The 72089-nt window shown below is 41.2% G+C and overlaps 1 long non-coding RNA gene across 6 annotated transcripts; it reads right to left on the bottom strand.

Annotated features, from left to right (window-relative positions):
- Positions 1-13335: 13335 nt before the first annotated feature.
- Positions 13336-41989, bottom strand: LOC107812572 (uncharacterized). Of its 6 annotated transcripts, none has more exons than XR_012710087.1 (3): positions 41593-41989; positions 41344-41490; positions 13336-13581 (listed from the first exon to the last, which is right to left on the bottom strand). It is a non-coding gene; the product is annotated as an uncharacterized LOC107812572 (long non-coding RNA). The 6 variants fall into 6 exon arrangements; XR_012710089.1 differs by lacking the exon at positions 13336-13581 and adding an exon at positions 21519-21534; XR_012710085.1 differs by lacking the exon at positions 13336-13581 and adding an exon at positions 35347-36734.
- Between the last annotated feature and the right edge of the window lie 30100 nt (positions 41990-72089).

Raw genomic sequence — 72089 nt, 5'->3', positions numbered from 1 at the left:
CTATGATAGGCGCCATCACGACCAGAGTGGTTTGGGGTCATGACAAGTTGGTATCAGAACCTAGGTTACATAGTTTTCACAGGTCGTGAGCCGGTTTAGTAGAGTCTCGCGCATTGGTACGGAGACGTCTATACTGGAGGCTGCAGAACCTTTAGGAAAAGCTTCACATTCTTGAATTCCTGTCATGTGAATCTGTTGATTCTGGTAACTAAACTTTTGTTATTCTATTCTCTCATAGATGGTGATGACATGTGCTACCGGTCAGGATGGACGACCACCAGTACCACCAGTTGGGGCCACTAGAGGCCTAGGTCACGGTCGAGGTTGTGGTAGGGGAAGGGGTGTAGCCCGTACAACAGCTAGGGCAACACCTGCAGATCCACCAACCGCCCCAGTTCACGATCAGGTCCCAGTTGCGGATGCTCCAGCAGGACTAGCTCAGGCACCGGTGGTGCCGATTGTTATTCCAGGCCTTCAGGAGGCCCTAGCCCAAATTCTATCAGCGTGCACTGGCCTGGCTCAAGAGGTGTTAGTTACTACAGCCGCAACTACTTCTCAGGCCAGGGGAGGCACCCAGACTCCCGCCGCTCGCACACCTAAGCAGGTTGTGCAGGGACTTCAGACATCGGGGGCACCTCCAGCCTAGCTAGTTACACTTGCTCAGGATTATGTGGTACCAGTTATGCATTACGACGAGCAGCATCGATTGGAGAGGTTTGGTAGACTTTAGCCTCTGACTTTCAATGGTGTAGAGGGCGAGTATGCCCAGGGTTTCTTGGACAAGTATCAGAGGATGCTATGGACCGTAGGTATTTTAGAGACCAGTGGGGTCTCGTTCACTACTTTCCAATTTTCAGGAGCTGCCTTTACTTGGTGGGAGGCTTATGAGAGGTGTAGGCCTGTTGATGCAGCGCCCCTTACTTGGAAGCAGTTCTCCGCTCTCTTTTTGGAGAAATATGTGTCATAGTCTCGTAGGGAGGAGATGTGCAGGCAGTTCGAGCAGCTGCATCAGGATGATTTGACGGTGATGCAATATGAGATGAGATTTTAGAGCTAGCTCGTCATGCTATTTGGTTGGTTCCAACGGACAGAGAGAGGATCAGGAGGTTCGTGGATGGCCTCACATATCAGCTTCAGATTCTCATGACCAGAGAGAGGGTGTCAAGTGCTACCTTTGAGCAGGTTGTTGATATTGCTCGAGAGATTGAGTTAGTTCGTCGCTAGAAGCGAGATGAGAGGGAGGTCAAGAGGTTTCGAGGATCTGGTAGTTTTGGAGGTGTTCCTTCCAGAGGTCAGTTTCAGCACGACAGAGGTCGTCCTTTCAGACATGCTCATTCAGCTCACCCAGTTCATCGTGCGGCATCATCAGGCCATTGTTCTCACAGATCTTATCAGGGTCATTCATCACTTAGTGTCCTTCCAGCCTAGAGTTCGTCTCGTGCTCCATCGGTTCAAGGCTCTTCCATACCAGGTTCTTCTTTTGGTCATCCCAGTGCTAGGGGTTTGCTTCATTTCCCGTCCCCCGCACTAGAGAGTTGTTATAAGTGTGGAGAGTTTGGGCATATGAGGAGACAATGTCCTCATCTTCTAGGGGTCCATCTCAGTAGAGGAGTCAACCCTTGAATTCAGCTTCAGTTACTCCACCACCCGCCCAGGCAGCTAGGGGTGTGGGTCAATCAGCCAGGGGTCGCCCTAGAGGGGGAGGATGATCAGGTAGTGGTCAGACCCGATTCTATGCACTCCCAGCCAGACCAAATGATATTGCTTCAGATGTTGTGATTACATGTATTGTCTCAATTTGCCGCATAGATGCCTCTATGTTATTTGATCCTGGTTCCATTTTTTCATATGTGTCATCATATTTTGCTTGTTATTTGGATATGCCTCGTGAGTCTCTTGTTTCATTTTTTCGTGTATCTACTTCGTGAGTCTATGTTATATGGTGGGAGATACTATTGTTGTGGACCATATATATCGGTCGTGTGTAGTGACTATTGGGGGTTTGGATACCCGAGTGAACCTTCTGTTGCTTTGTATAGTGGATTTTGATGTGATATTGTGCATGGATTGGATATCTCTATGTCATGCTATTTTGGACTGTCATGCTAAGATAGTGACGTTGGTTATGCTGGGTGTGCCAGGGATTAAGTGGCGAGGTTCGACCGATTTTGTTCCCAATAGGGTGATTTTATTTCTGAAGGCCCAACGGATGGGTGGGAAGGGTTGTCTTTCTTACTTAGCCTTTGTGAGGGATGTCAATGCAGAGATTCCTACCATTGATTCTGTTCTAGTAGTGAGGGACTTTCCAGACGTATTTCCTGCAGACCTGCCAAGCATTCTACCGGACAGGGATATTGACATTGGTATTGATTTGATGCCGGGCACTCAGCCCATTTCTATTCCACCGTATCGTATGACACTGACAAAGTTGAAGGAGCAGCTTCAGGAACTCCTTGATAAGGGGTTTATTCGGCCTAGTGTGTCACCTTGGGGTGTACCTATTCTATTTATGAAGAAGAAGGATGGCACAATGAGGATGTGCATTAATTACAGGTAGTTGAACAAAGTCGCAATCAAGAACAAGTATCATTTGCCTCGTATTGATAATTTATTTGACCAGCTTCAGGGAGCGAGAGTGTTCTCCAATATTGATCTCCGGCCAGGGTATCACCAGTTGAAGATCAGGGACCCGGATATTCTTAAGACATCTTTCAGGACCCGATATGGTCATTATGAGTTCCTTGTGATGTCTTTTGGGCTAACCAATGCTCCAGCATCGTTCATGCATTTGATGAACAACATGTTTTGTCCCTATCTCGATTAGTTCGTTATTGTTTTCATTGATGATATTCTTGTTTACTTGCGTAGTCAGGAGGAGCACGCCGAGCATTTGAGAGTTGTATTGCAGCGGTTGAGGGAGAAGAAGCTTTATGCAAAGTTCTCCAAGTGTGAGTTTTGGCTTAGTTCAGTGGCTTTCTTGGGGCATATGGTGTCTAGTGAGGGTATTTAGGTTGATTCGAAGAAGATAGAGGAGGTTCAGAGTTGGCCCAGACCGTCCTCAGCCACAGTGATTCACACTTTTCTTGGTTTGGGGGGTTATTACCGCCGGTTCGTTTAGGGTTTTTCATCTGTTGCATCACCCTTGACCAAATTTACTCAGAAGGGTGCTCTATTCAGGTGGTCGGATGAGTGTGAGGCAAGTTTTTAGAAGCTCAATATGGCCTTGAACACAACTCCGGTGTTAGTTTTTCCATCAGCTTCAGGTTCATATACAGTATATTGTGATGCTTCTATAGTTGGTATTGGGTGTGTGTTGATGCATGAGGGTAGAGTGATTGTTTATGCTTCCCGTCAATTGAAGCCCCATGAGAAGAACTACCTTGTTCATGATTTGGGGTTGGCTGCCATTGTTCACACGTTGAAGATTTGGAGGCATTATCATTTGGTGTGTCTTGTGAGGTGTTTACTGATCATTGTAGCCTCCAGAACTTGTTCAAGCAGAAGAATCTCAATTTGAGGCAGCGGAGATGGTTGGAGCTGCTAAAAGATTATGATATCACTATCTTGTACCATCTGGGGAAAGCCAATGTAGTGGCCGATGCCTTGAGTAGGAAGGAAGTGAGTATGGGTAGTTTGGCGTATATTCCTGTTGGGGAGAGACCTCTTGCAGTTGATGTTCAGTTCTTGGCCAATCGGTTTGTGAGGTTGGATATTTCGGAGCCCAGTTAGGTCTTAGCTTGTGTGGTTTCTCGGTCTTCCTTGTTTGATCGTATCAGAGAGCGTAAGTATGATGATCCTCATTTGCTTGTCCTCAAAGATAGAGTTCAGCACGACGATGCCAGAGATGTAACTATTGGTGATGACAGAGTATTGAGGATGCAGGGTCGAATATGTGTGCCCAATGTGTATAGGCTTTAGGAGTTGATTCTGGAGGAGGCCCATAGCTCGTGATATTCCATCCATCCGGGTGCCGCGAAGATGTATCAGGATTTGAGACAGCACTATTGGTGGAGGAGAATGAAGAAGGATATTATAGGATTTGTATCTCAGTGTCTCAATTGTCAGCATGTGAAATATGAACATCAAAGACCGGGTGGCTTACTTCAACAGATGGATATTCCAGAGTGGAAGTGGTAGTGGATCACAATGGATTTCGTAGTTGGGCTCCTACGGACTTTGAGGAAGTTCGATGCTATTTGGGTGATTGTGGAATGGCTGACCAAGTCTGTGCACTTCATTCCTATGTGTTCCACCTATTCTTCAGAGCGGTTAGCATTGGTTTATAACTGAGAGATTGTTTGCCTGCACGGTGTCCCAGTTTCCATCATTTCAGATAGAGGTACTTAGTTTACATCGCAGTTTTGGAGGGCCGTGCAACGAGAGTTGGGTACTCAGGTTGAGATGAGCACAACTTTTCACCCTTACACGGACAGGCAGTCTGAGCACACTATTCAGATATTGAAGGACATGTTGAGCGCTTATGTCATTGATTTTGGGGGTTCATGGGACCAGTTCCTACCGCTCGCAGAGTTTGTATATAATAATAGTTATCAGTCGAGTATTCAGATGGCTCCATATGAGGCTTTATATGGGAGATGGTGTAGATCTCCAGTAAGATGGTTTGAGTCGGGCCAGGCCAGGCTTTTGGGTACAGACTTGGTACAGGATGCTTTGGGCAAGGAGAAAGTGATTCAGGAGCGGCTTCATACAGTGCAGTCAAGACAAAAGAGTTATGCAGAGAGGAAGGTTCGTGATGTGTCATACATGGGTGGGGAGAAGGTTCTAATAAAGGTTTCACCCATGAAGGGTGTTATGAGATTTGGGAAGAAGGGTAAATTGAGTCCTCGGTTCATTGGGCCTTTTGAAGTGCTTTGGAGGATTGGGGAGGTGGCTTATGAGCTAGCTTTGCCACCTAGCATGTCGAGTGTACATCTGGTATTTCATGTTTCTATGCTCCGACAGTATATTGGCGATCCGTCTCATGTTTTGGATTTCATCACGGTTCAGTTAGACGGTGATTTAACTTATGATGTGGAGCCAGTGGCAATTTTGGAGCGTCAGGTTCGAAAGTTGACATCAAAGGATATAGCTTCAGTGAAAGTGCAGTGGAGAAGGCCACCTGGGAGACCAAGCGGGAGATGTGGAGCAGATATCCTCACCTATTTGAGGCTTTAGGTATGTTTCTTGACTTGTTCGAGGACGAATGTTTGTTTAAGAGGGGGAGGATGTAATGACCTGGCCGGTTGTTTCATGAGTTACAGTATCGTTCTCCCCATTTCTGCTTCTTTATGTGTTGTTCAGCCGTATTTCATCATATTGTGTTGGTTGTTCTGTGTTCGGAGTGGCCATGGAGTGAAATGAGACACTTAGTCTCTTATTTGGAAGCTTAAGTTGGAAAAGTCAACTGGATGTTGACTTATGAGTAGAAGTCTCGGATGTGAATTTTGATGGTTCAGATAGCTTCTTTAGGTGATTTTGGACTTAGGAGAGTGTTCAGAATGTAATTTGGAGTTCTGTGGTCGAATTAGGCTTGAATTGGCGAAATTAAAAATTTGGAGTTTCCGGTCGGCAGTGGAAATTTTGATATCGGGGTTGGATGGAATTCCGGAAATTGGAATAGGTCCGTAGTGTTATTTGTGACATGTGGAAAAATTTCAGGTCATTCGGAGGTGATTTGGTAGGTTTCGGCATTGTTTGTGAAATTTGAAAGTTTCCAAGTTCTTAGGCTTGAATCCGGGGTTGATTTGGTGTTGTTTTGAATGATTCGAAGGTTCGACTAAGTTTGAATGATGTTATGGGATGTGTTGGCATGTTTGATTGAGGTTCCGAGGGCCTTGGGTGTGTTGTGGATGCTCAACGGGTCATTTTTGGACTTGAAAGGTTGGCAGATTTTGCTGGTATTTTTGCTGCAAAAGATCCTTCTTCACGATTACGTGAGGAGGCTCGCGATCGTGTAGAGCATTTTTGGATACCATTCAAGTTGTTCATCACGTTCGTGGAGTAAGGGATGCAATCGCGTATGTTGATTAGGCAAAGCATCACGAACACGTGGGTTAAGTCGCGTTCGCGTAGGGTTATGTGGACCAAGGCTGGGGCCACGCTTTTGTTCATCACAAACGCGATTAGTGGTCCGCGATTGCGTAAGAGAGAGAGGTAGAGCATTGCATTCGCGTGGTGGTTGACGCGTTTGTGTAGGGTTAAATCAGGAGCCAACGAAATTGTTCTTCGCGATCGCGAGGTTGTTTCCGCGATCGCGATTAAGAGAACACCTGGGCAGAGTGTTTAAGTTCAAAATCGAGGGTTTTGGTCCATAATTTCAAAATTCATTAGAGAGTTCAGGAGAAGGCGATTTTGGAGGGGATATTCAATTGAGTGATTGGGGTAAGTGTTCTTCACTCAAATTTGGTTAAATTTCATGATTATGTCTTGATTTTTATCATTTAATTTGGGAATTTGGGGAGAAAATTGTGGAAAATGGAAAAAAATTTGGAGAGTTGATTTTGGAGATTTCGATGGTCATTTGATGTCGAATTTTGGTGAATTTGATATGGGTAGACACGTGAGCGAATGGGTTTTCCAGTTTTGTGATTTTTATGGGATTTCGAGATGTGGGCCCTGGGGTCGGGTTTGGCCAATTTCTGGATTTTTGAGTTAATTTGATAATTTTCGCATGGGCTTTGTTCCTTTGGCATGTATTGATGATATGATTCTGATTTTGGATAGATTCAAGATGATTTGAGGCTGAGTCAAGAAGCAAGGGCATCGTAGAGTAGATTTTCGCCCGGTTTAAGGTAAGTAACTATTGTAAATCTAAACCTGAGGGTATGAAACCCCAAAAATTCGTACTATTTTGATAAATGAGGTGATGCACATGCTAGGTGACGGGCGTGTGGGCATGCACCAGTAGGGATTGTGACTTGGTCTGTCCCGTAGAAATGGTAGAGTTGCCTATTTTGATAAACTCTATATGATATCTTTGTGTCATAGAAATGATACTAGAAATTATAGCTGAATGCAATATTTTGGGGCCTTATGCCGTACTGTTGGACCCTCAGGGGCATTTTACTGTTATCTTCACATTGTTTTTGATAGAAAGCATTATCCCCAAGAATGGTTTATACCTGTTTATTGTTAAATCTTATGCCTCACTCTATTTTTAATATTTATGAAAGTGTTTTTGGTTGAGTTCCCTGAGTTTGCACTGAGATGCCCGAGTGGCTTGTGAGGCTGATGAGTGAGTGAGGCCGATGGCCGGATTGTGAGGATAGTTATGGATCGGGCTGCACACCGCAACAATATAGCGCATGGGCTGTAGGAGCTCTTCCGGAGTCTGCACACCCCCAGTGAGCGTAGTCGACTTTATGTATATTTACGGATCGGGCTGCACACCGCAACAATTATTATTATGAGATATCTATTGAGCGAGAGTGCTGAGTGTGAGTGCTGATTGATGAGAGTTGAGTCACGAGTGACTGAGAGGCTTGCCCGAGGGGCTATATATATATGAGTGATACTTTGCCCGAGGGGCTTGTTTTATGAAATTATTGTTTTCACTCTTCTCTTAGACTCTATTGAAAAATGTTGAACAAATGTTTTAAATAACGTTCATTGAAACTAGAATTTTTACGAGATGTTCGGAATTTGAATTACTGATTCGACTTTGTTTTTTCTATTGAGATTCTATGTTAGACTATGTATATGATTAAAATGCTCGTCACTACACTCAGCCTTTATTTACTTTGGTTACTTACTGAGTTGGCGTACTCACATTACTCCCTGCACCTTGTGTGCAGATCCAGGTGCTAGAGCATCCGAGTGAGATTATCCAACAGCTTCTGGGTATTTTTTTGGAGATAGCAAGGAAGCTGCACGACGTCCACAAACCTGTCTTTCTCCTTCCTATCCTTAGTATTATATATTTCAGTCTTATTTATATTAAGAAGACAGTATTGGACTGTATTTTTAGTGGCTCATGACTAGTGACACCAGGATCGGGCAGTGTTGATATATTTGCGTATTTGTTTTCCGCGTATTTTGATATACTAAAATGAAATATTTGTGATCATACTTAATTATAAAAATGAATTTACAAAAGGCCCTTTGTGTTATTAGTATTGAATCGGCTTGTCTGGTACTGTGATAGGCGCCATCACAACCGGGATGGTTTGGTGTCGTGACAAGTCCTTCAATAACTTGGTAATTCTCTAACTTTGGAGACATATTAACTCCATAATAAAAGTCACCATAATGTGCATCTTTAAGAGCTTTTAGAATTTAGAAAATCATTCTTCACATAATGTTTTGACAAATACATTGGTTTATGTTAAAAGACTTTACATGTGGCTATAATGTCTATTAACCTATGTAAATGCTAGCAATTAATTGTATCTTGATGGTCTTTCATTTTATTAAGGGAGTACTATGATCATCATATTTATTTGGATATCAGCATTAGATGTATCTTCGTGAAATTCGAAGGCATTGATCTGTGTTACACGTGTTTGTTTCATTAGCAAGTGTTTGTTACATAATTATAATGACAATTAGAGTGATAACTAATATTTTTAAAGATTCATTGTGACTAAGTATTTATGCTTATAGATGCTAAATTAAGTGATACTACGTTCAAGATATTATTAGTTATGATTGGTTATTATGATCATTGTTTACCTCGAAAATACGAGTAACAATTAAATTTGATTTGTGGTTTTAAAGATATGTGATTTAGTTCAATACCAATTAATAATCAAGAAATATGAAGTAGAAATGAAAGAGACAAGTAAATCAAACCAGTGTTACTCAACAGTAGTGATCTCGAGCTTAGTGGCCTCGAGGTGGCTTTGAGCAATAGGAACAATTAAGTAAGAAAAGTAAAGTAAGAACAACAAAGCTAAAGGACAGTTCTGATGAATAGTAGGAAAAAAGTAGAGAGTATATACTTTCCTAAATGATAAGATGTCTTACAAATGATTGGGGTCCCCTTTATATAATTGGGGAACCCTAAATAAGCAATATTTCTATTTACAGTAAGGAATATTCTTGGTACAACTCTCTAACCGCCTAGTACGAGATCGTACAATCATATTCCGGGATTTACGCCATGACTTTGGGGACGTGACAGGAATCTAACTCATTCTGGTACAAATCCATAACGGTACTACTTCGGGGTCGAGCACACTCGACCTCAGTATGAATCGTGCTCCGCCTTTGAACTCGGATCTGGTCCCTCGAGCTTGATCTTGATCTTGCCCGGACTCAAACTTAGGATGGGCCCTTGAGCCTATAAGTCGAAGGCATACGATTTTGACCATATACAGATAATCCCCACGTTTCTTAGAGTAAAATAATAAGAAACGATTTGATCCTCGTTTTCCCGAAGTCTTTAGTGATGACGTCATTTCCATGATGCAGGTATTCGAAGTGACCAAAACGTCCCGTCAGTCCACTTCCCTAAAACATTGAATGGATGCTAGTATTGGTTTGCCACTAGCGCCGCCAAACCGTCGTTGCCCTTCTATAAATATGTGTCGATTCCTTCGAATAAAGAACTTTAATCTTTCTTTACATCTTTCCCTTCTTTATCTCTAATCACCTGTTTCCACCGCCTCTTTAAGCGCCGGAAAATGCCAAGCTCTTGTAAGAAACACCACATTCTTGTACAACTAGTATTCTTTAGCTTAAAATCATGGTTAAAACTTCCAAAACTGTCCCCAAAAAGGATAAAGCATCATCTTCTTCTACCTCCCGGCTGACCAAACTGGTGGTGCCGCCAACTCTTGGGGAAATCACCCCCAACCCTTGTATAATTAAGAAGGACATTAGTATTGAAAATCCCCACAACGTCCCAAGCAGATGCGAGCATGCATATTGATATCTTAGCTTGATATTAAAGAAGCATCTTAAGGACGTGAAGAAGCACTATGGCTGGGGAGATGAGGTTGTGATTCAGATCCCGAGCCCCGAGGATAGCAATACTACCCACGTGGAGGGGTTTTTAAGTGTTTATACTTACCCCTTCACACTGGTTCCCCTTGATCCGGTGGTGATTGACTTCAACAAAACGTACAAAATCACCCTTGGCCAGATTCACCCCTCTTTTTCGCGCATCGTGATCATGCTGTGCTATTTTTCCGAAAAGGCCAAGGGTTTGGAATTACCCTCAACCACCTGATTCGATTGTACTGGCCCCGGCTGTTTCGAGGGCTTGTCAAGCTGCAACGTTGCAAGAAGAAAGCCTTCTTTGCCAGCAGCAATGAAGCCAAGGATCGGGGTTGTATGAGCCGGTTCGTCAGAGTAAGGACTTCGGATGTCATTCCCAGGGATAAAATGTCGTTCCTAGAGAGATGGAATTACAATTGTAAGTGGAGTCCTTCTTCCTAATATCTATATATACTCTATTTCCACATCCCATAATAATACTTTTATCTTTTCTGCAACTGTTGCTTGGACACCCCTCGATGTCCTCGATCTCGAGGACTGGGTCCGAAAGTTGGCTACTTGGACACCCCTCGATGTCCCCTCAACTTCGAGGCATTAAAGTGAAGGGTCTGGCCCAGGCCAAGAAAATTGAGGAGTTAAAGACAGAGCTAGCTAGAGCCCGGGCCGAAGCTATAGAGGCTAAGGCTGAAACTGAGAAGACGAAGGTTGCGACTGATAAATCCATACCGTATACTTAAGGGACGCTGCGGTTGTTCAAGCTGAGTTGAGGGAGGCCTCTGACCGTGAAAAGACGGATCAATGATTTGGCCAAGTGCAACCACAGGGAAACTCTCGAAGAAATCCATGCCTGAGGGTTCGACCTTACCGAGGAGATAGCTGAGGCAAAGGTGCGGGAAACCGATGCCAGGTTTCTTGTCTCTTCCAATGATGACGATGTAGCGAGTGGCTCTGGGGACAGGGAAGGTGAAGAAGATGTTCCCGAGGGAGAGGAGGCTCCAGAAGATAGAGCTGCCGAAGATACAGCTCCTGAGGATGGCGCTCCCGGGGATATGACCCCGAAAATAGATTAGGTTCTCTTTTTCTTTTCTGCGCAAGGTCCCCTTGCGGGCATTGTAAATATGTTTTGTAAAAATTCCCTTATGAAATATTAAATATCTTTTTGTTCTATCCTCGACTTGTGTTAAATTTTATTTTGTTCTCATTTGTGGAAGATTTCGATAATTCAAAGAATTACCTCGAGTACCGGTTCAGACTCAGAACGTAATAAACCCTTAGGTTTTTATTTGATCAATATAATACCCCTTAGGGTTTTATTAATCCTTGGGCTAAATTTAAATCGATATGATGTGAGCTCGGGACGTCGGAGTTCTTGAGTTTGAGTTGAGTGAGAACGGGATATCGACCTCTATATGTTTTGGCCCTTAGGCTCTTATATATCAGCCCTTAGGCTCTTTAAGTTGGTTCTTAGGCTCTTATACATTGGCCCTTAGGCTCTTAGACATTAGCCCTTAGGCTCTTTAAGTTATGTCGTTTCGGCCTTTAAAATGGCTATAATTTTTCCCTCTTTCCGGCTAAAAGACTTAGTAAAAATTTTTGTATGCCTTAGCATGTATTTTTGTACCCGTTTGGGTTTTTTGAAGGTTCGACGTATCGGAACCTTATTAGTAATTTGTTGTTTAAACATCATCGAATACATCTTGATGTTTTTCAGAAGGCTGATGTTATCAAAGCCTTTGGATTATTCGAGCGCCAAATTTATCGAAGCCCGTAGATTTTTTGAAGGCTAAATTTATCGAAGCCCTTTATATTCTGCTTTCACCGAGGGTAGCCTGATTTAACCGGTTTTTCAATGTTCAAAGGCCTTTAATTTATGGCAAAAGTCGGACGTCTCCGAGCCGCATTATTTTGGCCGTAGTCTTTACTATGGCTATAGCCTTCGGGTCTGTCACTTGGACTTGCTTCTCGATAACTTTTCGAACATGTCCAAAAAGTTAGTCCCCTAGTATATTGTCTTTGGCCTTTTTTTCGAGGGTGTGCCTCTTTAAGGACACGAGTTCGAGTTTTCGATGATCCGGATGTACTGACTGTCGATGACTGTCCTCGAGTATTCGGGGGTGCTTTTATGCTTTGGCTCTTGAACCGTTTCCTGTATGATTATAAGTGTAGAGATCGTTAATAGTAGACTTCTTTGAGACACAAAGTGTTTTTGATATTAATATAATGCTTCTTCAAAGAATTGATACATGCGTACATGCTTTGTCGTCGGGGCTCGGCTAGTCTATATGGACACGGTTCATCTGACCGTTTGGCCCATTACAAAGTTTTCCTATTGATGCCCTCTTAGGCGTGAAGTATTTTCCTTGAAAATATAACCTCTGAGGATGATGTCGCCCAGTATTTGAGGTTGATTAAAAAGAAGCCTTGGATACTATTGAGTGCTCCTTAGGTAGCACGTAGTTGTTGCCTCATTAAAAACCTTACCGGTAAAACCCATTTGGGACAAAATCCGATCTAAAGGAAAAAGAGTGCAACACATGCTTTAAAACCTAAGGCCTTCGTGTAAAAAAAGGGTGTCATCGAGATCATGCGCCTTCGATAGCTTCGATCGAAAATCTGTAGTAAGTTAGTTTTAAACCTAAATGGACAAAAAGGATAAAGTCATACCTTAGTAGTAGTATCGTTTGAGTAATGATATGTTCTAATTGTTTGGCAATTGTTCACCTTCCATTGTGCTAAGTTTTAATATCCTTTATTGATAACTCTGAGGACTCGGTATGGTCCTTTCCAATTCGGGCCTAGTTTCCCTTCATTAGGGTCTCGAGTATTGAGGGTGACCTTTCGCAGAACTAAGTCCCCGACTCCAAAGTGTCGAAAGTTGGTCCTTCTATTGTAGTATCTTTCAATCCTTTGTTTCTGTCCGGCAATCCGAACGAGTGTTGCTTCTCGCTTTTCATCTAATAACTCGAGGCTAGCATTCATGGCCTCATGATTTGACTCCTCCGATGCGTGTCGAAACCTAGCGCCGGGTTCTCCAACTTCGGGGGGATGAGGGCCTCGGAGCCGTATACTAGAGAAAACGGGTTGGCCCCCGTGCTAGACTTTGATATCGTCCGATATGCCCAAAGGACCTCGGGTAAAACTTCTCTCCATTTACCTTTCGCATCGTCCAATCTTTTCTTCAATAATAGATTTATTTGTTGACTCGGCATGTCCATTTCCAGTTGGATGGTACGGTGTCGATAAGATCCTCTTTATTTTGTGCATCTCGAGGAACTCTGTTACCTTGCTACCTATGAATTGTTTTCCATTATCATTGTCACGATCCTAAAACTGACCCAGCCGACACAAACCCAAAACCAACCAGAAAATCATAAGAAGTTTTAACTAAAATCCCATAATATAAGTTTAAATAAGCAGTGCAAAAATATAACACAAGCCCGACATCGGGGTGTCACCAGTCATGAGCATTTACAAACTCCTCTAGGAACAAGAAAGGATGACATAGTCCGAAAATAAACTACTAAGACAATCTAAATAAGATAGAAAGGAGAAGCACTGGCTGCGAAGGCCAAGCAGCTACCTAGTCAACTTCAGAGACCTGATGGAAGACTGATCAGCACTCACTATCGCGTCCCGAGACCCCTGGATATGCTCACAAAGTGTAGGGAATAATGTGAGTACACCAACTTAGTAAGTAATAAAAGTAAATGAAAGCTGAGTAGTAAGAAAACACGTAATTTCACGTCATAGCACTACAACAAAATAGTATATTCCCAGAACAATACAATAAAGCAATAAAACTCGTAAAAACAACTCAGTTCAGTAAAACCTTTTTAAAACATCTTCAAATAGTTTCAAATGAGTGATGAAAATAGTGAGTAGAAGTGATGAAAGCATAAACAACCCCTCGGGCAAAACATGTACCACAACCGCCCCTCGAGCAAAGTATCAACATATCCAGCCCCTCGAGCTACCTCACAATCACTCGTAATCAGCCCCTTGGGCAACAACATGAAACAACAACAGCCCCTCGGGCATTATCACATATCTCACACTGTGTACCCGTGCTCACTATGAGTGGTCAAACTCCGAAGGGGCTCCTACAGCCCAAGCGCTATCACAAGCCATCTCGTGGCATAACAAATCAGGCCCTCGGCCTCTCATATATCACAAATAAGTACAAGATGTTGTGGCGTGTAGCCCGATCCCATAATATCCTCACAACACAGGCCCTCGACCTCACTCAGTCAGAAACCTCTCAAGCCACTCGGGCAACAGTAAATCATGATGCTCAGCCCAAAATATCATTTAAAAATATCAAAACGGAGTAGATACGCCTGAGTTATGAAAACAGTAGAATAAAGCATGACTGAGTACAGATAATAAGTCAAAATAGTGAGGACTAGCAGTAAAACGCTCCTAAGGGTCCAAAACAAGTGGCACGAGGCCTAAATATGGCATTCAGCCCAAAACATGGTAATACTTTCCAAAACACAATGATATCAAACAGTTTTCAATCAAATATGCGACTTAACAGTTGTACGGGACAGACCAAGTCACAATCCCCAATCGTGCACGACCCCACACTCGTCATCTAGCGTGTACGCCATCTCAAGGTAGCACAACAATGTGAATCCAGGGTTTCATACCCTCAGGACAACATTTACAATCATTACTTAAATCAAACCGATCCAAACTCTAACCCACGATACCTTCACCTCTCGAATCGGCCTTCAAATGCTCCGAATCTAACAAGAATCAATTTCACATAATTAATACATGCTAAAGGAACAAAGCCCACTCGAAAATAACCAATCTACATCAAAAACCCCGAAATTGGCCAAACCCGACCCTCGGGCCCACGTCTCAGATTCTAATAAAAATCACAAAACTAGAATCCTTACAAAACTACCGAATACATCAAAATCCGACCACAGATGACCCCTCAAATCCCTAAATCAAAGTCTCCAATTTCAAACCCTAAACCCCCAATTTAACCACTAATTTCCATAAACTCTATGTCTAATCAGTAAAATATCACCATAGAAACGAGTTTTAGTTCCAAGAATCTTACCTCCACGAAATTCCCTTGAATTCCCTCTTCAAATTGCTCCCACAAGCTCCAACCCGAATGAGAAATTGATGAAATAAGCCAAAAATTTGCGAAGGTATCTATTTTTATGTTCTGCGCAGCGATACCACACCTGCAGCCTTTTTACTCGCATCTGCGGACCGCTTATGCGGTTAAAGTAACCGCACCTGCGGTTTTCACTTAAGGTCCTAACTCTGCATCTACGGCTAAAACTCGCACCTACGGCCCCGCAGGAGCGATAGAATTTGTGCACCTGTGGTCAAGCTCCAGCTGACCCTGGACCGCTTCTGTGACCTTCTCTGCGCATCCGCGACATCGCACCTGTAGTCCCCAATCCGCAGGTATGGAAATGAGAGAAGCAGAAAATCTGCAGCACAACTCCAAAAACCCAACCTCTCTATCAACCATCCAAATCCATCATGAGGCCCTCGGGACCTCAACTAAACATGCCAACAAGTCACATACCACTATTCAAACTTGTTCCAACCTTCGGAACACCCAAAACAACATCAAAATATCAAAACACCATCAGATTCAAGCCTAAGAATTCCAAAACTTCCAAATTCTTCTTTCGATCAAAAAGTCTATCAAACCTCGTCCGAATGACTTGAAATTTTGCACACACATCCCAAATGACACAACGGACCTACTCTAATTTCCGAAATTCCATTCCGACCCCTATATCAAAATATTCACTACCCACCGAAAACTCCAAAATTTCAATTTCGCCAATTCAAGCCTAAATGTACCTCGGACCTCCAAAATATATTTCGATCATGCTCCTAAGTCTCAAATCACTTCACGAAGCTATCCGAACCATAAAAACCAAGTTCCAAGATCATTTACTCACAAGTCAACTTCCGGCTGACTTTTCCAACTAGAAGGTCAACTTAAGAGACTAAGTGTCTCATTTCTCTACAAAAGCACCCCGAACCCAAAGTAACCAACACGATGCTATGAAACACTATTGAACAACACATAAAGAAGCAGAAATGGGAGGGAACGGAGCGGTAACTCATGAAATGACCAACTGGGTTGTTACATCCTCCCCCTCTTAAACAAACGATTGTCCTCGAACGAGTCAAGAAACATACCTGAAGTCTCAAATAGGTGAGGATATCTGCTCCGCATCTCCCGCTCGGTATCCCAAGTATCCTCCTCTACGGGCCAACCTCTCCACTGCACTTTCATTGAAGCTATATCCTTTGATCTCAACTTTCGAACCTGACGCTCCAAAATAGCCACTGGCTTCACATCATAAGTCAAATCACTGTCTAACTGAATCGTGCTGAAATCCAAAATATGAGGCGGATCGCCAAATACTTCCGAAGCATAGAAACATGAAATACTGAATGCACACTCGATAAACTAGGTGGCAAAGAAAGCTCATAAGCCACCTCCTCAATCCTTTGAAGCACCTCAAAAGGCCTAATGAACTGAGGGCTCAATTTACCCTTCTTCCCAAATCTCATAACACCCTTCATGGGTGAAACCTTCAATAGAACCTTCTCCTCGACCATGTAGGACACATCACTAATCTTCCTGTCAGCATAACGTTTTTTTCTCGACTGCCCTATATGAAGCTGCTCCTGGATCACCTTCACCTTGTCCAAAGCATCCTGCACCAAGTCTGTACCCAAAAGCCTAGCCTCACCTGGCTCAAACCAACCAACTATAGATCTACACCGTCTTCCATACAAAACCTCTTATGGAGCCATCTGAATACTCGACTGATAACTGTTGTTATAAGCAAACTCCACGAGCGGTAGAAACGGGTCCCATGAACCGTCGAAATCAATGACACAAGCACGCAACATGTCTTCCAATATCTGAATAGTGCGCTAGGACTGCCCATCCGTCTGAGGGTGAAAAGATATGCTCAACTCAACCTGAGTACCCAACTCTCTCTGCACGGCTCTCCAAAACTGCAAAGTAAACTAAGTACCTCTATCTAAAATAATAGAAACTAGGACACCATACAAGCAAACAATCTCTCGGATATAGATCTCTACCAACTGCTCTGAAGAATAGGTAGTACATACATGAATGAATTACGCGGACTTGGTCAGCGAATCCATAATCACCCAAATAAGCCACCCGGTCTCTGATGCTCATATTTCAGCTGCTGACAATTGAGACACCGAGCTAAAAATCCTATAATGTCCTTCTTCATTTTCCTCCACCAATAATGCTATCTCAGATCCTGATACATCTTTGTGGCACCCGGATGAATGGAATACCGCGAGCTATGGCCTCCTCCAGAATCAACTCCTGAAGCCCGTCTACATTGGGCACGCATATTCGGCCCTGCATCCTCAATACCCCATCATTGCCAATAGTCACATCTCTAGCATCGTCGTGCTGAACTTTATCCTTAAGGACAAGCAAATGAGGATCATCATACTGGCACTCTCTGATGCGATCAAACAAGGAAGACCAAGAAATCATACAAGCTAAGACCTGACTGGGCTCTAAAATATCCAACCTCACAAATCGATTGGCCAAGGCCTAAACATCAACTGCAAGAGGTCTCTCCCCAATAGGAATAAATGCAAGACTGCCCATATTCACCGCCTTCCTACTCAAAGCATCGGCCACTAAATTGGCCTTCCCCGGATGGTACAAAATAATAATATCATAGTCCTTTAGCAGCTACAACCATCTCTGCTGCCTCAAATTGAGATCCTTCTGCATGAACAAGGGCTGGAGGCTACGAAGATGAGTAAACACCTTACAAGACACACCATAAAGATAATGCCTCCAAATCTTCAATGCGTGAGCAATGGTAGCCAACTCTAGATCGTGAATAGGGTAGTTCTTCTCATGGGGCTTCAACTGACGAGAAGCATAAGCAATCACTCTACCCTCCTGCATCAACACACACCCAATACCAACTCTCGAAGTATCACAATACCCTGTATATGAACCTGAAGCTGATGGCAAAACTAACACTGGAGTTGTGGTCAAGGCAGTCTTGAGCTTCTGAAAGCTTGCCTCACACTCATCCGACCACCTGAATAGAGCACCCTTTTGAGTCAACTTGGTCAAGTGTGATGCTATAGATGAAAATCCCTGAACGAACTGATGGTAATAACCCACCAAACCAAGAAAACTACGAATCTCTGTGGCTGAAGATGGTGGGGGCCAACTCTGAACTCTATCTTCTTCGAATCAACCTGAATACCCTCACTGGAAACCATGTGTACTAAGAAAGCCACTAAATTGAGCCAAAACTCATATTTGGAGAACTTTGCATAGAACCTCTCCTCTCTCAGTATATGCAACACAACTCTCAAATGCTCCGCGTGCTCTTTCTGACTATGCGAGTACACGAGAATATCATCAATGAAAACAATCAAAAACGAGTCGAGATAAGGCCGAAACACGCTGTTCATCAAATGCATGAACGCTGCTGGGGTATTGGTCAACGCAAAAGACATCACGAGGAACTCATAATGACTATATCAGGTCATGAAAGCTGTTTTACGAATATCCGAGTCCCTGATCTTCAAATGGTGATACCCTGAGCTGAGATCAATCTTGGATAACACCCTCGCTCCCTGAAGCCGATCAAATAAATCATCGATACGAGGCAAAGGATACTTGTTCTTGATTGTAACTTTGTTCAACTTCCTATAGTCAATGCACATCCTCATCGTGCCATCCTTCTTCTTCATAAATAGAACAAGCGCACCCTAAGGTGACATGCTGGGCCAAATAAACCTCTTATCAAGGAGCTCCTGAAGCTGCTAGTTCAACTCCGCTGGTGCCATACGATACAGTAGAATAGAAATGGGATGAGTGCTCGGCACCAGATCAACACCAAAATCAATATCCCTATCCGGTGGCATGCCCGACAAGTCTGTAGGAAACACATCCGAAAAGTCCCTTACTACCGGGACCAAATCAATGGTAGGAGCCTCTGCATTGAAATCCCTCACAAAAGCTAAGTATGAAAGAAAACCCTTCCTAACCATCATTCAGAAATGAAATCACCCTACTAGGAACAAAATCAGTCGAACCTCGCCACTCAAAACGTGGCACACCCAGCATAGCCAACGTCACTATCTTAGCATGACAGTCCAAAATAGCACGACATGGAGATAGCCAATCCATGCCTAATATCACACCAAAGTCCACCATACAAAGCAACAGAAGGTACACTCGGGTCTCCAAACCCCCAATATTCACCACACACGACCGATACATGCAGTCTACAACAATAGTATCGCCTACCGGAGTAAATACATGAATAGATGAAACAAGAGACGCATAGGTCATATCCAAATAACGAGCGAAATATGATGACACATATGAAAAAGTGAAACTAGGATCAAATAACATAGAGGCATCTCTGTGGCAAACTAAGACAATAGCTGTAATCACAACATTTAAAGCAATAGCATCGGGTCTAGCTAGGAGTGCATAGAAACGGGCCTAACCACCACCTGATCGACCTCCCCCTCTAGGGCGACCCATAGTTGATTGTCTTTCACCCCTAGCTGGGTGGGTGGTTAGTGAAGTAGTTGGTGCTGAAGTCGGTGGCTGACTCCTCTGCTTAGACGAACCCCCTTGACGACGAGGACACTGCCTCCACATGTGCCCCAACTCTCCACACTCATAACAACTCCCTGGTGTTGGAGACGGGGACTAAAGGGAACCCCTAGCACTTGGATGATTAGCAGAAGAACCTGGCATAGAAGAGCCCTGAACGGATGGAGCATGAGACGAACTCTGGGCTGGGAGTGCCCCGAGTGATGATTGGCCCTGATGAGAACTGTGAAAACCATCCCCCGATGATGCCCCACGATAACCTGGGCGGGCTAACTGAGCATGTCTGAATGGGAGGCCTTTATTGTGCTAAAATTGGCCCCCATGAGGAGTACCACTGAATCCACCCTAACCACGAGGCCTCTTAGCCTCCTTCTCAATCCTCTCCCGACAACGAACCATATCAATCTGTCGAGCTATGTCAAAACCTCATCAAAGGTAACACCAGATACTTTATCTCTAGTCATAAGCAACTGAAGCTGAAAATCGAGGCCATCTATAAACCTCTTGATCCTCTCTCGATTTGTGGGAACCAACCAGACTGAATGACGAGCTAACTCAGAGAACCGCATCTCATAGTGTGTAACAGATCTGTCGCCCTGACGACGCTGCTCGAACTGCCTGCGCAACTCCTCTCGGCGAGACTCAGGTACAAACTTCTCCAGAAAGAGAATGGAGAACTGCTACCAAGAAAGGGGTGATGCGCCAACCGGCCTACGCCTCTCGTAAGCCTCCCACCAACTGAGTGCAGCCCTGGCGAACTAGAAAGTAGTGAATGAGACCCCACTAGTCTCCAAAATACCTACGGTCCGAAGCATCCTCTAACACTTGTCCAAGAAACCCTAGGCATCCTCGCCCTCTACACAACTAAAAGTCGGAGGCCAAAGTCTACAAAACCTCTCCAATCTGCGCTACTCGTCCTCTGGCATAACAGGTGTTGCATAGTCCTGAGCAGCTGCAACCGGTTGGGCTGGAGGTGCCCCCGGTGTCTAAAGTCCCTGCACGACCTGCTCAAGTGTGCAAGCGGCGGGAGTCTGAATGCCTCCCCCGGCCTGAGAAGTAGTTGCGGCTGTAGTAACTGAGATCGCCTAAGCTAGGCCAGTGCATACTGATAGAATCTGGGCCAGGGCCTCCTGAAGGCCTGAGATCACAATAGGCACAACTAGTTCCTGAGCAGGTGCTGCTGGAGCGTCCACAACTGGGACCTGATTATGACCTAAGGCAGCTGGTAGATCTGCAGGTGCTGCCCTAGCTGTTGTGCGGGCTACACCCATGCCCCTACCACGGTCTCGACCGCGTCTTTGGCCTCTAGTGGCCCTAGCTGGTGGTACTGGTGGTCGTCCATCCTGACCGGTAGCACGTGTCCTCACCATCTGTGAGAGAAAAGAATAACAGAAGTTTAGTACTAGAATCAACAGATTCGCACGACAAGAATTCGAGAATATGAAGTTTTTCCTAAAGGTTCTGCAGCCTCCCAAGGATAAGTACAGACGTTTCTGTACCGAACTGCAAGACTCTACTAAACCTGCCCATGTCTTGTGAGACCTATATAACCTAGGCTCAAATACCGACTGTCACGACCCTAAAACTGACCTGGTCGTGATGGCGCCTAACGTGAAACTAAGCCAGCCGACACAAATCCAAAACCAACCAAAAAATCATAAGAAGTCATTTTAAGCCATTAATTACCTAAAATCCCATAATAAGTTTAAATAAGCAGTGCAGAAATATAACACAAGCTTGACATTGGGGTATCACTAGTCATGAGCAACTACAAACTCATCTAGGAACAAGAAAGGATGACATAGTCTGAAAATAAACTACAAAGACAATCTAAATAAGATAGGAAGGAGAAGAACTGGATTGCGAACGCCAAACAGCTACCTAGTCAACTCCGGAGACCTACTGGAAGACTGATTAGCACTCACTATCGAGTCCCGAGACCCCTGGATCTGCACACAAGGTGCAGAGAGTCATGTGAGTACGCCAACTCAGTACGTAATAAAAGTAAATGAAAGCTAAGCAGTAAGAAAACACATAATTTCACGTCATAGCACTACAGCAAAACAGTATATGCCAGAACAATACAGTAAAGCAATAAAACTCGCAAAAACAACTTATTTCACTAAAACCTTTTTAAAACATCTTCCAATAGTTTCAAACGAGTGATGAAAACAGTGAGTAAAAGTGATGAAAGCATAAATAGCCCCTCATGCAAAACATGTACCACAACCTCCCCTCGGGCAAAGTATCAACAGATCCAGCCTCGCGGGCTACCTCACAATCACTCGTAATTAGCCCCTCGGGCAACAACATGAAACAACAATAGCCCTTCGGGCAGTATCACATCTCTCACACTGGGTACCCGCGCTCACTGGGGGTGTTCATACTCCGGAGGGGCTCCTACAGCCCAAGCGCTATCACAAGCCATCTCGTGGCATAACAAATCAGGCCTTCGGCCTCTCATATATCACAAATCAGTACAATATGCTATGGTACGCAGCCCGATTCCATAATATCCTCACAACACAGGCCCTCAGCCTCACTCAATCAGAAACCTCTCAAGCCACTCGGGCAACAGTAAATCATGATGCTCAGCCCAAAATATCATATAAAAATATCAAAATAGAGTAAATATGGTTGAGTTATGAAAATAGTAGAATACAGCATGACTGAGTACATATATTAAGTCAAAACAATGAGGAATAGCAATAAAAATCCCCTAAGGATTCAAAACAAGTGGCACGAGGCCCAAATATGGCATTCAGCCCAAAACATGATAATACTTTCTAAAACACAATGATATCAGACAGTTTTCAATCAAATACGTGATTTAACAGTCATACGGGACGGACCAAGTCACAATCCCCAATGGTGCACGACCCCATGCTTGTCATCTAGCGTGTGCGTCACCTCAAGTAGCACAACGATGTGAAATCCGGGGTTTCATACCCTCAGGATAACATTTACAATCATTACTTACCTTAAACCGGTCCAAACTTTAATCCGCGATGCCTTTGCCTCTCAAATCGGCCTCCAAATGCTCTAAATCTAACAAGAATCAGTTTCACATCATTAATACACGCTAAAGGAACAAGGCCCACTCGAAAATAACCAATTTACATAAAATAATCCTAAAATTGGCCAAACCCGACCCCTGGACCCATGTCTCGGATTCCGATAAAATCACAAAACTAGAATCCTTACACTCTCACGAGTTCATACGTACCAAATTCATCAAAATCCGACCAAAAACGACTCCTCAAATCCCTGAATCAAAGTCTCCAATTTCAAACCCTAAACCCCCAATTTTAACCACTAATTTCTATAAACTCCACGTCGAATCAGTAAAATATCACTATAGAAATGAGTTTTAGCTCCAAGAATCTTACCTCCACGAAATTCTCTTGAATTCCCTCCTCAAATTGCTCCCACAAGCTCCAACCCGAATGAGAAATTGATGAAATAAGCCAAAAATTCGTGAAGGCATCAATTTATATGTTCTGCCCAGCGATACCGCACCTGCGGCCTTTTTAATCGCATCTGCGGACCGCTTCTGCAGTCAAAGTAACTGCACCTGCGGTTTTCACTTAAGGGCCCAACTCTGCATCTGCGGCTAAAACTCGCACTTGCGGCCCTGCAGGAGCGCTAGAAGCTCCGCACCTGCGATCAAGCTCCAACTGACCCTGGACCGCTTCTGTTACCTCCTCTGTGCATCCGCGACATCGCACCTGTGGTCCCCAATCCGCGAGTGCGGAAATGACAAAAGCAGAAAATCTGCAGCACAACTCCAAAAACCCAAACTCTCCATCAACCATCCAAATGTATCATGAGGCCCTCGGGACCTCAACCAAACATGCCAACAAGTCACATACCACTATTCAAACTTGTTACAACCTTCGGAATACTAAAAACAATATCCAAACATCAAAACACCATCGGATTCAAGCCTAAGAATTCCAAAACTTCCAAATTCCTCTTTCGATCAAAAAGCCTATCAAACCTCGTCCGAATGACTTGAAATTTTGCACACACGTCCCAAATGACACAAAGGACCTACTACAATTTTCGAAATTCCATTCCGACCCCTATATCAAAATTTCCTCTACCCACAGGAAAACGCCAAAATTCCAATTTTGTCAATTCAAGCCTAAATCTACCCCGGACCTCCAAAATACATTTCGATCACACTCCTAAGTCCCAAATCACCTCATGAAGCTATCCGAACCATAAAAACCAAGTTCTGAGATCATTTACTCACAAGTCAACTTCCAGTTGACTTTTTCAACTAGAAGACTAACTTAAGATACTAAGTGTCTCATTTCACTACAAAACCACTCCGAACATAAACTAACCAATATCATGCGATGAAACACAGCTGAACAACACATAAAAAAGCAGAAATTGGTTGGGGGGAAGGAGCAGTAACTAATGAAATAATCGGCTGGGGCATTACAGTTACATACAATCTCTACAGGTATCCCAAACCGGCATATGATGTGGTCCCAGATTAAGTCAATAACTTCTTTTTATCTGACCTTCTCGAAGGCTTGTGCTTCCACCCACTTAGATAAATAATCGATCATAAACAAATTAAACTTGGCTTTACCTAGGGCCATTGGTAAGGGTCCAAATATGTCCATTCCCCATTTCATGTAAGGCCACGAAGATAGGACTGAATGGAGTTGTTCTCTGGGCTAATGGATCATCGGTGCAAATCGGTGACACTTATCACATTTTTTGACAAATTCCTTAGTATCTTTTTCCATGCTATCCCAGTAGTATCTTGCCCTGATAATTTTGCGGACCAAAGATTCAGCACCAGAATGGTTCCCACAAGTGCCTTCGTGGATTTCTCGTAGAACATAATCGGTGTCCCCTGGACCCAAGCATACCGCCAATGGTCCATCGAATGTTCTTCGGTACAAGGTTTCATCTTTATCTAATGCAAACCTAGCAGCCTTGGCTCGTAGGGCCCTCGATTTTTTGTGGTCCGATGGGAGTTTTCCATTATTCATATAGTCGATATACTTATTTCTCCAGTCCTAAGTTAAACTTGTTGAATTTATCTTGGCATGACCCTCTTCAACCACAGACTTTGATAGTTGGACGATAGTCCCCAGGACGATGTCATCTTCTTCGACCGAAGATCCTAGATTAGCAAGTGCATCAGCCTCACTATTTGTTCTCGAGGTATGTGATTCAGAGTCCACTCCTTGAAGCGGTGCAAAGTTACCTGTAGTTTATCGAGGTACCGCTGCATTCTATGCTCTCGAACCTCGAAACTCTTGTTTACCTGATTTACCACCAATAGAGAATCACACTTGGCCTCGATGACCTCACCTCCCAAGCTTTTGGCTAGCTCGAGACCTACAATCATGGCCTCATACTCGGCCTGACTGTTAGTTAATCTAGGAGTTTTGATAGATTGCCTAATGGTATCACCCCGTGGGTGGCTTCAAGACAATGCCAAGTCCGAACCCCTTCACATTCGAGGCACCGTCTGTGAAAAGGGTCCATACCCCCAATGCCGTACCCGAACTCAACAAGAGTTCTTTCTCCACTTCGGGTACAGAGGTTGGCGTAAAATTTGCCACGAAGTCTGCTAGTATTTGAGACTTGATGGCCGTTCGGGGTTGATATTTGATATCGTACCTACTAAGTTCGATGGTCTATTTGGCCAATCGGCCCAATAACTCGAGCTTATGCAAAACATTTTGAAGGGGGTATGTGGTTAATACACATATAGGATGACATTGAAAATATTGTTTTAGCTTTCTATATGCGCTTATCAATGCAAGTGCTAATTTTTCTAAGTGAGGGTACCTAGTTTCAGCATCTCCTAGAGTTCGGATGACGTAATAAACAGGAAATTGCATACCTTGCTCTTCTCGAACTTGTACCCCACTTACTGCTATCTCGGACACTGCCAAGTATAGATAAAGTTTTTCATCTACCTTCGGGGTGTGAAGCAAAGACGGGCTCGACAGATATCGCTTTAATTCTTTTAAGGCTTGCTGACATTCCGGGGTCCATGCGAAATCCTTTTTCTTTTTGAGCAAGCAAATGAACCGGTGACTCTGATCAAATGACATCGAAATGAATCGACCTAGAGCAGCTATTCAACCTGTTAACCTTTGCACGACCTTCACACTATCCACGACCGTGATGTCCTCGATGGCCTTGATCTTATCGGGGTTATTTTTAATGCCCCTATTCGACACCATGAAGCCGAGGAACTTACCTGAGCCGACTCCGAAGGCACATTTCTCCGAGTTAAGCTTCATGTTGTATTTTCTCAAGATTTTGAATATTTCTCGCAATTGAGTCAAATAGTCCTATGCGCGCAAGGATTTGACCAACATATCATAATGTAAACTTCCATTATTTTACCTATTTGTTCTTCAAATATTTTGTTAACTAGGCGTTGGTATGTAGCTCCTGCATTTTTTAGCCCGAAGGGCATTACATTATAACAATAAGTTCCAAATTTAGTAATAAATGAAGTCTTTTCCTGATCCTCCGGGTTCATCTGGATTTGATTGTACCCAGAGTAGGCATCAAGAAAAGTTAGGGTCTCGTGGACAGTCGTGGCATCGATCATACAATCGATGTTGGGCAGTGGGAAAGAATCTTTTGGACACGCTTTGTTCAAGTCTTTATAATCTACACACATTCTAAGTTTGTTTCCCTTTTAGGAACTACAACTACATTGGCTAACCACTCTGGGTATTTTACCTCCCGTATAGATCCTATTTTAAGAAGTTTGGTTACCTCGTCCTTTATGAAAGCATGCTTTACCTCGGATTGAGGCCTCCTTTTTTGTTTCACCGATTTGAACCTGGGATCAGTGCTTAGCCGATGCGTGGTGATTTTCGGTGGAATCCCTATTATATCTAAATGTGACCAAGCAAAGCAATCCATATTATCAATAAGAAATTGAATGATTTTTTTCCTGAGTTCGGGGGTTAATCCTGTTCCCAGGTATACCTTTTTCTCGGGCGTGTATTCGATCAAAATGACCTATTCCAGCTCCTTGATGGTTGATTTGGTTGCATCGGATTATTTGGGATGACGAAGGTTCGGGGAGTAAGGAAATCCTCATCTTCGTCTTCGAATACCTGTTGCTCCGATTCCATCGAGGTTGGAGGCGGTGATTGCTATTTGGCCACCTGTTTACCTCCGATGCTCGATTTCTCCAAAGTCGAAGGCTCTGGTATCGGCACCACTTCCTCAATTACAAACATCTCTTTTGCAGCATGTTGCTCTCCGTAGACTGTTTTCACTCCTTCCTCCGTTGGGAACTTCATTATCTGATGAAGAGTTGAAGGCACTGCCCTCATGTTGTGTATCTATGGTCTCCCAAGGAGTAAGTTATACCTCATATCACCTTCGATGATATGGAACTTCGTATCTTGTATGGTCTCGGCTACGTTTACTGGCACGATAATCTCTCCCTTTGTTGTTTCACTTGCCATGTCGAAGCCATTCAAGACCCGGGATGTAGGTACAATCTTATCTTGTAGGCCGAGTTGTTCCATGACCCTCGATCTGATTATGTTTGCTGAGCTACCTGCATCCACTAAAACACGTTTAACTTGAATTTAATTCAAAAGGATAGAGATTACCAGGGCATCATTGTGAGGCTGAGATATGCCTTATACTTCCTCATCACAGAATGATAAGATGTCCTCGGGCACATAACTCCGAGTCCGTTTTTCCCTAGTGATTGATACTTTGGTGCGCTTGAACACAGGTCATTGAGGGACATCGACTCCGCCAATGATCATGTGGATTACATGTTGTGGTTCTTCTTGTTCATTTTTCCTTGCATCTCTCTCCCTGAGGTGATTCTTAGCCCGATCACTTAGGAATTCTTGAAGGTGGCCCTCATTGAACAAATGAGTTATTTCTTCTCTTAGCTGTCTGCAATCTTTTCATCGATGACCATGTGTGCCATGATCCTTACATATCAAGTTCGGGTTCCTTTTAGAAGGATCGGTCTGTATTGGCCTAGGCCACTTGGTATCTTTGATTCTCCCAATAGCTGAGACAATCCTTGATGCATCTATGCTAAAGTTGTACTCTGATAATCGAGGGGCCTCGGCGGGGTCGATGTGCTTATCGAACCCGCTTTTACTCATGAGTCACCAAGAACTTTGACCTCGATCGTTTCTCCGATCGCTCCAAGGAGTGTTGCGGCTTCGGCCGCTATTCCTTCGATCGGCATATGGCTGATACCGTTCTTTGTTGAATCTCGATTCCCGGTCTATGTCCCTCGGGGGCTTGGCCGCAAATTTGTTAGGATGAATTAAACTTGAGGGGGCTCCCAACTCGTCATCCTCGACCCTAATTTTTAACTGGTAATGATTGTGCACATCCGACCATGTCACAGCTAAATATTCGATCAAGTTCTGTTTCAATTGTCAAGACGCAATCGAGCTCCTTTCATTCAGATCCTGCATAAAGGCCTGTATTACCCAATCATCGGAGACCGATGGCAATTCCATTCTTTCCATCTGAAACCGGGACATGAACTCCCTTAGCATCTCGTCGTTCCTTTTCTTTATCTTGAAGACATCCGATTTTCTCGTGGCCACCTTTATAGACACGGCGTGTGCTTTCACGAAGGCGTCTGCTAGCATAGCAAATAAATCAATATATTTAGGAGCTAAGTTGTGATACCAAATCATGGCTCCTTCTGATAGCGTTTCCCAAAATGTTTTCAACAAAACTGACTTGATATCATTGTCATTCAAGTCATTCCCTTTGATCCCGCAATTGTATGAAATAATATGCTCGTTAGGGTTTGTTGTCCTGTTATACTTGGGTATATCAGGCATGCAAAACTTCTTGGGAATGGGCATCGGAGTCGCACTCGGGGGGAATGGTTTTTGTATGAACTTTTTAGCGTCTAAGCCTTTCAAAACTGGAGGTGCCCCCGGTATTTGATCAACACGGAAGTTGTAAATTTCCACCTTCTTATCGTTGTCTTCAATTTTCTTTTCCTCAGACTCGATCCTCTTAGTAAGCTCTTCGAGCATCCTCATAATCATAGGGTCAGTCCCCGAGCCACTTTTACCGAGCCTTTCTAGTGCTGGCTCAGCATGCCAAGAGTTTACTAGTTCAGCTGTGTTTGGAATTTTATTTTGACTCTGAATTTTTATCCCCGAGTCCCCCCTTTTCCATTCCTTGTGTTCTTTGGCCATCGGACAGGGCTTCCCTGCATATATTTCCTTCGGGGTCCGCGCCTAGATCTGCATTCAAAGAAATGTGTGAACTAACATCAAAAGGTTCCACATTTGGCACTTCCATGGGTTTATTGGTGGTACACCGACTCCTACGTTGTTGTTTTCTCCAAGACCTTCGTTGTCATGAATGGGTGCGTTTTGTGACCTAGATATGTTTCAGCCTGAGAAGCAAAAATCTTGACAAGAAAAGGTGTAAAAGCAACGTGTGTAATGAAAATCAGTAAAGAAATAATCACTTTTATCTTTAATCCAATGGTGGGCGCCAAACTATTTACCTCAAAAATACGAGTAACAATTAAATTTGATTTGTGGTTTTAAAGATATGTGATTTAGTTCAATACCAATTAATAATCAAGAAATATGAAGTATAAATAAAAGAGACAAGTAAATCAAACCAGTGTTACTCAACTGCAGTGACCTCGAGCTTAGTGACCTCGAGGTGGCTTAGAGCAATTGGAACAATTAAGTAAGAACAATAAAGCTAAAGGATAGTTCTGATGAACAGTAGGCAAAAAGTAGAGAGTATATTCTTTGTTCAATGATAAGATGTCTTACAAATGATTGGGGTCCCCTTTATATAATAGGGGAACCCTAAATAAGGAATATTCTTGGTACAACTGTCTAACCACCTAGTACGGAATCGTACAATCATATTCCTGGATTTGCGCCATGACTTTGGGGACGTGGCAGGAATCTAACTTGTTTTGGTACAAATCCGTAACGGGACTATTTTGGGGTCGAGCACACTCGACCTTGGTATGCATCGTGCTCCACCTTCAAACTCGGATCTGGTCCCTCGAGCTCGAGCTTGATCTTGCCCGTACTCGGACTTAGGATGGGCCCTTGGGCCTATAAGTCGGAGGCATACAATTTTTATTGTATGCAATCATCTAAAAGTCTAATATTTTCAAAAGGCTCTCTAAGCTTATTATTGATAAAGACATGTAGAGAGCTATTCTCTATGTTACTTGCCTTGAATTTGCTTATGAAGTAGCAACTTTTAGAAAGATATTTTAAAACATCAGATAAGCCATGATGCATCATGATGATAAGACGTTGGATCCAAGTCCCAATGCATTATGGCCTAATACATACTATATGAATAAGACAATGGGTTCGAGTCGCAATGCACCACAGCTATGATATAATAATGATTGGGGAAATAATATGATTTTAATTAAAAAAACATGAAGCATGTCTCATTGTATCTGCTCCATTCCCTGAAGTGAATGTAAAGAAATAGATCAAAAGTTTGAAAAAAGTCTAACTAATTATTGGGGACTTATGAATGTATGTGGGCGTGTCAGAGGGCAAAATAATAATAATCATCATTATAGTAATTATAAAAAGGAGAACAGTAAGGGTTCTCAAAGTAATTCTTAAAAAGTGAAGGCAATATTTACCATCACAGTGGTATGAAAATAATAATAATAAAGTATATCTAGATGATTATAGTCCATTTGCTGAAAGAATGAGACTTGTGATAAGCATTGTGAATGCAGACTCATTCTTGGAAGTGAATATGACTATATGTGATAAATATTATGAATACGGATGTGCTCATGCATGGTTGGATAAATACCACAACTCACATCTGAAGGAGGTTTGAGAGAAATAAGGAGATTAAATATTCCAGTGTGGTTGCATGAATATGTCATTGGTCACGTACCTATGCTACATAGAAAATATTTTGTCACCCCTTATCAAATATTATTAAAGGCAAAAGTAAAGCGAGAACATGGTCTTGCCTATAATAATTTTGATTATGTCAAAAAATATGATTTTCTTCGTGGAGGAGACATTCAGTATATGGATGGTGTGACGGAAGAACTATAGTACAAAATTATTTAAGAGCTCCAAAAGAGCATTTTTATAATAAGTCTCAAAGAAACTTATTGAGTTTCAAAGATATTAGCCAAAATTGTGACATATTGAGACTATAAATGATGTGAAGATTGAATATCTTCATATTACTACAATCATACCGGGTAAATATTGAAGGTTACCCAACTTTTTTCTTGCTTGTACTACACAAATATAAGCATAATGAATTTACATGCTAGTTTAGTGATACAAAGGATTATCAGTTGGAAAGGACGATTTGACCACCCCGATTCAATTATGATGTACAAAATAATTGATAATTCACATTGACATACATTAAACAATAAAAGATTCTTCATGAATTCTTGTCACGACCTGGAATCCCACTAGCGCCTAACATTTAACTTGCTAGGCAAGTCAACGTTAGCTAGATTATTTAACCAATTTTAACTATTCAAAATAAAACATTAATAAAATAAATCAAAATAGTCCGAGAAGGAATAATAAAATATATATAACGATATCTAACGTCTCCCAGAATTTGGAGTCACGAATACATGAGAAACTAGAGTACTACACATATGGTTTGAAGCAAATACAACAATTCGAGACTAGATAAACAATATGATAGATAAAGAAGGGGACTTCAGGGATGCGGATGCTGTGGAACTATACCTCAAGTCTCCGAATGTAGCTGGATTCGAGCAGAACACTACTAGATGCCGTTGGGACCAACGGCAGTATCTGCACAAGAAGTGCAAAAGTGCAGCATGAGTACAACCGACCCAATATTGTAACGACCAATCGGTCGTTTTGAGCTCTAGCACATCGTTCAGTGATTTGAGGCCTTGAGTAGCTTCACTTCAGGTATTATGATTTGCACGTGTGGTTGGAATTGAATTTCGGGAAGTTCGGAGTTTATTCAGAAGGAAAATTCTCATTTCGGAAGCTTTAAGTTGGAAGAGTTGACTAAGGTTTGAAGTTTTACTAAACGACCTCGGAATCAGGATTTGAAGGTTCCAAGGTATGTATGATGATTTTGGACTTGAGCGTATGCCCGGATCGGGTTTTGGATGACCTGGGAGCATTACGACGCTTATTATGGAAAGTTGGCATTTTGGAAGAATTTCATGAATTTGGGTTGAAGTGTATTTTAATGTTATCGATGTCCGTTTAATATTTCGAGCCTAATAATAGCTACGTATAGTGATTTTGATCTTAGGAGCACATCCAAATGTGGATTTGGGGGTCTGTAGGTCATTTCGGGGTCGTTTGGTGAAAGTTGGAAGTTGAAGGTTTTTGGAAGTTTGACCAGGAGTGGACTTTTTGATATCGTGGTCAGATTCTGATTCCGGAAGTGGTAGTATATTAGTAATGTCAATTATGACTTGTTTGCAAACTTTGAGGTCGATTGGAATTGATTTGATAGGTTTTGGCATCAAATATAGAAGTTTAAATTTCTAAAGTTCATTAAGCTCGAATTGGGGTACGATTCATGATTTTGATGTTGTTTGATGTGATTTGCGACCTCGAGCAGGTCCATGTTATGTTATGGAACTGGTTGGTGTGATTGGACGGGGTACCGGGGGCCTCGGGTGTGTTTCGGGATGGTTTCGGACCAAGTTTGGTTGAGTTGTGGTAGATGATGTCTGGTATCTAGTTTTGTTCTTTACGAACGCGGGAGAGAATGCGAAGAGATTCCCGTGTTCGCGAAGAAGCATCTGTTGGCTGCTGACTTTTGAGCTACGCGTTCACGAAGGAGAAATTGGTCCTATGTGGATTTTAACCTTCACGTTCGTGAAGGGTGCAACGCGTTCGCGAAGGTTCGCCTGGTAAAACATCGCGTTTATGAGCAGTGACTCGCGTTCGCGAAAGGGAGTTTTTGAGCTGGAGCTGGTAACTGCTTCGCGAATGCGAGTGACTTGCCGCGTTCGCGAAAAAGGTCGGACTAGGCAGTGTTCTTTTAAAAATCGGGAGTTTGGCCATTTTTATCTCATTTACTCCATGGGAGTCGACCTAGGAGCGATTTTAGAGCATCATTTTCATGGTCAATTGATCACACCCAACTATGCCTTAAAAATAGGACAAGTGGACGTTGCAAATATAATTTGCGTATTTAGTCAGAGTCAAATCCACAAGGAATTAACCTATCAATTACTCTTGTTAGACTCACTAAATTCTATGTAATCAACTTCTCAAATATTTTGAATAACAATTGATGATATTTTACTAACTATAACTGAATGAAATTAAGTAAACTAAGAACTAACTATGATTGAGTTGTAAACAATTAAGAGAAGGATCTAAGGTTGTGATTTTCCCTATTTATGGAATCCCTTCCTGTTATGTTTCATACAGATTTGCATAATCATCTCTATCGATCATGAGCACTCTTACTATCGTAAATCTCTCCCGAGTAATTACGACAATTTACTATATACACTCTCCCGAGTTAGGCTAGCTGGCCTTTATTACAGCTCACTTTAGATCACACCCAAGGCTTCATTATCCCAAATCCCGCCTTTAAACCCTTGGTTATTGATTCCTCATATATTTTGGGAGTGGTGTTGTTCAATAATTACCTAAATATGCATTCTCTCCTAAGTAATACATACTAAATAGGCACAGCTAATTGAGGATCCTATCAATTAACTACAACAAGAACGTAGTTGAATAAATAGAGATTAAACCGGGCAAACTATATTAACATAACACGAAGTTCATCCTTCAACAGGTTCCACCAAAACCTTAGACTAAATATTTAGCTACTCATAGCAAAGCAAGATAAAACCACAAAAGTATTCATAATGTGCAAATAAAGATAACAAAGAGAAGATTGAAAAACTCTAATGGTTGATTGCTCTTCTCACACTTGTTCTTGCCTCCAATTCAGTCTAAAAGCAAGCTTCACCTTTGCTTGGGCGAGTTTGTTGAGTTAATAAAGGGTTAGGATAAGTTTCCCCCCATTTACACTTTAGTCCCAAAATTTCTGGGCGATTAAACAGTCAACCGCGGCAGAACGCGGCGTGACCGCGGTGAAATGAAACTATTCTACCTCAATCGTTTGGCCTACCGCGTTCCAACCACGGTCGACCGCGGTCGCGGTGGCCTCTTGTCTAGTCCTCCTTTGCCCCATTCTTGCTTATTTTTGTTTGGGTTCTTCTTGATTGGCCTTATATCCACATTATTGACTCCAAAACACTCCATAGTCTCTTCCTAACTTGGATTAGTTCTTTCGAAGCAAAAGAACACCAATTAGAGTATTTTGTTATCATTTTGTCTTTAAAACAACAATAAAGTATGGTACATTTAGAGTGTAAATAGCGTCTATATCGCCTACTATCAACACCCCACACTTAAACTGTTGCTAGTCCTCTTGCAACAAACCACACTCTATAGGCTTAATCATCATTGGGGCACTTCCCTACTCCTTATACCAAGAGTATTTCACATGGATAGACTACTTCAGCACAACCTCCTCGCCTCAAGAGTGGACTCCTTTCTAGCCACGCAATACCCCTAAACAACTCTCCTACTCTCAGTCAGAGGTCCAGACTTACCTTCCCTTCATGAATCATATGCCTACTCACTAGAAAAGAAACTTATATCGTTTACAAACCACACACTGAGGAATTCAAATACAACATTTCACTCACCCTCAGAACAAATTCTTATGCCACAAACAACACACCATGGGCTTGCCCGTTTTGTAATACTCGACTAATCGAGCTCATTCGGTCTAGAATCAAATAGGACTTTATTTGGTTGTAATGTTGGCTACGGGATGGGTAGGATACATCTGGGTATAGTGACTACACCTCCCTAAGCACTCCACTACATTGTGTACTTTTAAGCTCTTAACTTTGTCACACCTTCCTTCCACCATTACATTATTGTGTTAACCCTTTTTTTTCTTTAAGCACACTTTTTCTTTAAATAGTTTCCACCACTTTGAGGCTTCTCTTTTTTTTTTCTCTTTCTGGTGGCCTCTATTGTTGTTTATCAACCAGTGCACTTTTTTTTCTTTTCATGTCCCCTTAATTCCACTTAACAGCCCAACCAACCACCCCACCCTTATATTTTTTCTATATCTGTTATACTTTGAGTGCTTCTAAGAGGTGATAGGGTTCAACAAGATAGGCTATTTAAACTCGGGTTAGGCTTGTAATGTGGTTGCCAAGGAAAACAGGCTTACAGGCTCAACGGGGTTGACTAGGGTATACACAATTATGTGGGAACAAGCATACATAGAAAGGTTAAGCAAAGAAATGCCTATATCACTTTCCAGACCAAATGAGGCTACCATTTCACTTTGCACACACAGAGGGAAAGTTCTAGGCATTGAATGTTAACACAAAATACCTAAAGCCTCACTCACACATGGCACATGAGTCAATTTAGTTAGGATCATCAGACACTATGTTCTAAGTACTTGAGCCATTCAGGAACACACAATTTAAGGACTTCTTTGAGTCAACTAAAGAGCCTAAGTGTCACACTAACGCAGTCTTTATTCAAGGTACCATAGAGTTAAGGATCTCTATTTTCATTTTTGCTTCTCGCCCAAGACTTCCTAATTTAAAAAGAAAAAGAAAAAAAAACTAACTACACCCGGTTCAAATAGAAATCCTTCGAAAAGAACCGTGGTTTAAAGAAAAACCAAGGGGGAGTTGATACACTACCTAACAAACGAAAATCTTTTGTTTTTTTTTCTTTCGACTTAAATCCCTCAAGAGACCCGTCGAGAGGCGTCCGTCTTTGGGCCAAGTCGACGTTAACTAACATAAACCAACAATACCAAACAAAAACAACTCCATACACATTTATACAATTTATACAACAACAACCATCCCCCACCCCACACTTAAAGTTTTAGCATGTCCCTATGTCAAAGAATGTAAAGCAGAGTAAGGTAAGGGGACATCCCTGTGCTCAATCCTAATAAGAGACGGTGCTAGGATCGAGGTGACACACTCGTCCTAGTGCTCGGAGCCATTCCATGATCTTTTTCTCCGACCTAGCATGTTGAGTAGTCAAATTGTCAACTCTAGTACCCAAGTCAGTGACCGAAGTGCGGAGGCCAGCCATTTCTTGCTCCAGGGCTGTCATGCGAGTACTTCAGTGGGCCTGTGATGGGACTGCCTCATCAACACTTGGCTGTGGTGGGGCGGTAGTGTCCTCAGCATCCTCACCAGCATCATCATCATCATTAACCACCACTACCGGTTCTCTCCCAACTGTGATTTTACTAGCCCGGAATGGGGCTTTCAATGGCAATTTTCCATCTACTCTGGGATTTTTAGGAACTCGTGCAGCACGACACAGCTTGGTAACCAGAGAGGGGAAGTAAAACCATTTGAGTACTTCTGGGGAGCGAATGAACATCTCATCATGAAGGAGCTTGGCAACATCAAAATCATGGTGAGTCATAAAATAGTAGATAGCCGCTACTCTTGGCCCATTGACATCGGTAGTGTTGCTGGAGGGCAGCAAACGGTTGTTGATACATGTGAGCCAACACTTAGCTTCCTAAGTGAGAGACTAGGATTTCAGTGTAATTCGGTGCTTTATCCATATTGGTTCCCTGTCAGCCACATATATTGATTCAAGAATCGGTGCCCACTAGATAGTTAGGTGGTGATAAGCCTGGTAATAATCTGTATCCCCAATGAATACTGGCAGTCGGCACACTCGGCGGATGGCTTCAGGGGACGCATTCATATGGGTGTTTCGTACTATGACCACCCGATCAACATGCTCCGGCCAGTTTGCATAAAACTCCCTTACCATAAGTACATTCGCCTCCTCCGGTTCATCAAAGAAGATGTCCAGCTGACACCTCCTCAACTCTGCAAAGATACTTGGGCATTCCACTTGCAAGGCTTGCCGATCAATATGTACTTCAGGTAACAATTTCTTGGATGCCTTGACGTTATACTTGTCCTCAGCTGGTTTGGAGACAAACCTAGCGCGATCAAATTGTTCCGCACTAGCTTGACCCCGAGCTCTAGAAGAACTGCCCGGTCCACTAACGGAGGACCCTGTGGTACGTTTCTTCCTGGATTGATGCATTGTACCTGCCAAAAACATAGGCTCCTATTAGTGAGGGTTTGAGTTGTGTGAACCCTGGGTGGTTACTCAGACTTCACCACCACCATGGTCACATTAGTCATTACAACTCCATTGGGGCAATTTCACAAACACATTGTGAGAATGGTTTCTAATCTAACACACCTAGCCCTATGAAAGCATAAATTCTTCCCCCAAATCAACCATTCGCACTTCACCCTTCCACCCCACCACAATGAAATTTACACAACAAAACCACACTTTTATCTACAACATTTTTCACATAACCCACCAAAAAGCAAAAAATAAAATCAAAACAAAATCTAAATATAAATACTACACACTTCCAACATAAAAATTGCAAAATAAAGAAACACAAGAAGGGAGAGGAGAAGTTTGACATGCCTGGGTTTTTAGAAATTGAGATTGATAGAAGATGGAGTCTTGTAGGGGGGTGTGTGTGAGAGAGAGAGAGAAGAAGGGGTTATGTCTTAAAGAGAAGAAGAAGAAGAAAGAGAGAGAAGCAATGGGTTAGGGTTTGTAGAGAGAGGGAATAATGGGGAAAGTGAGGGTGGGCGTGTGAAATGGGGTGTTTAAGAGGAGGGGGAAAGAAAATAAAATAAAAAAATCTTGTTTTAAAAAAAAAATGACTTACATGGGCGACAGTGGTTTCGCGGTCACACCGCGGCTGCGGTGAGTGAAGGGCGTGAAACAGAATGATCTTGTTTTACCACGATCGTGTCGCGGTCGCGGTGGATCGAGAAATCCTAAAACAGAATACTCGTCATTTACCGCGATCACGCCGTGGTCGCGGTCACGAGCCCTTTTTTTATAAGGATGTTAGTTTCCCACACATTTGGTACAACATCAAACAAAAGACAAGAAAACAAAAGAAATCATGGGTTGCCTCCCACACAGCGCCTGATTTAACGTCGTGTCACGACTCAAATGAGCGCATTTAAGGCTCGCTCGACCTCTGAGGTTCAGTCAGATGAATCACTGACACTTCCCTGGATGCATCCATGCCCACATATAGTTTCAATCTTTGCCCATTGACTCTAAATGTATGAGAGTCTTTCTCTGAAGCAATCTCTACGGCACCTGAAGGGAGCATTGCGACCACTCGAAATGGTCCAAACCATCGTGACCTAAGTTTACCCGGAAATAGCCTTAATCTTAAGTTATAGAGAAACACCATATCTCCAGGCTTGAAATTTCTCTCAACAATGTTCTTGTCATGCAACTTCTTCATTCTCTCCTTGTACAACCTTGTGCTCCCGAAAGCATGATATCGGAACTCGTCGAGCTCATGCAATTCTGTGACTCTAGTTGTTCCCGCAGCCTTAATGTCCAGATTCAGTTGTTTCATTACCTACTAGACTCTGTGTTCTAGTTCCACTGGTAAGTGACAGGCCTTTCTGAATACCAACTTGTATGGTGACATACCATTTGGATTTTTAAAGGCAGTTTTGTAGGCCCAGAGTGCATCATCTAGCTTTTTCGCCCAATCAGTTCTTGTGGCGTTCACAGTCTTGGTCAGTACACTCTTTATCTATCTATTCGACACTTTGACCTATCCACTAGTCTGAGGATGATACGAGATTGTCACCTTGTGGTGCACATCGTACTTTGCTAGCAATTTCTCGAAGGCTCGATTGCAGAAATGAGTGCCTCCGTCACTGATAATAGCTCTCGGGATCCAGAAACGGGTGAATATATTCTTATTCAAAAATCCCACCACCACTCTTCCATCATTGGTGAAGAGTGCTGCAGCTTACACCCATTTGGACACGTAATCTACAGCAACAAGTATGTATTTATTGCCAAAGGAGCTGACAAAGGGGCCCATGAAGTTTATTCCCCATACATCGAACGCTTCAACCTCTTGAATTGGGTTCATGGGCATCTCATGGCGACGAGAAATGTTTCCGATTCGCTGACATTCATCACAGCTCTTCATCCATCGATGTGCATCCTTAAATACTGTTGGCTAGTAGAACCCGACTTCTAGAACTTTAGCTTCCGTCCTGAATCCTCCAAAATGTCTGCCATATGTCGATGCATGAAATGCTTGCAAAATAGAAGATTGTTCTATCTCAGGGACACGCCTCCAAATCATATTATCAACAAAAATTCTAAACAGATAAGGTTCATCCCAGTAATACATATGGCAGTCACGGTAAAACATTTTCTTTTGCACAGAAGATTGGTCATAGGGAACTATACCGCTTGCTAGGTAGTTTGCAAAGTCTGCATACCATGGCACTTCCTCAAGGCTTGTGGCGAGTAGCTACTCGTCTGGAAAGGTTTCCAGAATATCCTCTGTCTCTACTGAGTGTTCAGCTCCTTCAAGTCGCAATAGATGATCAGCAACCTGGTTTTTCGTGCCCTTACAGTCACAAATCTCCAAGTCGAACTCTTGCAGCAACACCCAACGAATCATGCGCGGTTTGGACTCCTTCTTCTCAATCAAGTACCGGAGAGCTGCATGATCAGTATATACAATTACCTTAGAGCCAATCAGGTATGATCTGAACTTGTCGAATGCAAACACCACAACCAGCATCTCCTTTTCAGTCATAGTGTAGTTCAGCTGGGCTCCACTCAACGTTCTACTGGTATAGTAAATTGGGTGCATTAGCTTGTCTTTCCGCTGTCCCAACACTGCCCCCATTGCATAGTCATTGGCGTCACACATGAGTTAGAATGGTTGCTCCCAGTCGAGGCAACAATGATGGGTGTTGTGACTAGCCTCTTTTTCAACTCCTCGAATGTTACCCTGTGTCACGCCTCCTTTTACACCCTGAGAGGTATATGGGAGTTTTTCCAATTAAAATGACATTATTCGAAATGGGATTATTTATTCACATTCAGAGTCGCCACTTGGGATAATTTATTTTTGGTGTCCCAAGTCACCGGTTTATTTTAAAAATTCCAATTCGAGGAAATTTTGACTTTATTATAAAAGTCTGCGAACCAGAAATTCTAGATAAGGAATTCTGTTAATCCGAGAGAAGGTGTTATGCATTCCCGGATACCGTGGTTCTAGCACAGTCAATTAGCGATTTATACTTGGCTCAAATTGTTTAATTACTTATTTTTAAGACCTATGTGCAATTTACCTTTTACCGCTTTTAATTGCTTGATTTATTCGTAATTAAAGAATTAAGTTACGCGTACGTATACTCATCTCATTTGGCGCATCAAAATTTATGTCACGTGTACGTGTCCACAACTAATCACGCTTTATTAATTATTAAGAAAGTTTGGTTGAAGTTGTGCGAACGCATTTCTCGAGTTACTTTTTTTTTAGAATGTAATTCGTAATTATGTTACCCGAACGTATACAACATCACAATAATATATTAAATCACGACTAATCAAAACAGGCAAATGGCGCAAGATTAGTCAGAACTAAATCTATATTCTTTTTCTCATTGATAACCTCTTGCGTACGTACCACTATATATAAAACTTATACGTAGCTGTCATTTCTAACTCATCATCTAAAAGAACAATATAAAAGTTTGCTTCCTTTGTACCTTGCATGTGGTGCTCTTCATGAGTTCGTCCATCAGAATCTGATGTTTACATTGCAGGCCATTGCATTTAGTTCGAAATACAAGAACCAAACATGGCAAACACCAGCGAGCGAGAAAACCCAAAAAATAGGATGTATATTTAGCAAAGAGAATTAATCCAGTAAGACAAAGCTTTCATCAGTTTACCTAATTTTCTGGTAGTAATTATTACCTTACAACTTACCTGATTGTTTTAATTAGGAACTTAAACACTTTTGATTAACGGTTGTTAATTGGTGATAGTGCAGATGGACAATCACAAGGAGAATGAAGCAATTGCAGAACTGTCACGGGCCATAGGTGATTCAAGAATAGATGGCACACCTCCATTTATTTCAAAAGTTGGTGTTCAACTAAAGCAAACTGCGGATGTTAAGATTTTCTTAAGCTTGAGGTTATTGCAAGGCCATGAATTACTATGCTTGGTCAACAACTCACGAATTCTGTCCTTTCAACATTTGAAATCAAAGGACTTATTGCTTTCGATTTCAACTAAATAAAGTTTAGAACATGGAAAATTTGCCGTAACTCAACAAACATTTCATAACACAAAGTAAAGATCTTACCAATTCAATACGTAATTATTAGAACCAAAATAAGGTAAGAAAATCATTCTTGGAGTTCCACGTAAATGGAAATGGATATTTTTTAGAGGCAAAATCTTATTTTTGGGCTAAAGGTCGAGAGAAAGAACATTGAGTCAACCCAAAGGATGAGTTCCAAATATTCCAACATATTTTAGTCTCAAACATAGCAAATTTGGTTTACTAACAGAGGATTAACTATATGCTAACCTCAAATCATCAACCAAAAAAATAGGACATTGCATATTACATCCATCAAACATTCAAACTAAAGCATATTAAACAACTCAAATACACAACAAATCAGAATATAACTCAAATCGTAGCCATCTTGTACTGTTATGTACTAACATGTAAACTCAGACGACTAGATGCCAAATCAAAATCTCAACAGCCCTTCCAAGGCTTCTACCTACTATAAGAAAATTAAGATAGAATAGTGGAAAACAAACCTGTTGAGCAAAATCCTTTAATAATAACAGAATGTAGCCAGCAAATACAAGCTTGAGTTCGAATCTATTCCAAGAGAAAAAATCGGATAATTAGGAACTCGATGGCAACAAAACATAGTCAAATGTGAGGAGCTCAGCATCATGAATCTGCCAAAAATCAGCAACAATAAATCAACAAATTTGAACCTCTACAGCTTGTGAAAATCTAGAGAAGAAGAAATTCATCTTTGAAATCGTATTTCTTCAAACCTTTATAGGAAAAAATCCAGTTTTCTTTCTATTATTTGTAGTTTTTGATTTTCAGATCTTCAACTAAAAAACAAACACTGTTTCAACTAGGTTCGGGTGGTAATTTCTGGCAGTTTGTTTAAAGGGGAGAATTTTTGTCCCTCTCGGTTGCTGCTCGTTTTTAGAGCTGAAGTAACAGCTTTTCACGGCTAAACGGGCTGGGATGGGAAATGAAGAAGCAGCAGCGACTGTTTTGTTCTTGTGTGTGGGTTCTCATTTGAGTGAGCTGAGCGGAGGAAGAAGAAACCCAAACGGTGCTCTAGATCGGCTAGATTGGAGTGTCCGATTTTTTCATCTCCTCCTTTAGGATGGAGCGCCGCTTCTCTCTTTGTCCAAGGGAAGGATCGGATTTATTTTGTTCTAGGTCTAGGGTTTATTTAGTGTGAAGGGAAAATGGGTCGGGCAGTCGGGTCGGTTTGGTTTTTTTGTGCTGGGTAGGAAAATTTGGGCTTGATTTGGGTACAAGAACTAGCCCAATATCCAATTAAACCTTTTTATTAATTTCTTTTTCTTATTTCCTTTTCCTTTTCCTCTTTTTTTTTAATTAAGAAAAACCTAAATTAAATCTTAAATTAAACAAATTATCTAATTAAAAAAAATATAAAAATTACTTGATCCTAAATTAAAAGAGAAAAATCACTAATCTAAAAATTATAAGGTAAAAAATGTAAAATGAGCTATTTTTGTGATTTCATTTTTTAATAAAATAAATAATTAACTAATTAATCCTAAAAATGTAAAAACAAAACCTAAATGCAATGCATGGTATTTTTGACATTTTTCATGATTTTAATAAAAATTAAACATGCACAAAAATGCAAGCAATTGGTAAAAACCCTACAAAATCCTATAAAATGGCAAATGCTTGGAAAAAATCTATTTTCTTTGATTTTATAGGAGCAATTCATATAGGCAAAAATCACGTGCTCACAGCTGTCCCTCTTTGCTCAAAAACATGAAGGGTTTTTTGGGAAAAGATAAAATGAGCAATTACAAGCGATTTTTGCCCGTTTGAAACTCCATGAGAAGAATCTTTTGAAAAAATCTGACCGAACCTTGTTTCGGAGGTTGTCTGCATATCCTTGGCTATAAAAGAATCAGGTCAGTGTAGTTCTAGAAGTTTTGGTAGTTGGGACTACCGGAAAACTGTGATTTCACTACTGTTGCTGCTGTTTTTGCTTACTGAGCTCCTTATTACACCAAAATAAAAGATGAAAAGCTAAACTAGCTAATTCTATCAACTACGAGTTACAAGATCCCTATCTATAAACCTTCTAAAGCTTGTTCTTGAGTCTTGGATGGTTCTTCCTGCAAATTTTGATCTGAATCTTTATGCTCGTTAGCTGTAACCGCTGGTTAATTCTTCTTCATCTTTTCGGATCAAGGCGGGACACACAAAACTTGTGACTTCCATCATATCTTGAGCAGTCCGCATCTTTTCTCCGCTTCTACACTTAGAGTTCAACTTCTTTTATTATTCTTATTTTCTTTTATTTGGGTTGAGACTTCTTCTTTTGGTCATCTCAAACCTTGTGCCTCACGGTGAAAACCTGTTTAGGCACCAAAGCAAACAAACGAACGAAATTTTCTGCCCCAATTTTCATTAGGAAAATTTTGTGAGTTATTATAGCAAAATCTAAATTATTTCTTTATTGAAAGCAATTAAAATCGGGATTGTGTATCCCTAAGAAGAAGAGATTAAGAAGTGGAGGCCCCATATCTAAAATGCAATCAAATGGGGATCGGAGGCCCCAAGTTGAGAAGATTACCAAGTTATGCTGGAAAAATGATCGGGTTATGCTGGAAAGGTCCTCGGGTTATGTTGGGGAGGTCCACGGGTTATGCCGGGAAAGTCATCGGGTTATTCCAGAAGAGAAAAAGGTCATCAGGTTATGCTGGGAAGGTCCACGAGTTATGTCGGGAAAGTCATCGGGTTATGCCGGAAAAGAAAAAAGGTCCTCGGGTTATGCCGGGGAGGTCCACGTGTTATGCCGGGAAAGTTATCGGGTTATGTCGGAGAAGAAAAAAAGTCCTCGGGTTATGCCGGGAAGGTCCACGGGTTATGCCAAAAAAGTCATTGGGTTATGCCGGAAGAGAAAAAGGTCCTCGGGTTATGCCGGGGGAGGTCTATGGTTATGGTGGGAAAGTCATCGAGTTATGCCAGAAGAGAAAAAGGTCCTCGGGTTATGCCAGGGAGGTCCACGGGTTATGCCGAAAAAGTCATTGGGTTATGCTGGAAAAAAAAGGTCATCGGGTTATGCCGGGGAAGTCCACGGGTTATGCCGAGAAAGTCATCGGGTTATGCCGAAAAGAAAATGGTCCTAGAGTTATGCCGGGGAGGTCCATGGGTTATGCCGGGGAAGTCATCGGGTTATACCAAAAAGAAAAAGGTCCTCAGGTTATGCCAGAAAAGTCATCGGGTTATGCCGAAAAAGAAAAGGGTACTCGGGTTATGCCGGAGACAACTAGGGAATGGGACCCTATGTTGAAAAAGATTACCAGGTTATGCTGGCATCGACTAGGGACTAGGACCCTAAAAGAAAGATTACGAGGTTATGATGGCATTAGCTAGGTAGTGGGACCTTATGCTACCGTGTGGGACCTTTTTCATCATTTTTCTTCTTCTCTCTTTTTTTTTATATTTTTTTTATTTCAAAAAAATGAGTAAAAATGCAGGAAAGAATTTGGAAGAGACTTCCCTTTCGAATTGATTATTGCTGCAAAGCTGTTTCTACCCCTTGTGCAGTTTCATTTTGGTTGCACCTACTTCTTGGAAGGTTGCTTTGGATTGCACATGTTTCCTGTTTTCTAACAAAGAACAATTGTTAGTTTGAAGCGGTGGTTGGTTTTGTGGCCTTGACGGTTTCAATCACTTAATCTCTGCCCAGCTTCTTTGATGAAGACCTCAACTACAACTGCTTGTTCCCTGAGGACCGATTTCATTTCAGGCCCTGGAGAACCTCTGATTTTTCCAGACTTTGCCATGACGGTTGGTCACGTGGGACTTCAGCTTCCAACTTTATTTCGCCTTTGTGGGCCTTTCCCTTCTGACTTGTTGCCTTTTCTTCTTTTTTTTTTTTTGCTCCTCAAACTTTGTCGCAACGGCTAGTCACGTGGGGCTTAATCTTTTCCAACTTTATTTCGCCTTCGTAGGCCTTTCATTTTTGGATTCTTTCTTCCAACTTCAATTTCATTTGGGGTACCTTGGCTTTTCAAACCTTTGTCAAGATGGTTAGCCACGTGGGACTCAACCTTTTTAACTTCATTTTGCGTTTGTGGGCATTTGACTTTGATTTCCTTTCTTTTCAGGAGTTTTTCAATTTCAAAACATCAACCGCCATGGCCAGTCAAAGTTGATTTGATGCCCCTGACGAGGCTGGGTGCCTTTTTGCATATTAGCTTGTATCAAATGCGAACCCTATAAATCAGTCTTACCATCCTTTCTTTGTCTTAGTTTCAGAACAGAGATAGACCGAAAGGGATTCAAAGAAAATAAACAATGGAATGGAGAATGAGTTTAAAACAAGAAGTGTCCCTTTCGGGGAAAGGAAAAAAGGATTTATCTGGAGTACATGCGGACTTCAATGAACATGACATGCCTTTTGGACTAGATGTTTGATCTGTGTAAACCGTCTGACTCTCAGAAATTCATCACAACTCTTACCTCAAAATCAAGAAACCATGCCAAGACCCTTCGATGCCGATGGCTGTGGGGATCCTCTTTTCGATTAGGGGATCCCTTTGCGGGTTTTCACGAGCTGACCTCTCTTATTTCTCTTTTCACCATCGCCTTATAGTGCTCTTTGCGAGTTTTCACTAGCAAGACTCTCTCATTTTCCATTTCTCTACTTACTGTCGCCCCACGGTGCCCGTGTGGGTTTTCACCAATAAGACTCTCTCATTTTATTTCTCTCATTTTGTTGTATCAGATCCAAGTAACTGTATCCTCCAATTTTGAACATCTTTTACCGATTGATCGGAAGGACTTGAACGGTATTTGGGGTAAAAAGAATTTGGATTGAATTACAACTTTGGAACCTTTCAGGCGAAACCATCGCCGAACCATTATAACTTCTGCCCTAGTTTCAACTTTTGGGGGAATTTGGATTTTTATTTTGGTGTGACTGAACCCCAAAGAGAGGCTGCCTACATATCCTTTCGGAATCAAGTCGAACGTAGTTCAAGGAACTTTTTTTTCTTTTGTTTTTCTGTTTTGTTTTGTTTACTCTTTCTTTTTCCTTTCCTTTTTCCTTTCTTTTTTCTTCATCATTTTTTTTCATTTCATTTTCTTTGTATTTTCTTCCCCTTTTTTGTATATTTCTTTTCTTCTCTTTTTTTCATCATCATTTTTTCATTTTTCATTTCATTTTGTCGATCAATTTTTTTTATAACACTTTCAGGTTGCAAAGAGGGTAATCAAAGAAGAGTAACTGGCTCAAAGGGTTTTCAAAGGGTTGAATATTTAGATACTAAGAAAGAAAGTCTTCTTCATCCCAACCGAAGATCATTAATGCTGTATAAAAGATCCAACATATTACTTTCGTCTCCATTTGCATCGACAGTTGTTTCAGGGACATTCTTCGATGTGTCCCATGTACAACGCTCTCTTACTGCAGTACTCTTGTTACCATGTATGGACCTTTCCAATCTGGAACCAATTTTCCTTCAACTGTTCCAACTCTTTGTTTTATTTCTTTAAACGTCTATTCATTGCAATATGATTCTTGATTCATTATTTCAAAGTCTCACATCATTTCCGGATTTGGGCATGAATCTTCAAGCATGTCATGTTATTGAAATCAGCATTTACCATAACTGAAAAGAGAATAAGAAAAATGACAAAATTAAGAAAAGAGACATCCCTGAAAGAATTCAATTTGATTTTTTTATTTTTTATTTCTTTTTTTGAAGATAGAAGGGTTTACATTGGAAAGTAAGACAATAAAGTAAAACATCCGGATCACACCCTGAGATAATCTGAACGTAGAAATGATAGCAAGACTGGCTACCAAGACTCTCGTCTGATGGGGAACTTTCAGGCTTGGCGACCGCCTTTCGGCTTTTCTTCTATTTCGGCAATGGCTGCAATAGCCTTCAGTGCCGGATCAAATTCCTTATCTTTACAAATCATTCCGACTATTGGCCCAGTGTTATGAGCAGACAACAGATTGTTCATCACATCAGGAGCTTCATCATCCTAAAAGCGATTCTTTAAGCTTCAATCAAGTCTCCAACTGCCCTTTTAAGGGTCAAATGGTCCTCTGTACTGTGTCCCACTGCTCCAGAGTGGTATTCACATCTAGCATCAGCTCGGTGCAACGGGGACTCGGGGTTCGGCCGGTTCGGGGCCACTGGCTGCAATAGATTTAGCCTGATTAGCTTTTGCAACAAGCTTGAATACGATACACCAATAGGGGTGAACTGATTCTTTCTGAAAGGATCTCTTGGGCGATGATTATATCGGGGATCATTTGGTTGAGGATTATATGGAGCTTGGTAAGGATGGGCATTTCTAGGAGGTGGAGCTCGGTTTCGTAGATAATGTTGTGGTCGCGGGTAAGGTTGCGCGTTCATCACCGCATAAGGAGGTGATGCCACGGCAAAAGCAACATCTTGAAGGGGATAATAATGTTGTGGGACGATAGGAGGAACATATGATTGGCTGAATGACCTGCGGCCCCCCCTCGAGCTTGAAACCATCACGGCTCCCTCTTCACTCCCATTTCTGTTCATCAAACCCTATGAACCATTCTGAGCAGACTGTGATGTGGCCTTAAAAGTAGCATGACTCAAGATTCGACATATTTTTAAACCATTTTCAACCATTTCCCCAATTTTGATAGCCTCAGCGAACGGCTTACTCATAGCAGACATCATGTTCTGGAAGTAGTCTGCCTCTTGGGCATATAGAAAGACCGTGACTATTTCAATTTTGTCCATTGGAGGCTTTACCCTGGCAGCTTGCTCACTCCATTTGACAACATATTCGCGGAAGCTTTCCAAAGATTTCTTTTTGCAGTTGGACAAAGAATTTCTATCCGGAGCTATGTCCACATTATACTAGGACTGTCTGACAAAATCCCGGGCCTGGTCATCCCATATATGCCAATGGGAAATGTCTTGTTCCATATACCACTCTAATGCAATTCCGGTTAAGCTCTCTCCGAAATAGGCCATCAAAATTTCTTCTTTTCTGCCCCTTAGCTGGTTGCAATATCTTTTCAAATAGGCGATCGGGTCTCCATGCCCGTTGTACTTTTCAAATTTTGGCATCTTGAAGCCAGCTGGCAAGTGGACATGGGGAAACATGCAGAGTTCAGAGTATGAGATACTCTTTTGACCATTCAGACCTTGCATGTTTTTCAGGCTTTGTTCCAGGCTCTTCATCTTCCGAGCCATTTCCTCCTGCTCAGGATTTTTAATAACCTTTTCTTGCTCCACCAAGAGATAATATTGTGGAGGTTGAGTGAAAGAGTATGGGGTCACATATGCTATTTCTGATTGAAGCTGTGGACCCTGAAAGATGAACATTGGAGGCGGTGCTCTTGAAGTCGGTGTCTGGGGGCGAACCACAGAAGGCATGCCAGGATAATTGGAGGGCATTGGAGGGTGCCCGCATGGAATGAGCGGGTTGGGAACAGGGGCGTTGGTAACCTCACCTGACCTGTGGATCAACTCAGGGAACTTTAGACGAATTAAGCAAATTATAAGTCATTATAATTTCTTTGATTAGCAAATTAAGCTTAAACTTTAGACGAAAGTAATTATAATTTCTTTAAGCCTTTCCTTAATTAATTAATTGGGCTCTTGAAAGTGCTCCATATTAGGAAAGATGTAGTTATGGCCCACAAAAGAGTAGTTTGAATTTCCTTTAGAACCACGGAACTCGGGAATGCTTAATACCTTCTCCCGGGTTAACAAAATTCCTTACCCGGATTTTTGTGTTCACAAACTGTATAACAGAGTCAATCTTTCCTCGATTTGGGATTTGAAACCGGTGACTTGGGACACCATTAAAATATCCCAAGTGGCGACTCTGAAATAAATAAAATAATCCCATTTCGAATAATGTCACTTTAAATTGGAAAAACTCCTTTATACACTCCTTCCGGGAGGTGTAGGTAAAAAGGAGGTGTGACAGCTTTGGCGACTCTACTGGGGACAAGAACCCAGAATTTCTGGTTCAGGGTTCAAGAATTTGAGCTTAGAATAATTGTTATATTTGTCTTTATTTTTTATCTAGTTTTATTCACATGTTTGTGCTTAATGTGCGAAATTTTGCTTTTTACCGCTTTGATATTATCTGAACTGTATATATAAACTGTTACGAAACCCTTCTTCTTTCTGAGTCTTCTGAATTTATGGTGCACACGTGCGCATGGCCCACATTTCTGTTAGAAGTCATACCAAATAGAACAAAGTTGGGCCAAGTAACTAGGCTGGGTAGACTTTCGTGCTCTCGGTACGTTGCCCCCACTTCGGCTCAAGCTGTCCGCTTGGGTAAGCTAGGTCTAGAACAGTATACCCCAAGTTTTACACTTAGAATAACTCAGCTTCATGCCGGATCCCTAGTAGGAACGTTTGTTTGCATCATGTGCATTTGACTTCGGAGACTCAACACAGGGGTTGGGTCTGTCTAGGATAGGTGTACCCGAAATGAAAAGACCATCCTGATGCATCTTACTTGCTACTTGTGCATTCATTTGTTTTGGATTTGCATGTTGACCAGCTTATAGGAAAAAGTTAGAAAAGGAAAATCAATGTGAGAACCGAGAAAGAAAATTGGCTGTTTTTCGGGAAAAAAAAATAATTTCCAAAATATTTTGAAATTCTATCAAAATTTTGAAAAATAAAAGAGAAGGAAATGTTGTGTTTCTTTTTAAAATAGTTTTATTATTACGAACTACGTAAGTTTGATTCTCGCCAGATGTGAGATACGTAGGCAACCCACATCAGGCCCAACTATTTTAAAAAAAATAAAAATAAATTGATAATAAATAAATAAAAATGTGGGTACATAAATGTCATTGTGTTGTCATAAGTAAGGCGATGTCATTCTTGTCCAAAATATGTCGAATGTCCTCAAAAGGGCGCCAGAAGGCTGTTTTTGCAAGAACAACCGCCTTTGGTCGTTTTTTTTTTTTAAAATGTCGGTTAGCAAACACAGCCTTTAAATCTTCTTCATCGAAGTGTTTTTTTTATATGAATTTTTTTTAGAAATATTAATGATTTTTTCAAAATGAGTCTTGATTTTGGTTTTTAAAATTAAAATCACTCACAGGTACAAAATGAGCACCATCCAAAACCCACCGTTCACAGATGTAGATGAGTTTCTATTTCGGCTTCAAATGTGGTGGTATGAATTAGGAGGAGATGGTCAGAAATGGGTCATTAAGTATTTGGGAGCTCTTACAGATATTATGAATGTTAAATCACGAGATGATTTGATCACGGCACAGTGACTTTTTGGGATCCCGTTCACAATGTCTTTCGTTTCTCTGATTTCGAGCTTACTCCCACATTAGAAGAAATAGCTGGATATTCCGGTTTTGACGGAGATTTGAGAAACCAGAATCTTATATTCCCAAAGGCTCTCTCTGTACACCGATTCTTTGGTCTTCTGAATATCAGTAATCAAATCAGAAAAAGCAACGTTGTCAAAGGGTGTTGTTCTTTCAACTTCCTATATTCAAGGTTCAGAAAGCCGGATGGATTTGGAATTCATGAAAAGGGCCTTACTAACAAACAAAATAAGGACACCTGGCAGATTCACAGTCGCTTCGCTTTCATGGTGGCTTTTCTGGGAGTCATGGTCTTCCCAAACAATGAGCGGACGATTGATATTCGCATAGCCAGAGTCGTACAAGTCCTCACAACTAAAGAACATCACACTCTTGCCCCGATCATTTTCTGAGACATTTATGGGTCGTTGACTTTGTGTAAATCCGGGTCAAAATTCTTCGAAGGGTGCAATATTTTGTTGCAAATGTGGTTGACTGAACATCTCCGACATCACCCCAAGTTCATGCAGTATGGTCCGAGCAAGGACAATTTCATTGAGAGTTATGAAGAAAGAATAAAAGATTATAAATCTCCAGAAGGGGTGGAAGCCTGGATATCCCATTTAAGATCTTTAATGGCAAGTCAAATTGAGTGGACTTTGGGATGGCTCCCGGTAAGAGAGGTGATACACATGTCAACATTAAAGAGTTATTTGATGTTGTTGGGTTTAAGAAATGTCCAGTCGTATGCGCCACAGAGAGTTCTAAGACAGCTAGGGAGATACACCGCATGTTCAAGCCTTTGATGACAAAATCCAAGAACGGTTGGCTTGGGGTGAAAAGGAAAAGGGGTACAAAGCAACTATTCATGCCTTAGAAGAAAGCCTGAGGAACCTCAATTTGGAGAAAGACTTACAAGCACAAGAAGCAGAAGCTGAAAAGAAGAGTCTGATTTGCGAGAATAAAGCTCTCCACGCTCAGTTTCAACAGATGAAGAAAGCCTCTGAAGCGCCAGTGAGAAGTTGGAAAGATCAGAAAATCATTTCCAATCTGATGGAAAAGATGGAAGATTATGACTCCATTTTGGCAAGAACCAAAAAGGCGTTACATAAAGCTAAGGAAAAAATCATACAGTTGAATAAGGAGGCCAAATCAAGTAAAAAACACCAAGTAATGAGATTTGAAGAAGAAATGGCTCAATTCGAGAAAGAGAAGGATCATTGGGTACGTTCAAAGGCTCTGCTCCATGCATAATTGGAAGAAATGAGAAGGTACAACAGAGAACATCAGCATGCAGATATTTTTATAGGGAGATAGCACAGGCAAGATTCGAGCAGGACAGACTTCGGGATCAATTGGAGTCGGCTTTAGATCTCGAGGGCCACATAAGAGATATAGCCACCACTCGCCAACAGCAATTGCAAAACCAAGACCAAAATCTCCAAGATTTCAGAGCACAAATCTATGATTTGGCCGTTTATACTTCTCAAAGTTATGTGAACTGCTAGGGGATGGGTTATGAAAGGTTCTTGGAGCATGCGCCTACTTTTGTCCGTCATCTTGCAGTAGAGTTAGAGAGGATGTACCATATATTAAGGGGTCAGCCGGGTCAAGCTCCCCATGAGCAGATGTTCCAGTGATTGAAAGCAAAAGATTGTGGAGTGAAGCATAGTCATAGTTGTTGAAGCTTTTCATATAATAGTCATGTTTTAGTACATGTCGAGTCTTTTAAACCATTTTCTTAAAGTGTTGTCCAAATGTAATGTCATTTCTGTCTTTGTACTGTTTCGTTTGTTAAAATAAATAAAAATAATAATAATTGTTTCCACCAGAACTACGCTCGGTCTGATTCATGCAGGGTCATGATACGTAGGCAATCTTCGTAAGATTCGACCACAACCAAAAGAAAAGAATAAAATGAAAAAAGGGGAGGGGAATAAAAGATAGGCGTGAGTGACAATAAAAGGGAAAGGTCAGGAAAAGCTGGGATGACACAAGCAACCGAGCAAATACATGGTAGAAATGACTAATTGCCTAGGTGCATTGCATCCCTATGTATGGTTGTTTATTTGTTAAAACTCTAATCACTAACAAGTTTGGTTGTTGTTCCAGAATTCAAGCAATTAGTACAGCTAAGCATACTGGCAACCCACCCATACCAAACCAGATCCAAAGGAGAAATAATCATGTCTATCCCAGATGTAGACACCAGTATCATTGAAGGAGAAGAGTTGGACGTTAACGCCATAAAAGAAGAGATGTACAAATTAAAACAACAAATGGCCGAAATGTATCAGGCCTGGGCTAAAGGACAACCTCCATCCGCCTACCCGGCTAACCCTACCTTCACTCCACCACCGGCTCAAACTCAGGATCATCCTACCACCGATCTATCCCCGTGCTTTACCATTTACCAACACTACCGGGGCACCACTTCTCATACACTACAATCTCCACCCCCTAAACCAATTCCATACCCTCCTCCACCAGTAACACCTATCTTTCTAGCACCTCCACCAGCTACACTCCACAAATCTCCTAGCGAGCCTATGTTCCAGGCCCAGGAAAACTAATACTACCCCTCAGAGCCCACTTTCAAAGCTCCAGAAACCCATTCCTATACTCCTCACTTTGACCTCCCAATAGAAGCTGATAAACCAGTCAAAAATACCGAACAGGAGGAGATGTTCAGGAAAGTTAAAAGCTTAGAACAATTATTCATAGAAATGCGGGGGTTGGGAGGGCAATACAGCGTGGCCTACAAGGACCTATGTCTGTTCCCGAATGTGCAATTACTGGCAGGTTTCAAGATGCCCAAGTTCGATCTATACAACGGGCACGGTGATCCAGTAGCCCACTTGAGGGGTTTTTGCAGCAAGATGAGGGGAGCTGGAGGAAAAGATGAATTGTTAATGGCTTACTTCAGTCAGAGTTTGAGTGGATCAGCATTGGAATGGTATACCCACCAAGACCATGGGAGATGGTACACACGGGATGATCTGGCGCAAGCATTTGCTTGTCACTTCCAATACAATCTTGAGATCATTCCAGATCGACTGTCCTTGACTAAACTTGAGAAGAAGCACAGTGAAAGCTTCAGAGAATATGGTTTCCGATGGAGGGATCAAGCAGCAAGAGTAGATCTCCCAATGAAGGAAAGTGAGATGGTAGATTACTTCCTACAGGCTTTGGAGCCTACTTATTATGGTCATTTGGTCTCAGCTGTGGGAAAGTCATTCAACAAAGTGGTAAAGATGGGGGGCATGGTAGAAGAAGGCCTCAAGTCGAATAAAATCATGAGCTATTCGGCTATCAAAGCGACTACTCAGGCTATTCAGGGCGGCATAGGAGGGATTGGGAAGAAGAAGAGAGAGGAAGCAACAATGGTTGATTCAGGAACTTGGTTCGGATCTAGAGGTTCACCTTACCACTACAATCAACCTCGACCCCACCAACAAACTTATCACCACAATCCACCCCAACACTAATATCCCCCACCAGAACCTCATTTTTCCGTTCACCATGCACAAGCATACAACAAACCTCCTGCCTACACTCAATGGCGTACTCCTGTCCTACAAAATACTTATCCACATCCACAAGCCTACCAAAACACTCCCGGACCAAGTTTCCGGCCTAGTCAAGCATTCAAGGTGAAAGGTTGCAGAAAAATAAAACCTTTACTCCGTTGGGAGAATCATCCACTAGTCTGTTCCATAGGCTAAAACAACTAGATATGCTAAGGCCGATACAGTCCAAACTACCAAATCCTCCTCCAAAGAATCTTGACTATACTGTCAGCTGTGAGTATTGTTCTGGTACTCCGGGTCATGATACAGAAAAGTGATGGCACTTGAAAAGTGCGATACAGGAGCTTATTGATACCAATAGAATTGAAGTTCAAGCTCGTGAGGCACCCAATATTAACAGGAATCCAATGCCAGCCCACCAGGAGGCAAATATGATCAAAATAGTGCATGCGGAGGGAGAGCCCAAGAAGCCATTACAGACCATCATGATGATTCGGTCTAGTGGAGTCAAGACAGATGAACAATCAGCAGGTGAGAAGTTGGTGATCAAGCCAAGCAAAAAGAGTGTTGAGCCATCTGTGGCAGTTGAAAAGAGGTCTTTAAGCAAAGTTGCAACGAAACAGGAAGGGGTAAAGGTGATTGTACTAGGAGCGGCCAGCAAACCCGTCATAATCGTAAAAAGTGCCCGCGCAGATCAGGTTATTATCAAGCCGGTAACCCGGTTACCAATAATCAACAGCAAGGCTATTCCATGGAATTACGAACGGGTAATAGTGATGTACAAAGGGAAGAAAGTCACAGAAGAAATATGTGAATTACAGGGCTTGACTCGCTCGGGAAGGTGTTTTACTCCCAAGGAGTTAAAAAGAGCTAAAGATAATCCAGCACTAGTAAAGAAAGTCGTAACTGAAGAAGAAGCAGAAAAATTCTTGAGAAAGATGAAGCTACAGGAGTACTCTATCTTGGAACAATTAAGAAAGACGCCTGCTCAAATTTTCCTATTGTCATTATTGATCCATTCGGATGAGCACCGTCAAGCTTTAATGAAGATTTTGAACGAGGCGCACGTTCCCCATAAGATCTCCGTGAATCACTTGGAAAAAATAGCCAACAAAATTTTTGAAGCAAACAGAGTCACGTTTTCTAATGATGAATTGCTTGTAGAAGGTACTGAGCACAACAGAGCTCTTTACCTTACAGTAAAATGTGAGAACTCTGTGGTGACCCGGTATTGGTTGACAATGGGTCAAGCGCAAACATCTATCCTCTCTCCACTCTAAGCAAGTTGAAAATAGAAGACGAGAGGATCCATAAGAACAGTATTTGCGTGCGGGGATTTGACAGTGGAGGTAAAGATTCAGTTGGGGACATAGTGTTAGAGCTGACGATAGGGCCAGTTGAGTTCACAATGGAGTTTCAGGTGCTGGATATAGCTGTTTCCTATAATATTTTGTTGGGTCGACCATGGATCCACGCCGCTAAAGCAGTCCCATCAACACTATACCAGGTAGTCAAATTTGAATGGGATAGACAAGAAATAGTTGTGCATGGGGAAGACAGTTTATGAGCTCGCAGCAATGCCATTGTACCAGTCATTGAAGTGGAAGATGACCAGGGACCATGGGTCTACCAGGTTTCTGACATGATGTTGGTAGAGAAAGTTCCGGAGGGGAAATACATTCCAAATCCAAAGATAACCACCGCATCAGTCATGGTAGCCTATGAGATGTTGAAGAATGGTTTTGTACTCGGTAAAGGTTTGGGCTCATCTTTGCAAGGCATCATACAGCCGGTGTCCCTTCCTGAAAACTTGGGAACATTTGGTTTGGGATTCAAGCCCACTACCGCAGACATAAGAAAGGCCGGAAAGCTAAAACAGAAGGCATGGGTCCTTTCAAAGCCAGTCCCACGTCTTTCCAAATCATTTGTCAAGTCCGGTACCAGAAGTCGCCCAGTAACAGCAATTCCCAGTTCTGTGATTGATCCTGACAAGGAGTTAATTGAAAGATTTGAGAAGTTGTTCGATAATGTGAACATGGTGGAAATTGGAGAGGGTTCTAGCAATGCGGAAGTGCAATTTGTCGGGACAAAAACAAAGCTTAACAATTGGAAAACTACTTCTCTCCCCACTCGGAAGGAGTCTTGGTAGTGTATTTTGAGTTTCCTTCAATTTGTCTGGGTTATTCCAGGGTTGTAATCCAGATTTTTTATCTTTCAGTCTGTTTGAAGTGTGCAAACCTTGTTATATTTCATCATTCAATGAAATGCAGTTTCCCTTTCTTTATCATTCCTAATAGTTTTTCTTTTGTTTTTCTTTTCTTTTCTGTACAGTTCTTTTTATGCTGGTTCTAATGACATGGCATGCATGAGGAATCCTCAGCCCAGTCTTAAAAATCAATCTGATTCCGAAATAATAGTTCAAGAAGTAGATTGTGACTACGAATTAGAATACGATGAAGATGAATCCTTCGAAGAGGTTAGTAAGGAGTTAATTCACTTCGAAGAAAAACTCAAACCCAACTTGAATAAAATAGAAACCGTCAATTTAGGGGACACAGATAATATCATAGAGACTAAAATAAGTGTCCATCTCGAGCCAAAGATCCGGGAAGAGTTAATCAAAGAACTCATCGAATACAAAGATATTTTTGCATGGTCGTATGACAACATGCCGGGTTTGAGCACTGATTTAGTAGTCCACAAATTACCCACTGATCCAGCGTTTCCTCCCGTCAAGCAAAAGTTGAGGAAATTCAAAACTGATATGAGTGTGAAGATTAAAGAAGAAATCATCAAGCAATTGGATGCAAAGGTTATTCAGGTCACTCGATATCTTGTTTGGTTGGCTAATGTCGTGCCTGTGCCGAAGAAGGATGGCAAGATCAGAGTATGCGTCGATTATCACAATCTCAACAAAGCAAGTCCAAAGGATAACTTCCCACTACCCAATATCCATATTTTGATCGATAATTGTGCCAAGCGTGAGATTGGATCTTTTGTGGATTGCTATGCAGGGTATCATCAGATTCTAATGGATGAAGAAGATGCAGAAAAGACGGCATTCATCATACCATGGGGGACTTACTGCTACCGGGTAATGCCATTTGGTTTGAAGAATGCCGAGGCAACTTACATGAGAGCAATGACTACTGTGTTTCATGATATGATACACAAGGAGATTGAGGTATACGTGGATGATATGATCATAAAATCAAAACATCAGGCCGACCACGTTGGGGATTTGAGGAAATTCTTCCTGAGACTTCGCAAGTACAACCTCAAGCTTAACCCTGCCAAGTGCGCATTTGGTGTTCCATCCGGAAAGTTGTTGGGATTCATAGTTAGTCGGCGAGGCATCGAGTTGGACCCATCAAATATCAAAGCCATCCAAGAATTGCCACCTCCGAGGAACAAGACTGAAGTGATGAGTCTGTTAGGGAGGTTGAACTACATCAGCAGGTTTATTGCTCAGCTCACAACAACTTGTGAGCCTATTTTCAAATTGCTGAAGAAGCATGTTGCGGTCAAATGGACTGATGAGTGTCAAGAAGCATTTGATAAGATAAAAGGATACTTGTCAAACCCACCTGTGTTGGTTCCGCCAGAACCAGAGAGACCTTTGATTCTTTACTTGACAGTCTTGGAAAATTCATTTGGTTGTGTACTGGGCCATCATGACATCACCGGTAGAAAGGAACAGGCCATCTACTATCTTAGCAAGCAGTTCACAGCTTATGAGGTTAAGTACACTCATCTGGAAAGGACATGTTGCGCCCTAACTTGGGTCACTCAGAAATTGAAACATTATTTGTCATCCTACACTACTTACCTCATTCGCGCTTGGATCCGTTGAAGTATATCTTTCAAAATCCTATGCCGACAGGGAGACTTGCGAAGTGGAAGATCTTGCTCACAGAGTTTGACATCATCTATGTGACTCGGACTGCGATGAAAGCCCAAGCATTGGCCGATCATTTGGCCGAAAACCCGATCGATAAAGATTACGAGTCATTGAGAACTTATTTTCCCGATGAAGAAGTGATGCATATCAATGAACTGGAGCAAATTGAAAAACCAGGCTGGAAACTTTTCTTTGATGGAGCTGCCAATATGAAAGGAGTCGGAATAAGAGTTGTGCTTATCTCTAAAACAGGGCATCACTATCCTGTTACGGCTCATCTTCAGTTTTATTGCACCAACAATATGGCTGAGTATGAAGCCTGTATTTTGGGTCTAAGGCTAGCTGTAGACATGGATATCCAGGAAGTCTTGGTCATGGGAGACTCGGATCTTCTGGTACATCAAATTTAAGGAGAATGGGAAACGCAAGATTTGAAGCTCATACCGTACCGACAATGTTTGCATGATATTTGTCAACGATTTCGATCAGTGGAGTTCAGGCATTCCCAGGGTCCATAATGAGGTCGTCGATGCTTTGGCTACCCTGGCATCAATGTTGCACCATCCGGACAAAGCTTATGTCGATCCTCTGCATATTTAAGTCCGATATCAGCATGCTTATTGTAAGATGATTGAAGAAGAACTTGATGGTGAACCATGGTTCCATGATATCAAAGAGTACATCAGAATGGGGATATATCCAGTACAAGCCACGGGGGATCAAAAGAGAACAATTCGATGGTTGGCAAGTGGATTCTTCTTAAGTGGAGGAGTTTTGTATAAAAGAACACCAGACCTTGGATTATTAAGATGCATAAATGCTAGACAAGCTACGGCTGTCATGTCCGAAGTACATTCGGGAGTCTGCGGACCGCATATGAGAAGATATGTGCTGGCAAAGAAAATTCTCTGAGCAGGTTATTATTGGCTTACCATGGAGCGAGATTGTATCAATTTTGCGCGCAAATGTCATCAGTTCCAGATACACGGAGATTTGATTCATTCTCCACCATCGGAATTGCACACAATGTCGGCACCATGGCCCTTCGTTGCTTGGGGCATGGATGTCATTGGACCAATTGAGCCAGCAGCATCCAACGGGCACAGGTTCATTCTGGTAGCCATTGATTATTTCACCAAGTGGGTTGAGGCCAAAACTTTCAAATCGGTGACCAAGAAAGCAGTGGTCGATTTTGTTCACTCAAATATCATCTGTCGATATGGAATCCCAAAGGTAATCATCACAGATAATGGTGCTAATCTTAATAGTAATTTGATGGAAGAGGTATGTCAACAGTTTAAGATTACACATCGCAATTCTACCCCATATCGTCCCAAGGCGAATGGAGCAGTCGAGGCAGCCAACAAAAACATAAAGAAGATACTTCGGTAAATGGTAGAAGGTTCGAGGCAATGGAATGAAAAATTACCATTTGCGTTGTTGGGATATCGCACTACTATCCGTACTTCGGTAGATGCAACTCCTTATTTGTTGGTATATGGCACTGAAGCAGTAATACCTGCAGAAATTGAAATCCATTCCCTTCGGATTGTCGCTGAGGCTGAGATTGATGATGATGAGTGGGTCAAAACCCATTTGGAGCAGTTGAACTTGATTGATGAAAAACGATTGGCAGCAGTATGTCATGGCCAGTTATATCAAAAGAGAATGCAAGAGTATACAACAAAAGGGTGCGTCCCCGAAAGTTTGAAGTGGGTCAGCAAGTGCTAAAATGTATCCTTCCACATCAGGTTGAAGCAAAAGGCAAGTTCGCCCCGAATTGGAAAGGGGTATTTATTGTAACTAGAGTATTGTCCAATGGTGCTTTAAATTTAACAGATATCGAAGGAAAATACATAGACATGGCTATCAATTCTGATGCAGTCAAGAGATATTATGTATGATTTCTTTGTTATAATTGTTGATTGTTTGTACCTGGCATTGTTTCGAAGATTGAAATGACGAAGGCAATTTTTTCTGCTATCTAAACACTTTACCCTTTGTCCCCCCCTTTTGATCCTTATTTATTTCTTTCATACCCCTCTTTTGGAATCAATAATGAAAAAGAGAGAAAAGAAAGAAAAGAAAAGAAGCGAAAAGAGAAAGTACAAGAAAACAAAGAAATTTGAGTGTGAACTACGTTTGACCTGATTCTTGTTAAGGATACGTAGGCAGCCTCATGGCTCGGTCATAGTAAAATAAAATGTCAAAAGATCCCCAAGCAAGAAACAGGGGCAGAAGTTGTAATTGTAATAAGAAATGTGATTCCAAAAGTTGTAATTCTAACCCATTTTGAAGTTGTTTTGAGCCCGTTTTATACCCTTTTCTTTCCAAACATATTCTAAAAACCCACATTGTTGTTCAAAGAAAGACCTCCCAATCAGTCTTCAAGAGATGCTAAGTCAAGCAATGTAAAGACAATTCATATCAGGGGCAACACTCTGGTTTAAGCAAGAGAAATCAAATAATGAGAGTCCTATTGGTGAAAACCATCACAGGCACCATGAGGCGACGAAAGCCGAGAAAAAATAAAAATGAGAGAGTCTTATTGGTGAAAACCTTCGCGGACACCATAAGGTGACAAGGAATTGAGGAACAAACAAATGAGAGAGGTTTGATGGTGAAAACCCTTCAGGGCACTGCAAGTCGAACAAGGTCCGTAAGTTGGTGGAAAGTAAAATTGGGTTGTGAAAATCTTGGAAAACAAAGTAAAACAATTGGAAAAGAGAATGGTTAAATAGACTGGGTTGATTAATCCAAAATGCATATCATGATCATTGGCACCAGTGAATCCACTCAGATAAGTTTCTTTTCTTATCTCCAACAGTCATCCAAATTTGGATCCTCTTTATTCTTAATTCTCAAAATCGTTGCATTTCATTACTGTTAATTTTACTCCTCTAAAGCTCTTCCAAGGTTAGCCTTGTTTCAACAAATAAGAAGGAATGTCAGAGTGTACTACCAGATTCAAAATTGCACAAAGTAAAATGCGGCTAGAACATGCCGAAGATAATATGATGAAAAGTGGGGCATAGGGTGTAAGCAAAGGTTATATTGGTGGAATGGTTCAGTAATGTCATGGGAGATGTACGGGTTCAGGCAGAAAGGTCAGGAGGGGAGAAGAACAGTTGGGGGATCCTGCAGTCAAGGATCAGTCAGAAGGTCAAAACAATCTTTTCGACCAGTTCAAGGCAGTCGGACGAAGCAAAGCATGGCAAAGAGAAAACCACCCCCAGCAAGAATGCCACAACTAACTGCCACGTTTTAAACTGACAAGGTTTTCTTTGATTTGAAATAGGGGCAAAGATGGCATTTGTTTCAGGAAGCACCTTGTAAGGAAAACAAGTACCATGCAGGTTTGATCGCAGAATTCTCAGGACCCTCCTGGAAAATGGGACCTAGGTTAAAATCCAAAACAAACATAAGTAGTGAATACCGGACAAATGTGCACCAAAAGGAATAAGTTGGCTTCAAAGTTTGCATAAGAGTTTTCAGGACCCACCTGAATAATGGGACATAACTTTAAGCATTCCATTAGATAAGTAAGTGTTGGTATAAGAGAGTACAGTTTAGCGTTGAAATTGTCATTCGTAAGATAAGCTTTAATTTGAAATTTCAGGACCCTCCTGGATAATGGGATGTAGTTTTAAGACTGTCTTAGATAACAAGATTCAACTAAAGTCATACCTTTAGAAAATATAATGTAGCTTTGAAACTTGCATTTTACTAGAAATTTTTAGGACCCTCCTGGATAACGGAATCTAGCTTGCAGATTGTTAGAAAGATTTGATAAAATGATTCAAATAGCACTCGCAGATGTGCCCGGCTACCAAACAGGGGCAGAAAATTTTCTTTTGTTTTGTCTATATTGTTGAAAGTCAGATACCTGTCTGAAGAACAGGGAAAAGCAACACGGATGTTAAGGACAAAAGGCAACCCAGGATCAAGTAATCAGGAGCCCACCTGGAGAACAAGGGAAAACAAATCAAGTTTCAAGGAAGATTGGACAAGTAATGGTAATCAGGCACCCACCTGGAGGAACAAGGGAGAACAAGTCAAAGAAAGGCAATTGCAAGAAGAAGATGGACCAAGTTTCAGCAATCAGGCGTCCACCTGGAGAACAAGGAACAACAGTTGAAGTATCAGCAATCAGGAGTCCACCTGGAGAACAAGGAAGAACAGTTGAAGTATCAGCAATCAGGCGTCCACCTGGAGAACAAGAAACAACAATTCAAGTTTCAGCAATTAGGCGCCCACCTGGAGAGCAAGGGAGTACAGTTCAAGTTTCAGCTTTCAAGTTCTTACTGATATTTGGTAACATGATTTAGTTTACACTCACATATGTGCCCATCCACCAAATTGGGACAGAAAATTTTCTTTGTTTTGTCTATTTTTGTTGAAATCAGGAGCCCACCTGGAGAACAAGGGAATAGATTTCAAGTTTCAGCAGTCAGGAGCCCACTTAAAGAACAAGGGAATGCAATTCAAGCTTCAGCAATCAGGCGCCCACCTGAAAAGCAAGGGAATACACTTCAAGTTTCGGCAATAAGGCGCCCACCTAGAGAGCAAGGGGATACAATTCAAATTTCAAGTAATCAGACGCCCGCCTGGAGAACAGAGGAAAGGAAACAATAGTCAAAGGAAGACATTTAAAAGGTTCAGCAATCAGGTACCCGCCTGGAAGAGAGGGAAAGCATCTCAAAAAATACAATTCAAGTCAGCAACAAAGGAACTTCTGAAGAAAATACAAGTCAACAAGGCAACAACAGTCACAAGACCAAGTTTGAAAATAAATCTTTGTAAAGCATATATTATAGCTTAGTCTAGCTTCTTCATTTTGTCATGGTGTAATAAGGAGGTCAGTAAGCAGTATCAGCAGCAACATCAGTAACAGTGAAATCACAGCTTCATGGTAGTCCCAGCTACTGAAACTTCCCGAACTATATTGACCTGATTCCTTTATAGCCAAGGATATGTAGGAAACCTTTGAAGCAGAGGTTCGGTCAAATCTTTCAAAAAATGCTTCCCACGGAGTATTCAACGGGCAAAAATCGCTCGTATCCGCTCACTTTATCTTTGCACGAAAACTCTTCGTGTTTCCGGGCAAAGAGGGGCAGCTGTGAGCACGTGATTTTTGCCTCACACGAATTACTTCAAAAGAATTCCCAAAATTAGGTTTTTTTTCTTTAATTATTTGTTATCCTAGGAATTACTGTGCGATTTTCCTGATTGTTTGCATATCTTTGTGTGCATATCTAATTTTATTAATGCATTAAAAAATACAAAACAAAATATAGCATCTGCACTTAGGATTTGAATTTACATTTTTGTTTTGGTTAATTTAGTAAAATGTTGTTTTACAAAAATAAAAAATTCACAAAAAATAACGCATTTTTGCATTTTAGTGTTTAATGTCAAAATTTTGTGATTTTTCTTTTAATTTGATATTAATTATGTGTAATAATTATTATTTAGAATTAAGTAGTATTTTTGATAGGATGATTTGGTTTTATAATTTAATTTAGGATTTTAGTCTTAATTTTTTGAGAAAAAAAAAGGAAGAAAAGAAAAGAAAAAGAATTAAAGAGAAGGAAATCAGAAGTTAGGCCAATTTAATTTAAAATCAAGGGCCTAAATCAAATACCCACCAAAATCAACCCAAAAACCATGTTTCACCCAGTCCAAACTTTCAGGTCTCTGAGACCAGAAACGACGCAGTATAGGGACAAAACTATGTCGTTTCGATTTCAACAGATCTCAACCGTCCATTCATCTACATCCAATGACCAGAACTTCGCCCCATCACCCGTATCCGATCCTGACCCGACCTTGAATCGGTCTTGCCCCATGAAACCCAAACGACCTCGTTTCCCATTTATGATTAATCAGAGCCATTGGATTCTAATCATCCAACGGCCCTAATTAAATCAAATGTTTCAATATATCAACCCCCCCCCCCCAAACCCGACCCTTCCCATCTCATTCACCCCATCTCTTTGGATACCCGATATAACGCCACTATGAACCGCCGCCTTCTACCCACCGGAAATAGCCTCACGGCGGTTTCGGTGGCCCAAATCACCCTATCTTTACACCATAGAATCCCCTCACTCCCCTCTTTCCGAATCCATAAACTTTATCCCTCAAATATCCCTGGAATCCCTCGAATTTCAAATCAAAGATTGGACCCAAACCCTAGTTTACCCAATCGACCCCAAACTGACACCCCATAACCTCCACAACCCCCTCATGCCCAATATATCATTAGTTTCCCTCGAATGTATCCAGAACTCCTCAAATATCGAATCTGAGTTCGAGCCTTAGAATCCTAAAATTCCGACCAGTGCATGAAAGATCATTTGGTTGGATTTCTGGGCTTATTCAAGCTTGTTTCATCACAAAATAATAACGATCGTTTGTCTTGCATCAGGAACAAACGTTTGGTATTATTTTAGGCTGATTCAGAGTGCCAAATCCAAGTTCGAGCCTGTCCAGTGAGTTCTTTCCTAGTTTTTGTTTATTTTCATTAGTGTTATTATGATATTCGTCTTCCTCGTCTCTTTTTCTTTTCTGGTCAATTTCAATTGAAATTCGATCAGTTCTTTGGTATAAATTATTTCTGTTCACTGTTGTTTCTTTAAGATTTGGTTTTGTGGATTTGTTTCGTATAATTAGGATATCAGCTTGTTTTAAGACTGTAAAATTGTATCTCGTTAATCACTTAGTCAGAATAATTAGGATTAGTTCAATAGTTTGGTTTAACTTCATTAATTATGTTGATAAGAACTGATTAATATAAGTATAATTCAAGTGTTTACCTACTTAAGAAGCTTCTAATAGTGGTAGGGTTGGGATTGCAATAGCTGTTTAAATTAAGAAAGCACTAAGCTAGTGGGTAGTTAACAATGAAAAGGTGAATTGATAATGGAGGATACACTAAAATGAATGCCTATAAAAAGGCTGAACTTGAGAAGTGTTAAGGGACACGGACAAGAGAGATTCTGAAATATTGGAAATGAAGAAGAACACTTTCTGAAAAATACAAAAAAATAGAGAGTAATATACATTGATAGAGAAGAGAGCTAAGAGATAGAAATCAAAAAAAATCAGAAACGGTTGCAGAATTTTAGGAAATACACTGTTTCGTTGAGCTCATTTGGTATTTCTGAAGTTTTCCTCTAGTATGGAAGCAATTTCTGGTTAGCTAATACTAAAAAGGGTTTAATTCGAGTCTGGTTTGGGGTCTGCTGATTCATTGAGACTGAAATTAGGGTCTGGACTATTGTATCTCATCTTTTGGTTTCAAAACTAGTCTGCTGGTTCATTTTCTGGTGTTGAATGCTACTGCTGCTGCTGTTTACTGTGATCACCCCTTTTTCCTTTTGTAATATCCAGGTACACTATCAAAACTTAGCATGGAATTGAGCATCGATTAGCATGTAGGGAGTTTTGGAAGTTCAAGTTGAAATTTGAATAGACTTCTTAAAGTTCTGATGTGGCTATTGTTAATTCTTACCATTATATGTGAATTAGATGCTTCATCTCGTTTGATTTAATTTCTGGTTTGTGTTAAGTGTTGATTCATGCTAATAACTTAGTGTGATGTAGTTATTTAGATCTAGTGTATAATTTTAGAATACTGGGGTTATAATATTGTTTGAACTCTATGTAAATGAACGGACTGCTTTAAACTTTAAAATAGTATTGTTCAAGGCATGTCAAGCCTGCTATGTGGGAATTTGAGAATGAATTCATATGTGTTCAAGTTGTTAATGAGAATTAAGCCATGAAAATAGCCTCTCTAGATTTCGGATAGATCGTGTGTTCGACTGGAGTGAGCCCCTCTGTTTTTTGTTTTGATTCTTAAGCTTAATACTGATTGGAAACTCGAGTCTTGCTGATTTTGCTAGTCATTCTTTTTCTTAGAAGCTAGAAGATTGTTATGGTTAAAAGCATCTACTGTTTCTTTTGTACTCTCAGTTTGTCATATTGATCCTTAATGGTGTGGATATATTCAGTCGAAAATGTTGACTAATTAGTTAAGGGATTAAAGTTTCATGGTTGCTATCTTAACTGGTGCAAATATGTGGACACTTAGCATGAATAAGCCTGTGTATCTTTTTTTAAAATGAAATTTGGCTTGGTTATTTACATAATGTCTGTTAAAAGGGAAGCCTAGAGCTATGTACTGTTCAAGCAGAAGTCATTGTTTGATTTAAATTGATGTGAAGTCATCTGCTGGGAATAGACTAAGCATTAAATTCGAACATTGTAAATTCAGTCATGTATTCAATATCGTTTGGGCCAAATGGATCAATTGGTCAAGTAGAGGCCTAGGCGAATTCAAATTAGTTTTGTAAAGCTCGGGATTTGGATTCACCTCGTTTGTCTTTAAATAATTCAAGGCGTCCAAGGGTAGGGACTCGATCTGCAGTCCTGTTTTTTCGTTGATGACCAAGCCGCCCCAAAAACTTGGGCCCAGGATTGGGCCTAAGATGGAATTGGTTACTTCCCTTTGTATATAGGGTCAATGATTAAGGGAGTCAATATTTGGTTCAATTTCAAAGATTTTATGAAAGATGTAGTGTTCCCTCATTTGTTAAGGTTGACGCATCAAAATTGGGTTGTCAGCATCAGTCCCTTTGCGCCAAACTCCCCCTCCCCCTTTATGCATTTTCAGTTCTCGATTTGTGCGGCATCGTGAGCCTAATGGTGCTCATGTTCGTCAAGTAATATGCCATTAGCAATTGGGCTTCAGGCCAGGCCAACCCTTGGAATAAAATAGAACGGATTCCGTGTGTTGTTTTCTTTGATTAGAAAATTAAGCTTAAACTTTAGACGAAAGTAATTATAATTTCTTTAAGCCTTTCCTTAATTAATTAATTGGGCTCTTGAAAGTGCGCCATATTAGGCAAGATGTAGTTATGGCCCTCAAAAGCGTAGTTTGAATTTCCTTTAGAAAATTAGAATCGAGGTGCGTCGTACCAAATAAAATCTCAAAATGTATGACCCTCAGATAATTAATACTAACTCTTTTAAAACCGGAGTGTGCCATCAATTGAATTTTTAATGGCCTCCGCAAATTTCTTTTGTTATTTTGAACGATCGTAGTTTGCTTTAGAACTGATTTAGATTAGTATTGTGATTATGTATACGCTCGCGTAACATAATTGCAAATTTAACTCTAAAAAAAAGACTCGAGGGATGCGTTCGCGCAGCTTCAACTAAAATTTTCTTAAATAAACAAAAGCGTTATTAATTGTGGACACGTTCGCGTGACATGATTTTTTGATGCGCCAAAGGGAAAGAGTATACGTACGCGTAATTCAATTCTTTATTTACGAATAAATCAAGTGATTTAAAAAGCGGTTTAATAGTTGAAAATTCACATAGGTTCAAAATTGTTTTAAAATCAGATAATAGGCTAAATATAACAGTTGAGCGACCGTGCTAGAACCACGGAACTCGGGAATGCTTAATACCTTCTGGGGTTAACAAAATTCCTTACTCGGATTTCTGTGTTCACGGACTGTATAACAGAGTCAATCTTTCCTCGATTCGGGATTTGAAACGGGTGACTTGGGACACCACTAAAATATCTCAAGTGGTGACTCTGAAATAAATAAAATAATCCCATTTCGAATAATGTCACTTAAATTGGAAAAACTTCCTTATACACTCCTTCCGGGGGGTGTAGGTAAAAAGGAGGTGTGACACCATGTATGGACCTTTCCAATCTGGAATCAATTTTCCTTCAACTGTTCCAACTCTTTGTTTTATTTCTTTAAACTTATCTTCATTGCAATCTGATTCTTGATTCATTATTTCGAAGTCTGACAGCATTTCAAGATCTGGGCATGAAGTCCGCAAGCATGTCATGTTATTGAAATCTGCATTTAACAGAACTGAAAAGAGAATAAGAAAAATGTCAAAATTAAGAAAAGAGACATCCCTAGAAGAATTCAATTTGATTTTTTTATTTTTGATTTCTTTTTTTGAAGATAGAAGGGTTTACATCGGAAAGTAAGACAATAAAATAAAACATCCGGATCACACCCTGAGATAATTCGGACGCAGAAAGGATAGCAAGACTGGCTACCAAAACTCCCGTCTGATGGGGAACTTTCAGGCTTGGCGATAGTCTTTCAGCTTTTCTTCTGTTTTGGCAATGGCTGCAATAGTCTTCAGTGCCAGATCAAATTCCTCATCTTTACAAATCATTCCAACTATTGGCCCAGTATTTTGAGCAGGCAACAGATTGTTCATCACATCAGGATCTTCTTCATCCCAAAAAATGATTCTTTCAGCTTCAATCAAGTCTTCAACTGCCCTTTTAAGGGTCCAACAGTCCTCTATATTGTGTCCCACTGCTCTAGAGTGGTATTCACTTCTAGCATAAGCTCGGTACGACAGGGACTCGGGGTTCGGCCGATTCGGGGCCACTGGCTGCAATAGATTTATCCTAATTAGCTTTTGCAACAAACTTGAATATGATTCACCAATAGCGGTGATTCTTTCTAAAAGGCTCTCTTGGGCGATGATTGTATTGGGGATCATTTGGTTGAGGATTATAAGGAGCTTGGTAAGGATGGACATTTCTGGGAGGTGGAGCTCGGTTTCATGGATAATGTTGTGGTCGCAGGTAAGGTTGCGTGTTCATCATCGCATAAGGAGGTGATGCCACGGCATAAGCAGCATCTTGAAAGGGATAATAATGTTGTGGGACGATATGAGGCACATATGATTGGCTGAATGACCTGCGGGCCCCCTCGATCTTGAAACCATCATGGCTCCTTCTTCACTCCCATTTCTGTTCATCAAACCCTCCGAACCATTCTGAGCAGACTATGATGTGGCCTTAAAAGCAGCATGACTCAAGATTCGACCTGTTTTTAAACCATTTTCAACCATTTCCCCAATTTTGATAGCCTCAGCGAATGGCTTACCCATAGCAGACATCATATTCTGGAAGTAGTCTGCCTCTTGGGCCTGTAGAAAGACTGTGACCATTTCAATTTCATCCACTGGAGGCTTTACCCTGGCAGCTTGCTCACGCCATTTGACAACATATTCGCGGAAGCTTTCCGAAGATTTCTTTTTGTAGTCAGACAAAGAATTTCTATCCGGAGCTATGTCCACATTATACTGGAACTGTCTGACAAAATCCCGAGCCTGGTCATCCCATATGTGCCAATGGGAGATGTCTTGGTCCATATACCACTCTGATGCAATTCTGGTTAAGCTCTCTCCGAAATAGGCCATCAAAAGTTCCTCTTTTCCGCCCCTTAGCTGGTTGCAATATCTTTTCAAATGGGCGATCGGGTCTCCATGTCTGTCGTACTTTTCAAATTTTGGCATGTTGAAACCAGTTGGCAAGTGGACATGGGGAAACATGCAGAGGTCAGAGTATGAAACACTCTTTTGACCACTCAGACTTTGCATGTTTTTCAGGCTTTGTTCCAGGCTCTTCATCTTCCGAGCTATTTCCTCCTGCTCAAGATTTTTAATAACCTTTTCTTGCTCCACCGAGACATCATATTGCGGAGGTTGAGTGAAAGAGTATAGGGTCACATATGCTATTTCTGACTGAAGCTGTGGACCCTGAAAGATGAAAATTGGAGGCAGTGCTCTTGAAGCCGGTGCCTGAGGGCAAACCATAGAAGGCATGCCAGGATCATTGGAAGGCATTGGAGGGTGCCCGCATGGAATGAGCAGGTTGGGAACATGGGCGTTGGTAACCTCACCTGACTTGGGGATCAACTCAGGGAACCTAGGGATTGCACTTGGCGGTTCCTTACCATTAGACCAGGCATCCCACATTTCCAATATGCGGAGACGCAACATATTATTCTCTTCAGCAGATGTTGATTCTAGCTGCAGAATAGCCGATGCCGGGCTATCCTCAAGATTGACGATTGGTAGATTGCTTGCGGAGGCCATCTGTGCCTTTAAATCTTGTGAAAGAGGGGAGGCTAGACTACCAACAAAACCAACCACCAAAACCTGGCTATTTTGCACACCCAACAACCTTGTTAGTTTTAAGACGCTTAACATATAGGAAATCACACGTTTGGATGCAATGCACCTAAACAGTTAAACATTTCTACCATGTGTTTGAACGGTTAGATGCACCTTTCGGGATGTACCTCTTTTCTTTTATTTCTGCCTCTCTTAATCAATCTTGATTTTTTTTACATTTCGTTTTTGTCGCTCTTTTATTTTATGGCACTCTCTTTTCTTCTTTTTTTTATTTTATTTTTTTCACTCTTTTTTTCACTCTTTTCTTTTTATTTCACTCAATTTTTCTATCTCTCTTTTTTTTTAGTTTATTTTGCACTCAATTAATTCTATGGCTATGATCGAATCCGATGAGGATTGACTACGTATCATGACGCTGCATGAATCAGATCTTGCGTAGTTCGGGAAGATAAAAAATGGAGTAACTAAATTAAATTTTTTTAGTTGGAATTTTTGAAAGAAATGCTTTAAAAGAAGAAAGGAAATATATTTTTTTGATTTTGATTTTTGTTTTGTTTTTGAAAGAAAGACTTCTAAAAATTCATTTGCTTTTGATTTGAACTTTGAGAATTTTATAAGTAAAAAGAAAATATTTTTTTTTGAATTTTCATTTGTTTTCTCTTTTTCTAAAGAAGAAAGAAAATATTTTTGGATTTTGGATGTTGCCTCTTAATATCGAAAGAGGGACTTTTAAGAAAATATTTTGGATTTTCGAGTTTTTATTTATTTACAACAGTACTTCTAAAGAAAAGCGAAAATATTTTTGGACTTCAATTTTTCAAAGATATTTTTTTTTTGAAAGAAAGACTTTTAAACAAGGAAAAGATTTTTTTTTTTTTGAATTTTTGAGAAAAATACTTCAAAATAAAGGAAACCCCTATTTTGGATTTTGATTTTTGATTGATTTTTTATTTTTTTATTTTTTTATTTTTTCATATGAAAGACTTCAGAAAGAAGGAAATAATTTTTTTTTTGAGTTTAAAAATCTTTTTTTTTTAATTTTCTAAGGAAATGCTTCTAAAGAAGAGATTAAAGGAAAGTATTTTTGGATTTTTAAACCCGCGTGAGAATCAAACCCGCGTAGTTCGGTTAGTTTTGACGAAACAAAGGAAACGTGGCACTTGAAAACTTTGGCTCATTTTGAAATAACTTTTTCTCTTTCCTTTTTTTCAAGAATTTCGGAAGAGTTTCAGGATTTTCAAGTACCTACCTCACTCTTGGTTTTTTTTCTTCTTGATTTTCTTTTCCTAGCTAGTCAACATGCAATCCGAAACAAATAAATATTTATATAGCACGTAGGATGCATCATGACGGTCTATTATCTTGGGTACACCTGTCCTAGACGGACCCAACCCCTGTGTTGAGTTCCCAAGGTTAAATGCACGTGATGCAAATAAACGTTTCTACTAGGGATCCGTCATAAGGTTATGTTATTTTAAGTTTAAACCTAGGGTTGTGTTCTAAACCTGGCTTACCCGAGCGGACAAACTCGAATCGAGGAGGGGGCAACGTACCGGGAGCACGAAAGTCTGTCCGGCCTTATTGCTTGCCCATCCCCGTTCTATTTGGTATAACTATAATAGAAAAGTGGGTCACGTGAACGTGAGCACCATTTTTCAGAAGACTCAGGAGGGAGGTGTAAGAAGACATTTAAATACAGTTCAAGAAATATCAAAGCTGTAAATAAATGGCAATTAGCACATTAAGCCTACAAAATACAGTAATATCAACAATAAAGCCAAATAAAATCACATTTGACAAGCTCGAATTCTTGAACCCTGAACCAGAGATTTTGGGTTCGATCCCCAGCGGAGTCGCCAGAGCTGTCACACCTCCTTTTCACACCCCGAGAGGTATATGAGAGCTTTTCCACTTAAAGTGACATTATTCAAAATGGGATTATTTATTCACATTCAGAGTCGCCACTTGGGATAATTTGTTTTTGGTGACCCAAGTCACCGGTTTATGTTAAAAATCCCAATTCAAGGAAATTTCGACTTTATTATAAAAGTCTGCGAACTAGAAATTCTAGATAAGGAATTCTGTTAACCCGGGAGAAGGTGTTAGGCATTCCCGGATTCCGTGGTTCTAGCATGCGCGCTTAGCGATATATACTTTACTCAAATTGTTTAATTACTCATTTTTAAGACCTACGTGCATTTACCTTTTACTGCTTTTAATTGCTTGATTTATTCGTAATTAAAGAATTAAGTCACGCGTACGTGTACTCATTTCGTTTGGCGCGTCAAAATTCATGTCACGCGTACGTGTCCACAATTAATCACGCTTTATTAATTATTAAGAAAGTTTCGTTGAAGTTGTGCGAACGCATCCCTCGAGTTACTTTTTTTTAGAATTAAATTCGTAATTATGTTACGTGAACGTATACATAATCACAATAATATATTAAATCGCGTCTAATCAAAACAGGCTAATGGCGCAAGATTATTCAGAACTAAATCTATATTCTTTTTCTCATTGATAACCTCTCGCGTACATACCACTATA

The sequence above is a fragment of the Nicotiana tabacum genome, chromosome 1 (assembly GCF_000715075.1).
Source record: "Nicotiana tabacum cultivar K326 chromosome 1, ASM71507v2, whole genome shotgun sequence".
Classification (NCBI taxonomy): domain Eukaryota; kingdom Viridiplantae; phylum Streptophyta; class Magnoliopsida; order Solanales; family Solanaceae; genus Nicotiana; species Nicotiana tabacum.
The sequence above is the reverse complement of the archived record's forward strand: the minus strand, read 5'-3'. Positions and strand labels throughout refer to the sequence as shown.